A 72,089-nucleotide genomic window follows, 5' to 3' on the forward strand; every position below is an offset into this window, starting at 1 on the left:
ATCCACGCAGGAGTACAATATGGTCCTTTCCAGTTTCTTACACAAAGCAGAGTTTTTTTTTCACTAAACAAGATTTATACATTATTTGTTCTATCGTTACATTTTGTGATTCATATAATATTTTTCCTCTTTAGCATTGTATTGCCTCACATTGATATAGTAGATTAGTTTTTTCTTACTATTACACAAGATTCTTTATCTTGAAATTTCCGCAACAACGCGTGGATTAGCTTCTAGTTTACAATAGTTTGGATGTATTGGGTGCCCTATTTTAGGGCAGTTGTTGAAGCGGTGGTGCCCTATTTTAGGGCTGCTGTTGGAGAATTGTTTTTTCCGGCGACCTAAAATTCACGTTCTAGTAGCCTAAACCACGTTTTCAGTTCCCTATTTTAGCGACAACTGTTGGAGATGCTCTTCTATGTAAGTTCGTGTTTTTTTCATGGGTGCTTGTAATGTTGAACGTTGGTTAATGTATCTAGTGACTTGGCATCGGTGCTTGTATTTTCTAGAATTTATTTGAGACTTTCGGTGAAGTTCATTCAGTGAGAGGAGATGTTCTCATCGACAATGAGCGTCTGTGATGACTTCGTCAACCTTAAGATGTTGTGCCGGCTCAGCGGGAGGTGCTCATAGGGGTAGGGTGCGCGTGTGTGCATTCATAGGGTAAGTGTATGTGCTTGTATGTGAGTATCTATGATTGTGCTGTGTTAAAAAAAACCGGATGGCCATTTCGAGCAAAGAAAAATAACAGAATGCACCAGAGAGATGCAGTTTTGGCTGCTTGCATTTTTGCCAGTTTGACTCAACATGTGTACTCTTTGTAATACATTTGTCTAACAAATATATGTGGTTAAAAAAAAGGAAAAACCTGGTCTGACCACAGAGACATACGACCTTCTAAGTAGTTTTTTTTTTACCACACAACTCATGCACCATGGCATCCCATAGCACAAGCCGAGAAGCCGCCTAATTACTACCTACATGGCCGCTGCATGGTTCGAGCGCACGTACAAGACGTGAAATGGAAAGATATCACTGTTCACCACGCATGGAAAGATGTGATTCGGAATCAGTCACTTACCAAACCCGGAGCGCCCATCAGTGATTGCCTGTATCAATACCGGGCTTATTTCTTTCCCAGTTGATTCTATTTTTTGTCGAGCTTCTCACGGTCTCCTTCATTATTTATCACCATTAGCCATTTCTTTTTCATCTGTTTAGACTAATAGGTACAGGACGAAAAGACATGAAGAAGCTCGCACTACGGCGACTGCTGGCCGTAGCCATTAGTGTTGTAGCACTCTTCATAGTCTTTACATCCGAGACATCTCACCGCTGCGACGCTGCACAGGCGGTGGTTAAAAGCGTCTTCGTTGACCATACTGGCCGAGGCGACTTCAAGACTATCCAAGCAGCCATCGACTCCGTTCCTTTCGGCAACAACCAATGGATCCGAGTCCACGTCGCCGCCGGCACTTACACGTGAGATCTGTGCATCTTTCATTTGTTCCACATATATAAACGTTGTCTCAATAGTAAAATATTAACAATGAAACCGATTTTGACTATGTTTTTTCGTATTCTCGTAATGGATACACGATGAAGTGAGAAAGTGAATGTGCCATTTAACAAAAGCTTCATCCTACTGGAAGGCGAGGGGAGGTTGCAGACGTCCATCGAGTGGGCCGATCACGCCGGCGGGTCGTCCACCACCGCCGACACCCCGACTTTCGCCTCTCATGCCGACGATTTCATGGCCCGCGACATCACGTTCAAGGTTAATATGTCACCCAATATAATGGTTTTTCTCACCACCGATATGACTGCAAGAAGATTTCAGCCTTAGACGTGAGTTGTTATTGTAGAACACATACGACGGGGCCAACCTGGCGCAAGCGGTGGCTGCCCTAGTTGACGGGGACCGGTCGTCGTTCTATGGATGCGGCTTCTTCAGTGTTCAGGACACGTTGTGCGATATGGCTGGGAGGCACTACTATGAGAATTGTGTCATCGGCGGCGCCGTGGACTTCATCTTCGGCAACGCCAGGTCCATCTTCCAGGTGCAAATTAAATCAGGCATGTCTATCAGGTCTCGACATGTGCGTTGTCAATGACGGAATTGTGTGTGTGTGTACGCATGCATGTAGGGCTGTGATCTATGGACGGGAAAGTTAACAAAGACGCTGGGATCCATCACGGCGCATGGGCGAGACAGTGACAAAGACGATACCGCATTTGTGTTCAAGCAGTGCAAGGTCGGCGGCTTCATGCCGATATACCTGGGACGCCCATGGCGAGACTATGCTAGGGTCATCTTCTACCAGACCAACATGTCTATCGTTGTGGACCGCCAAGGTTGGGACATCTGGAACTCCAAGGGCAAAGAGTGAGTTTTAAACAAGCGGATCATCGAGAATGGATTTTGTGCTTCTGAGTGCTCGCACATTTTACTTTTAAAATATTAAAATGATTTTTATATTCTAAAAAAAGATAGTATATATGGTAGTATATTATACACTTCCGGAATTTCTTAAGAAAATTAAAATGGCATTTTTTATATACTTAAAAACCCTGAAAGGAGTCCATAGAATAGTACCCTTTTTTTGCGGAGATAGAATAGTTCCATTTGTACACTCAGGTTAGTTTCTTCCAAGCGACACAAAGAATAAGTTTTTTTCTTCTTCACCAAACGTAATGTCTACACGTGCTCCCTCTGTGAACTGTATTAGTTACTTAGTCGTGCGTATGCATTATTGTTATTTAGAAAAGAGAATAAAATATTTTCTTGACCCAGGATTGTGTGCTTCTGTGCTCACATAATAGTTTCCTGTCGATCATGTAGTTAAACTGTTGCACATATATATGATTTTCTTGGTGTTTGGTTTACTTGCAGGGGATTGCTAACGATGGTGGAATCAGAGTGCACAGGGGCGGGGTCCAACACGACGGAGCGAGTACCGTGGGCCAAGCAGCTGAGCGGCAAGCAAATCGCTAGATTCGTCAACTTGTCCTACATCTCTCCCGATGGCTGGCTCGACGCGCAGCCACGCTAGCAAATCCAGCAGGCTAGTTAGCATTGCATAGGAAGTTTACCACGACCATCAGATCATGTGCCGGGACTAGCTACGATGCATGTATCACCCATGACAACTGATGCACTCTGCGTGAATGGGAGCTGTTTAATAAAAATATTGAAGGGGTGTTTAATTATCTCATCATGGAATAGATCAATTACCTTTCTCCCGCTACTAGAAATCCTCATTTTCCATGCCAGGAAAAATACAAGGAACAACCTGAAAATGGTAATAGAACAATTTAAACACGAAGGAAATCCTTTCTTATTGTTTTGTGCCTACAAACGTAAGGAATGCTTTGATCCCAACAATTTAAAATAGTACTAGAACTTTGACCACATGGCTGCTCCCACATAAAATATCTTTCTCTACGTTTTCTCTTGCTGGGCTGAAAATATTTTCAGGGAAAGATTGAGTATGAATGAAGATCATAATAATATTAATTCCTTTCAATCACATTTCAACAACTATTTGTGATTTAAAGGACACATATTCACATGCACTAGGTAGGAAATGCGGCTTGCCGCATCCGGCAGCACTGCTGCCGGGTACAGCCATATCCATCACTGCTGGGTAAAATCACATCCAATCCTGTAATACAACCATTGGAGCATTGCAAATATAAAAAAACTTAATATTGGTTTAGTACAGTGTCATACACGAATCATCTGATAGAACTTTAGATCGGAGTAGGCTAGTAGATCCGGTGAACCTACCTTGTCCAGCAGCGGATGAACTCGAGCCGGAGGCCATCGTGGTGCTGGGGCACACGGCGTTGGCGGAGAGTGGGCGAGGTGGAGGTGGAGCTTCCCGTGAGCACCGCGCTAACCCTAGATCGGTAGGGATGTAGGTGGGGTTTGTGGCAGCGATTAACCTCGTGAGTCGTGCCCCGGCCCCCACCTCTGTTTATATAGCGCAGGTCACAGGGGCCCACCAACCATGGTTTGGTTGGGCGTCCCCGATCAGGGCGCGAGTCAAGGGCCCGTTCGACCCGTTGGGTTCGAACGGGAGAGAGATCAACCTAACATTCTCCCCCTTGATCTCAACTTTACTTTTAACTTTGTAATTTCTAGTTTATTTGTTTCATCACATATTGGTACATAGAGCATGTTTCATCGTCACGGCTTAATTGCCGTTAGAATCATACAGCTACAACATACGTTATGTTCAGAAACAAATTCTGTTCCTTTTGGGCCTATCCAGGAATCATAAGGCTTTCCCTTAAACCCATGCCGGCTAAGTGTTCCTTGAACACATTGGATGGTAAGCCTTTCGTTAGCGGATCCGCAAGCATATCCTTTGTCCTTATATGCTCGAGACTTATAGTTTGATCCTGGATTTTATCTTTCACAACATAATACCTTATCTCTATTGTTTTGGCAGCATTACTCGACTTGTTGTTGTGAGCATAGAATACTGCGGGCTGGTTATCACAGTACATCTTTAGTGGTTTGTGAATGCAATCTACCACTTTCAAGTCGGGTACAAATTTCTTTAGCCATATCGCCTGCCACGTGGCTTCGAAGCATGCTATGATTTCTGCATACATCGTGGATGATGCAACTATCGACTGTTTGGAGCTTTTCCACGAAATAGCTCCCCCAGCGAGGGTGAATATGTATCCTGACGTAGATTTTCTATCATCTCTGTCCCCCGCAAAATCTGCGTCTGAATACCCTTTTATCTCTAGGGAATCACTTCTCCTATATATTAGCATGTAGTCCTTCGTGCCTTGCGCATAACGCAATGCTTTCTTTACCATCTTCCAGTGCTCTAGGCCTGGATTCTCTTGATATCTACCGAGTACCCCGGTGATAAAAGCTAAGTCAGGGCGAGTGCACACTTGTGCATACTGTAAGCTGCCAACTGCCGAAGCATATGGTACTGCTTTCATTTGATCGATCTCATACTGGTTCTTGGGACATTGGAATTTCCCAAAACTATTGCCCTTGACTATTGGATCAGGTGTGGCTTTACTCGCATGCATATTATACTTTTTAAGAACCTTTTCTAAATATGCTTTCTGAGATAGTCCTAAGACTCCATTGTTCCTATCTCGGTGAATTTCTATGCCCAAAACATATGATGCTTCACCAAGATTTATTATGTCAAAATTTGAGGATAAGTATTTCTTTGTTTCTTGTAGTAGACTAACATCACTACTAGCAAGCAGGATATCATCCACATACAAGATTAGGAAAATATATTTCCCATTTTTAAACATTGCATAAATGCAATTATCCTTAATATTTTCTTTAAATCCAAAATTTTTAATCGTTTGATTAAACTTTAGATACCACTGCCGAGAGGCTTGTCTTAATCCATAAATGGATTTCTTCAGGCGGCATCCCATATTTTCCTTGCCTTCCATGATAAAACCCTTGGGTTGTTTCATGTAGACCTTTTCTTTTAAATCACCATTCAGAAATGCCGTCTTAACATCCATTTGATGTAACTCTAAATCAAAATGAGCAACTAATGCCATTATGATTCTGAAGGAATCCTTACATGAGACTGGAGAAAATGTCTCATTGTAATCTATCCCTTCTCTTTGTGTAAATCCTTTTGCCACGAGTCGTGCTTTATACTTTTCTATATTCCCTTTAGAGTCATACTTAATTTTGTAGACCCATTTACAGCCTACTGTTTTGGCTCCTTTAGGAATTTCCTCTAAGTCCCAAACATCTTTGGAACTCATCGATTTCATCTCGTCTTCCATTGCCTTCATCCACTTTGATGAATGAGGGCTTCTCATGGCTTCTTCATATGAGGTGGGATCTTTTTCCATATGAACCATTTCTGTGTTATAAACTTTAAAGTCAGTAGAAATAGCTGACTTTCTTGGTCTTGTAGACCTTCTAAGGGCCTCAATTTCTGGCACATTTTGTGCCTCAACTTCTGGCACTTCTTCTAAAATTTGCTGTTGCACCTCCCTTTCATGCTCAACATCGGGTTCAGTCGGCTCATGACGGACAGGTTCCGGGTCTTCCCCCATAGCTGTCATGGGTGGAGTTGCAACTGGTAGTGAGAAAAATGGCTCCTGAATCATCGAATTAGGTGCATGCACCCTCTTCTCCTCAAGATCAATTTTCCGAGCTACCAAGATCCCCCTCATCATTTCGTCCTCTAAGAAGACTGCATGTCTCGTTTCTACAAACTTTGTATATCTGTCAGGGCAGTAGAAACGAAAACCTTTTGATCTGTCTGGATAGCCAATAAAGTGGCAACTTACTGTTTTGGGATCTAACTTTGCAATGCTTGGATTAAGCATTTTGGCCTCAGCAGGGCACCCCCACACCTTGAAGTGTTGTAGGGAGGGCACCCGTACTGTCCATAGCTCGTACAGTGTTTTGGGCACCGACTTGCTTGGTACTCTATCGAGAATGTGAATGGTGGTTTTAAGCGCCTCCATCCATAATCCCAATGGCAAGTTGGAATAACTCATCATGCTGCGCACCATATCCATAAGTGTGCGGTTGCGCCTTTCAGCTACTCCATTCTTTTCTCTCAGAGTGGGATACATTAAAAGCACATGAGTTATCATATTTTTCTCTTGCCAGAATTTCTCCCGCCATACGGGATTTTTGACATAATATTATGTCAGCTTTACCCCGTTACGCAGGTATTTTCCCAGACTTTTTCCGCCATGCAGGTTTTATCATAATCATCTTTTCCCGCCATGCGGGTAATTCCCTGTAAGGGAACATAAATGCTAGAATTGGCTCTTTTGACTGCATATTCAATCATCAAATTTAGGAATAAATCTGAATGCTCTTTGACACACATGCTTGATCCGACGTTGGTCAAATTAAACACGCATGTTACTTTTTTCATCTCAAATCATGTTGACTGAAAAAAAAACTTCTTCATAGAGAGTACATGAAAGACATTCATCAACCAAGACTCTGAATGATCTATCTCTTTTCTTTTTATGCCATTCTTTAGAGAGAACATACTCCCTCACGTTATGACTCATCTTTTGGGTCACAAGTACCCAGCCATTCGCTTTCACGAATGAAAGCATGCAAAACTTTTAGTCTTAGAAAACTTAGCCAATAATCAACAATGATGGGCATAAAAAATAACCCTACGTTGGTCTGGTTAAAAGAAATGCACATTAAACTTTTGAAACTTTCTTTTATATTCTAAATCACCATTGTGGCAGAATTAGAATAAACATCATCCTTATACATTAATTCCATATCACCGTTGGGCGGAAATGGAAATAATGCATATAACTTATAAACAATGTGATGATAGTATTTCTATTAAACAACTTTGCTAAGAATTAATCTTCACCATCAACTTTATTGCATCGGGAACAAGAAATATACATTTCTCTAGTTCAAGAGCATTTCTTGATCTTTATCCGTTCTCTGAAAATTGACCACTTTGATACAAAACTTATCAGAGATTTAAACTTTGAACATAAGACTCATAGAATTATAGCATTGTTATCATCAACGTTGGTCAGAAAATAACAATACCACATTTTAACTTTAAAACAAATATCTTTCTTTTGTCATAGTGGAAACTATCTGCATCTTATTTCACCCACAGGGGAAAAACATTGCTAAGAACATTTCTTCCAATTAAATTTTCCCGTTGGTTCCAATTTAATTGGAGGATAAAACTTTTACTTTGCAGCGGAAACTTTATAATATTCTATTCAAAAATAATTCTGTACTCTTTTACTCTCTAAGCAATTTTAACCGGTTGGTTCAAAAATGCATTAGAGAAGCAACAATTTAATATCTTACTTTAGTTCGATTCACTTTTAAAAAAGCACCTTTAAATTTGAATAATAAAACATGATCATGTTATTAACAACGTTGGTCATAAAAATAACATAATCATATTCATTTTAATAATCTCTTCAACATGCTCTTAAAACCTTCATTCTATATAAACTTTTATTTTCTTTGTAAAAGAGCACTAATAATTATTTACGCAGCGGAAAAACATGAATAAAAATTCATGAACTTTTTATTCTTTACAGAAACTTTTCTTTTATCAAAGAAGAATTAATGAACTTTATTATTTTCTTTATAAAATTCCTGAACTTTTCTTTTTCTGAAAATTTTCTATTTTCATTTTCAGAAACTTTTTCAGTTTACATTTCTATTTTCTAAACAGATTTTCCGTTGGATAAATCGGAATAGGAAAAAGAATTAAAACTATATAAAATTTTTGTTAACAGCAGTAACTTCTTCAGAATTTTTTCCATTTTCTGAAAAAAATAGCAGCTGCACAGCCTAGCACGCGCCCGCAGCGGAAAAAGAACGGCCCACGGCCTGTGACGCGCGCGCGCACGCCGGCCTCGTCCTTTCGGCCCGATGGCCCGGTCATGCGCAGCGCAGCTGCGATGGCCTCGACCACTTTCGGCCCAAAGCCCCGTCTGAGCCGGCGCCGCTCGATCTTCATCCGACGGTCGTCCTTGGATCTCGCTCGAACAAAAGAGCCCGCACCGGCCTCGAAGGAAACCCTAGTCCATTCTTCCCCTTCGCACGCCGCTCAGCCTCTGTCCCGCACGGGGTGTCGGGGTTCGGCGGTCGCCGGCGACGGCGACGAACCGCCGCGGCGCGCGTGCCCCTTTCCCTTCCCCCTCCTTCTCCTTCCTTTCACCTCCTTTCCTCGCTCTTTCTCCGTTTCCAGTAGCCGACAGGTGAGGTCGAGCCCTCTGCGCTCTCCACAGATGGCGCAGCAGCGAGTCCAGCCACGCCAGTCGCCGGCGACGGCGTCGAGCTGCCAGCCGTCGTCTCTTACTCCTCCCCCTTTTCTGTGCTACCTTCTCCATCCCCACTATAACAGTGAGAGAGAGAACAACAGGAGGGCAATCTCTATTCCTCCCCGCGTCCGACGGTGCTCAAACGACGGCGAGTGGCGGCGCCCCTACAGTTCCCCTTGCCGGCGTGCGCGAACTCCCGCCGGAGAGCGCGCCGCTGTCAAGTGGTCCTGTGGAGGTGCCCTTTGCCCCGAAGGGTTGCTCTTCGTCCCCACACCTCGGCTTGCCGATGCGTGTGGGGATCGAGAGGAACGGCGCGGCCTTGCGGCGGCGCGATTTCTTTGCCCTTTGCCCCTATTGTTCTTTTAGGGTTAGGCTTCTTTGGGGGAGGGGATGTCTTTTTCTTTTTCTGTTGTTGTTTCTTTATACCGAAATCAACTAGCCCGATCTGGCTGATACCATTGATAGAACTTTAGATCGGAGTAGGCTAGTAGATCCGGTGAACCTACCTTGTCCAGCAGCGGATGAACTCGAGCCGGAGGCCATCGTGGTGCTAGGGCACACGGCGATGGCGGAGAGTGGGCGAGGTGGAGGTGGAGCTTCCCGTGAGCACCGCGCTAACCCTAGATCGGTAGGGATGTAGGTGGGGTTTGTGGCAGCGATTAACCTCGTGAGTCGTGCCCCGGCCCCTACCTCTGTTTATATAGCGCGGGTCACAGGGGCCCACCAACCATGGTTTGGTTGGGCGCCCCCGATCAGGGCGCGAGTCAAGGGCCCGTTCGACCCGTTGGGTTCGAACGGGAGAGAGATCAACCTAACATCATCATCTATAACCTGACGCAAGAAAAATTTAGACAACCACGATGCCTCTATTCTGAAGGAGTCAAGATAGGAAGTGTAGACAACTACGATCCCTTTAGTCTGATGGAGCCTCCAAAAGAAAAGCAACTAAAGCAGTGCATATAAATTATAAACATAGCGATGTAGTTTCAGTGCAGTGTAACACACCAAAGCATTACATATGACCCATGAAAATTTGGAATTGCATGTTGTCACACCCCTCTTGCCCCCAGCCATATCAAACCCAGTAAGACATGGTTCATATTCCATAGGTTCAAAAAACAAAAGTCCATGTGCCAATGGTGCCTTTTTGCATACTAAACACATCAGGGTTTAGTATGTTGTACCAAAAAAGGCCACAAAGATTGTTCACTGTAACTAATTTACACTGCTTTAACAAAGCATAGTAGTAAGCTATATAGTTAACTATTTTAGATAGATAGCCTTGTCCATTGAACACAGAACCGGCCACCAACCACTTGAACCCAGGTTTATGGGCAGAGCTTCATACCTGAATAATTTTTTAGTAGCACAAAAGTCAGGTCAGAATTCAGATCAGAAGAAATTGATAAGATATTGAATATAAGTAGAAGTCTAAATGTTGCTTTTAGTTTTTTTCACCATAGACACAATATTCGTACAATGGATAAAACCGACTGGCCAAAGGAAGATTTAAAATAAAAAAACAAATACCAGTTCTTTTCAAGCTTTAATGAGTTACATGCTTTCACCTCCACATCAACTCTCACATGGAGGCCAGTTGCAACAATTATATTAAGTGATGTTCTAACCTGATTTGTTTGCAAATATTCATAGCTATAAGTGTGCATTATCCAAGAAAAGCATTTTCTCTTGTATGCATTACAAAAAATGAGTCTTGATGAACATGTAAGGTCACATGGTGGCAGATGTATTTTCTTAATTATGTAGCTTTGAACAACTAAAGCAACACACAGTTTTAGTTTGATTTATCTTTCCTCACTATTTAATTTGACTACTTACCACAAAAATCTCATATCAGGCCATCCATCCAAATATACCATGTAGAGTATACTGACAGAAGGAATGAGAAAAACAGTAGCTTAAGGCCTTTGTTTTGGAAAAACTGGACAACAAATGAGCAGGACGAGACAACAGTACCATTATAAATGAACTGGATGAGCGAATAAACAGCAGCAACATAGGGCAGCCTGTTTGTGAAGAGCAAAATATGTAGCATAGCTACCATCAACCAGTTGAGCACCTGTAAGGCACACACAAATAGATCCACTTACAGTAGCTCAGCGGCGACAAACAACCAAGTGCCAGATCAAAACGATGCAGTAGCTCTGTGCCAAATCGGATACACAATTTCTTAGAAAATAAAGTGAACTCAGCCAAGCCTATAAAAGAAATCAGAACTGCAGATCATAAAATTCAAATGCTGCCTGTGTATTTCATTCAGAGACCAAAACGTCGGGTGAGTAATTTGCTGCTAGCAGAATGACATTAATAGCAACTATTTAAGGGAGAGATTCCAAATTCAGTAAGCATTTATTATCAATACACTAAAAAAGAGCAAGAACGTAAAACTAAGTGGAGAACGAGCTCATTGGGCTAGAGTTTGTGCTTGTGAAAGACCTCCACACGCCATGGTCATTTCAGTATTTCAGTTGTGCCTTATGCCTTCTTGCTTTATGCCTAAACAAGCAATAGAGGCACGCGACAGGCAGGCGACTTGATGCGCTAATGATTTTCTTATCAACTTGTTTTGCGGATAAATGCACAACTCTGCTGGATGGCGTGGGGCAGGGAAGGAGCGGCGGTTGATAGACGGCTTCAGGATTCAGCAGCAACCAATGCGAGAAGCTCTTTTTTCTATCTCCAGGTTTCATGATAAATATTGTCTACAAACCCTACTATCCTTTTGCACGTAAAGAATACATGCCACTCATACTCAAATTACACTACGAACTCCATCCGTGGTGCCCCTGATTAATTCAAGAAGCAATAGGTTACCTGGGGCCCGGGGTACAAACCATGGTGTTAGGCTCGAAGGGATGCTCCTCATCGAGGTGCCAACACAAGGATGCGAGTCCTGGGTCGACAGGCCTCTTCTTTCCGCGCCTGCATGCGGACGTGCATAAGAGTACGTACGCACACATGTAGCCACTAGTAGAAAACATGCCTTTGGTTCGGCCAGAAAAGAGCATTAATCCCGGTTGCATTACGAACCGAGACTAATGTGAGCATTAGTCCCGATTCGAGCGGCTAGGGCACCGTACAGGCATTAGTCCCGGTTCAAATGGGACCTTTAGTCCCGGTTGGTGCCACGAACCGGTACTAAAGGTTAGACCTTTAGTCCCGGTTCGAGCCACCAACCGGTACTACTGGGGTTTGAGGCATTAGTACCGGTTCGTGGCACGAACCGGTACTAAAGGTCCCATTTTCAAACTCTACCCCCCCCGATCGCCTTTTCAGTTTTGTAAAAAGCAAAAGAAAATGATAAAAACTTCAAAAATTAAAATCCTTCCAGATGTAGTTATGTTACTACATGTACTATTTAGGAAAATTTAAAAACTTAAATTTGGACATGTTTTGCAAAAAGTGAGGGAAAATGTAAAACGGCTATAACTTTTGCATACTATGTCGGAAAAAAACGTATAATATATCAAAATGTTCAGCATGAAAATCCGCATCCGATTTTGACAGCCTATAGCTTGTTTGCAAATTTTTAGAATCCTCAAATTCTAAAAGGAAAAAAGTTATGCTCAAATTTTTTTTTTTTTTTTTTGTTAAATCTGGTCAAACTATGGTCAAACTACTTATTCAAGAAATATTAGTGTTACTAAATAATTATTCAAGAATATTAGTGTTACTAAATAATTATTTCAGTTTTTTTGAATTTTGGTCAAATCTGGTCAAACTGTGATCAAACAATGGTCAAACTAATTATTCAAGAAATATTAGTGTTATTAAATAATTATTTCAGTTTTTTTGAATTTTGGACAAATCTGGTCAAACTGTGGTCAAACTATGGTCAAACTACTTATTCAAGAAATATTAGTGTTACTAAATAATTATTGTTTTTTAGAACAATAGTTTCAAACTCAAACAGTGAAATGAGTGACTTCATGCTCAAGCTAAATTCCTGAGGGTTAATAGGATTGACATCTTACTATTGTCAGGAAAACAACAAGTGCGGACTTGGAAACGAGGGAGAATATAACCCGGAAGTTAAGCGTGCTCAGGCTGGAGTAGTGAGAGGATGGGTGACCGTCCGGGAAGTTAGATGATTTGGAATGATGAGGGATGATTAGAGATTAGAGGTTAAATTGAGCAGTGATGAGGGGTGATTAGAGATTAGAGGTTAAAATAATTCAGAAATTTGAAAATAAAAAAAATTCAAAAGAAAAATTCAAAAAAAAAATCATAATATTTTCTTTAGTACCGGTTCATGTTACCAACCGGGACTCAAGGTGAACCTCCAGGCAGCGGCCACGTGGAGGGCCTTTAGTCCCGGTTCGTGTAAGAACCGGGACTAAAGGGTCGTTACTAAAGCCTCCCCTTTAGTCCCGGTTCCAGAATCGAGACTAAAAGCCCTTTTTCTACTAGTGAGCACAGTACACTGGCCGGCCGGCCGGTCGTGTTTTTCTCCCTGAGGCCACACAGTACACTGGCCATTGTTGCAAAGCAAATCAATATGGCCAGCCGGGAACGGAAGAGAAAGCAAAGCAAGCGTCCACTCTTGGCCACCCCTGCGCAAGAGGCTACAGTGCCTAGGCTGTGAGACTTCAAGGCTAGGGTGCTCGCCTGGCACGTTGAGCGACCACACACGCTGTATAGGATAAAGTGGGCTACTTTGCTTGCATGTACGTGTGGCGGCAACTGGGCACTGGCGACACATCCATGCATCGGCCGGCCACCCTGGTACACCCCAAATGGTCATCCTGAACTTTAAGCACTGCAGATTGCTTGCAATCACCTGATCCACTGTTCAGTTACATGTTGTGAGAACGCGATGGAATACATAGACTTGTTCCATTAGAACTAATTCATAGCCTATGGAGGCCTTCACGAGTTCTACACTTGCAGGAAATCCACATGAAACTTAACAGATCATCAAACCCATAACCCATTCTAGAACTAACGTCTCAAATATTCCGAAAATATACCAACAATACAAAATTAGATTGTGAGAGCACCTTATATTACAGGCAAGCTAGCTCCCTCTACTGGAGATTACGCCTCCGGATAGTGGACTCTTCTCCACCTCCCAGAAGAAGCTCCCTCTACAGAAAGCAAAATTAGATTGTGAGGGCACCTTATATTACAGGCAAGCTAGCATTGCTCAGTTAATAAAGTATCATTAATGGAGCATACTCTGAGGAAAAACCACACACCTCTTCTTGAGCAGCCTTTCCAATGTTCGCTTTTGCTTGTAAGTTAGCATTCCTCAGGCTCACACGCAGCCTGAAAAACTAAAATCACTTGTATACAAAAACTAAAGAAACAAAGCGAGCAAAAAGAACTCTAAGAACAGCCTACCTCTGATATTGGTCCTTCCATGAGCCTAGGGTTGCCTGTCCAGACTGAACTTCTTCAAAAGTGGGTAGCTGCTCTGCCAGAAGATCAAGTCTGCACTGCAGTCCATCCTGCGCAGAACCGTTCAACCAGGAAGAGACATTGCTTCTTCTGTCCCTTTTCCCATCTTCCCACAAGATTCAATTGCAGCACTGCACACCTCAAGCTGTGCAACTGCTTGGCTCCATTCCTTTTTCAAGTTTTCAACGGCTTGTGTGACCTCGTCCATCCGTATTATCTGATCAATTCAGCGGATTTACAATGCTGCAACTAAGAAAGCAATAACTGGTTAAAGACGAGACTTGTAATGAAAGTGGAATCAAGCAAGAAACATTCAATTGGACAAACTGACAGACAAGCAATGAGTCCAACTAAGAAATTATGCTGGGCTGGGCTCACTTCCTGCTAGTCATCAAATTTAGCATAGCAGGGGTGGACGAACTCGGGTCTGGCCGCCTTCTCTACATCCATGTCCGGCTCCTCCATCCCCTCTTGATATGTACCCGCTATCAATAACCCATGAACCAAACAATCACGAAAACCGCCGTGTACTGAGAGAGGAAAATCGATCCAACCGATCCATGGCAGGGGCAGGGTGGATGTGGCGTACGTACCGGCATGTCCGAGCTGCGCCGTGACGGGGAGAGGATGAGGAGGAGAAGTGAGGTGGCAGAGGAGTCACCCACGGCGCGGCCGGTGGCAACGGCGCACCCCGCCTGGCCTCCTCCCGTCGACGCGCCAGCCGGTGGCGACGGCGCGCTCCGCCTGGCCTTCTCCTATCGATGGCGCAACGGCGCGTTCCTCGGGAAGAGCAGCGCCAGCTTCCTCTCCTCCTGAGGACGTCAAGCTCGACAAGGAAGCGGCGGCACGAGCGGCGGAGGGAGGCGGCGCAGAGGAGAGGAGGAGGACGGGCGGCGGCCACGCAGAGGAGAGGAGGAAGACGGGCAGCGGCAGCGCAGAGGAGAGGTGGAGGACGGGCAGCGGCGGCGCAGAGGAGAGGAGGAGGACCGGCGGCGGCGGCTCAGAGGAGAGGAGGAGGTAGGGTTACGGGAGGGAAAGCCGCGAGGGGAGGACGGAGCGGGGCTGCGCGTGTGCGGGAGGTGGCTTGCTGCACTTATACGCCACCAGGTGAAATGACGAAAGTACCCTTGGCGGGCCACCAAATTTACAGGCGGTGGCATGGCGACCCCGATTAGTGCAGTGCCAGACGAGATCGGACGGCGAGGATCGAGTGCCGGCTCGATCGGACGGCCAGGGTCGGTCCATCCGGAGATCCGACGGCCAGGACGCGTCAGGGAGCTCGATCGGACGGTTGAAAATTCAAATGCACGAGGAGGCTTCATTTTGGTCCAGACTCTAACAATGGGATATTGGACAATGTCTATGCAAGAGTGACTCGGGAACGAGAAACAGAGGGAGTAGCGGACCCGGGAGAAAAGACGAGAGGAAGGAGACATGAGCTCGTCGGCCGAGACTGCCCGTAGGATAGCCTCCCGGGGCCGGACGTATATAAGGCACGCTCAGGTACCCCCCTAGAAACCCTAGAAGCACACCGACTCTCCAATGATCTCACCCTTGAGCCACAAGCAAGGCCAATTGTGATAGCCAGTACAAATCTCGCCGGCGATCTCTTTTGGATCCCCGGCGATCACCGTAATTGTGACAGTGAAGAAAGAGCTCCCACCGAGTCATTCAACATATTAGTTGAAGAAGCTCAAAAAACTTATTGGTTATATTTTGTAATAACTATCAACCTATGCAGTTGCACAGGTTGCTAACTCCTTTTCATGAATTCTCATTCTCATTCGACATTCACATATTTGCAATCCCTAAAATGACCTATATATTTTCTTATTCTCTCATCTAGTTTTATTTGGATCATATTCCAATGAACCGGATGAAGATATGCTTATTTTGTATGAAGAGGTGAGGAAGCGATTAATTAAAGCGCATCTGTGTGAACAAAAGTCCCTACGAGATATTTTCATTAGTTTCCCGTCCCCCATGTCGCCCACCCCGCGAAACCCTTGCCGCCAGGCGAGCTTCCTCCTCGCCAGATCTCCCTCCCCACGCCGCCGCCAGTAGGCGCCGTCAGGCAAAGCCCGCGCAGTGTCGGTGGCAGCGGGGCACTCTGGTTCTCCCTCTCACGGTGCTCGGGCATTGCAGGGCGTCCGCCGTGGGAGTGCGTGGTCACCGTGGCAAGCTTGCGCTGGGGCTACGCGGCGACTGTGTCCGGCGCGCGGGAGCGCGTGCAGTGCGTGGACGCAGATGTGGGGATCCGGCGCTCATGGTGCGGCGGCGGCTGGCAGATCGGATCTCGGGGCGGCGGCCTGGATCGGTGGCGCGCGGTGCGGCCTGCCTGGTGGGCGGCACCCGCGGGTGAAGATGGGGGCCTTCCACGACTTTGTGGGTGACATGGAGGCGGCGGCGCTACGGCGGCTCCTCGATGGCCGACCGGAGTTCCATGGGAGGCGTCGTCTCCGACTCGATCTACTCCTATTCGTGCTGGCTACGGTAGCGACTACGGTCGACGCCAATACTGCCTGGACGGATCTGGCGGGTGGGCATAGATCTTGGGGAAACTCCAGGCCGGCGTGGCGGCCAAACCAAAGTCGACGTCCTCGGCGCCGATTCCCTTCCTGGAGGCTTCGGCGTGGATCCTTCGCCCCCACCTCTGCCATGATCGCAGGCGAAAGCCTCTGCTCCTCTGTTTGGGCGACAATAGCACTTTGGTGTTGTGTTCCTTCCTAAAGGCATCGGCCGGGGACTGCTCAGGGTGGTGGAGTTGCTGGTACTTCGGAGAGGCATGTAGGAGGAGCGGTGTGGCATCAATTGTATCGTCGACGACGGTGGATCTCGGCGGCATGGCGCAGTGGAGACTCGGTGTCTGGTGCGCAGAGATGGACTCGCGCAGGAGGAGGAAGTTGTCTCGCGTCATGGTGACGTTGATGGTAGAGAGGCCTGGCAAGGTCGGTGCATTAGTTCTGCTCTAAGGATGGACCGATGGAAGGTGGAGGTGACGGCCCTTGCAGCGTGCAGTGCTCACTGGGAGTGTGTCGGACCGGTGTGGGACCCAATCCAGATAGTGGTTTGGATGGGACACCCGGCTTTAGATGTTAGGCTTTAGTGTAATGTCTGTTTGGTATTAGGCCCGGACATTTGGCACACCTTCATCAAGGGGATAGGAGTAGCATTAGCGTTGCCAAGATGGTGGCTTCAGGCTTGTATCAACTTGTATGGTCTTTGTGAATAATTAATAAAATGGCTGCATGCATTGTCAAGATGCAGAGGCTGAGGGTACATCCTCCTTTTCTAAAAAATATTACTGCAATGAGATTATCACAATTTTGAGTAAAAAATGTTAACGGGACTAATTAGTATATGGGCCCAAATACAAAAAAGGTTGCACATTTACAAAGACACTATGCTGCTTTTCATAAATTCTCTAATAAGTATTAATCTATTAATTCCCTGAAAAGAAAATACTTTCATGTTTGATTTTTTTCCTTCTATTTTCACACGTTATGAATGATTTACTTCAAATCTTGTAACATGTGAGTATCCGATTTCCGTTTATTTAATTTTCTTGGTGCTGGATTGATAACTTGCAAAAGAAGGCAAACGCAAGGCAGCAATTCACGGCATGTCATCAACACATGCATGGAAACTAAATTACTTGGCCAACACGTATGTACAAAATGAATGAGATGACTGAATTCGTAAAGCAGGATATAAAAGGCCTCCATCGATCTACCTATAGCCAGCTAGCTAGCGAGCTGCCGGGCCAGAGCGAGTGACAACGACGATGAGTCGGGCGTTTGTGTATCTGGTGGTCAAAAAATGGAGGCCAGACAACAAGTGGACGACGGGTCCATGGGTGTACATGGTGCACCGCATCAACCCGTGGCGCCTCTTCTTCTCCAACAAGGACCATCAACGACTGCAAGCTGGTGAGGCGGCAGCGGTAAGGGCTCGCCTGACTCGCCCTACCATGGCCTTGTACTCATCAATCGGGAATCCGACCATGGACTTCGCGCTCTTCAGCCGCACCAAGGATAAGATCGTCGCCATGGACAACCAAGGCAGAACGGTCCTCTACGACGACGCTCTGCAGGCCGTCTCCCCGCTGCCCAGGAAGAGCTTCACGTGTCAGCCTGTGTCGCTCGCCGTCGGCGACGATCTGTTTGTCATGACCAACCCACCCTCCGCCGACGACCACCCGCCATCCGCGGAGGCGCTCGCCGACCCACTGTGTACTGGTCGCCCGAGTCAGTGGGAGACATGGTTTGGCATCCCCTCCCGACGCCTTCCTATGCGAAGCCAGGGTACGACCCATATGGCTACGTATGGTCATACACGGTGGTCGGTGAGTCCAAGGTCTGGATCTCTGCGCAGTATCACGGCACCTATTCCTATGACATGAAGATGGATATGTGGCGCCCCGAGTGGAGCAAGGTAGGTGACTGGAAGCTGCCGTTCGCCGGACCCGCCATGTACGCCGAGGAGCTCGACCTCTGGTTCGGCCTGTCGTTAACAGAGGAACTGCAGTGGATTCTCTGCGCAGCCGACCTTGTGCCAGGCGCAGACCAACCGCCGGTAGTGGCCCATGAGTGGGAGACCTTCAGAGTGCCCAAAGGGGCACAGGTCGCTACGAGACCCGTTCCTCGTGCACCTAGGCACCGGCGGCCGATTTTGCATCGCCAAATTCACAAGTAACGCAAGACATCAGAATTCGGTCGTGCTCACCGGCGTGGAGGTCACGCGCTACGGCCACGGCAAAGATGATCTCCGACTCATCAAGCATAAGACGTACTATTACGTAGGATTAGGTAAAGATGACCCCATGTGTGTACTTTAGTTTTTTTAGTTTTAATAATAATAATAATAATGTTTTGCACTATCAAGTAAGTTCGGTACGGTGTTTGTTAGCCAAATCAGCATGTCTTGGCGTTTATTTGCAAAAAAAAGAGCATGTGTTGGCGTTTTGTAATGTCTAAGGTGGACATGCAGAAGTGTTGTTACAGTGTGTGCAATGTCGATTAATTAGCCATTTGCGGTCTTTCGCAACAACAGAAAAATCCATTGTCGGTCAAGTCAACATGTTCTCACTACACAACTTAAAAAAAAATTGTTCACACTACCAGAATGAACGAGTTTGCGGATCGTCGAGTAGTTCGCTGACTCTATTTTATCAGGCGCTGGACACATATATAATTTAAAGAGTCTTTATCCTTAAAAAAATGGCAGAGTCTTTGAGAGAAACACTTGGCAAAACACTAACACCGGTAATTTGTCTAGTGTTTTTTTTGGTATAGAACAATCGGCAAACAAATAAAAAACCAATGGGTTACATCCGTAGATTTGTATTTTTAAGAACAAATTTCTAAATTTGATTTTATTTTTGTAGAGGGAGCTATAAATATATGTATACCCAAATATGAAATTTGAGAAATGAATATTATCCAGAAATCCAATTAATGTTTTTAAAATAGAAAATGGTCATTCCAGACAAGTGCCAAGTTTTGGCTTAGCAACGTAATGTTTCATGTGCAAAAAGTTAGGGATGTCTTAGATAAAATAAATAAATGGAGGTATTACACAAGGTAATTTGCTTTTGTTCGCAAAACAATGGTAATTTACATTGATATATCAGAAAACAGAAAATGCAAAATATTCATTAGGATGCAAAATGGTAATTCCCGGGTAATTTGTTGTTCATAGAGGGTGCCTAGACACCCGGGAGCCGTTACACATTTCTGATGTTCAAAATGGAGGACACGCTAGCTCACATGCTCTGGGTGGACAGGAAATTCGAAAGAAAAAATCAATAATTTTCTATTCTGTTACAACAAACATGTTTTTTTAGGGTTGTGCCTTGTAACTGCATGCGAAATTTTGGGAGGCATATTTTGATCTAGGCCAAAAAATAGTACTTTTCCTTTTTTGCCAGATCACAAAGTACGTCTTTTCTTTATTACAACTTTTACGCAGAGACATGAACATGTTTATTTCCCACAACTTTTATATTGTTTTGATTTTTATTACCGTTTTCTCAAATTTATTATTCACCCGGAAATATTCAGAGGCGATGAGCTGAGCTTCTCTTGTAATCGGAGTGCGGCATTGTGACAATGTTATTGGGAGGACCGTCCGTAATCATGTCCCGAAGATCTAGCCATGTTGGTGAGCCTTGTTAGCAAATCTCGACGTCATATCCTGTGTGATTGCTTGGTTTTCGAATGATCAACAATGTGCCTCGAATTATTCTGACATACCGCCCTACAGAAGTGTGAAATGCGCTTTAAACTCCATTATTATTAAAAATCCGAGACCAACAACAGCAGCAACGCGCGGCCTATATATATTGTAAGCACTTGACGACCCCCGCAAAATTAAATGGCAATCCCAGCAGACAATACAGAGTAGCAGATCATGGACAACGATGCATACTACTATTTGTTAGTAGCTCTTTTTCCCCTTGTATACTTGATGATGATCCACAGAGGTTCCCTTACCTCTCGCAATGGCGCTCTTCGGCTCCCTCCTGGCCCATGGCAGCTCCCTGTCATCGGCAGCCTCCACCATCTCCTAGGCACCCTGCCACACTGTGCCTTATGGGACCTCTTGTTGGAAATATGCCCTAGAGGCAATAATAAAATGGTTATTATTGTATTTCCTTGTTCATGATAATTGTCTGTTGTTCATGCTATAATTGTATTAACTGGAAACCGTAATACATGTGTGAATACATAGACCACAACATGTCCCTAGTAAGCCTCTAGTTGACTAGCTCGTTGATCAATAGATGGTAATGGTTTCCTGACCATGGACATTGGATGTCATTGATAACGGGATCACATCATTAGGAGAATGATGTGATGGACAAGACCCAATCCTAAGCATAGCACAAGATCGTGTAGTTCGTTTGCTAGAGCTTTTTTAATGTCAAGTATCATTTCCTTAGACCATGAGATTGTGCAACTCCCGGATACCGTAGGAATGCTTTGGGTGTACCAAACGTCACAACGTAACTGGGTGGCTATAAAGGTGCACTACAGGTATCTTCGAAAGTGTCTGTTGGGTTGGCACGAATCAAGACTGGGATTTGTCACTCCGTATGACGGAGAGGTATCTCTGGGCCCACTCGGTAATGCATCATCATAATGAGCTCAATGTGACTAAGGAGTTAGCCACGGGATCATGCGTTACGGTACGAGTAAAGTGACTTGCCGGTAACGAGATTGAACAAGGTATTGGGATACCGACGATCGAATCTCGGGCAAGTAACGTACCGATTGACAAAGGGAATTGTATACGGGATTGATTGAATCCTCGACATCGTGGTTCCTCCGATGAGATCATCGTGGAACATGTGGGAGCCAACATGGGTATCCAGATCCTGCTGTTGGTTATTGACCGGAGAGTCGTCTCGGTCATGTCTGCATGTCTCCTGAACCCGTAGGGTCTACACACTTAAGGTTCGGTGACGCTAGAGTTGTAGAGATATTAGTATGGGGTTAACCGAAAGTTGTTCGGAGTCCCGGATCAGATCCCGGACGTCACGAGGAGTTCCGGAATGGTCTGGAGGTAAAGATTTATATATGGGAAGTCCTATTTTGGCCACCGGAAAATGTTCGGGATTTTTCGGTATTGTACCGGGAAGGTTCTAGAAGGTTCTGAAGTGCGGCCCACCTGCATGGGGGGACCCACATGAACGTGGGTAGTGGGGTCAAGACGCACCAAGATCCCACCTTAGAAGGAATAAGATCATATCCCGAAGGGATAAGATCAAGATCCCTAAAAAAGGGGGATAACAATCGGTGGGGAAGGGAAATGATGGGATTTCTTTCCCCCACCTTTGCCAACGCCCCAATGGACTTGGAGGGCAAGAAACCAGCCCCCTCCACCCCTATATATAGTGGGGAGGCGCATGGGAGCAGCACCCCAAGCCCTGGCGCCTCCCTCCCTCCCGTGACACCTCTTCCTCCCTGCTTGCGCTTGGCGAAGCCCTGCCGGGATCCCGCTACTTCCACCACCACGCCGTCGTGCTACTGGATCTCCATCAACTTCTCGTCCTCCCTTGCTGGATCAAGAAGGAGGAGACGTCCCCGCTCCGTACGTGTGTTGAACGCGGAGGTGCCGTCCGTTCGGCGCTAGGATCATCGGTGATTTGGATCACGACGAGTACGACTCCATCAACCCCGTTCTCTTGAATGCTTCCGCTCGCGATCTACAAGGGTATGTAGATGCACTCCTCCTCTCTCATTGCTAGCATCTCCTAGATTGATCTTGGTGACACGTAGGAAAATTTTGAATTTCTGGTACGTTCCCCAACAGTGGCATCATGAGCCAGGTTTATGCGTAGATTCTATGCACGAGTAGAACACAAAGTAGTTGTGGGCGACGATTTGTTCAATTTGCTTACCGTTACTAGTCTTATCTTGATTCGGCGGCATTGTGGGATGAAGCGGTCCGGACCGACCTTACACATACTCTTACGTGAGACAGGTTCCACCGACTGACATGCACTTGATGCATAAGGTGGCTAGCGGGTGTCTGTCTCTCCCACTTTAGTCGGATCGGATTCGATATCACCGTTGTGGCTTTTGCGTAGGTAAGAAATGTTCTTGCTAGAAACCCATAGCAGCCACGTAAAACATGCAACAACAATTAGAGGACGTCTAACTTGTTTTTGTAGGGTATGCTATGTGATGTGATATGGCCAAAAGGATGTGATGAATGATATATGTGATGTATAGGATTGATCATGTTCTTGTAATAGGAATCACGACTTGCATGTCGATGAGTATGACAACCGGCAGGAGCCATAGGAGTTGTCTTAATTTATTGTATGACCTGCGTGTCAATGAAAAACGCCATGTAATTACTTTACTTTATTGCTAACCGTTAGCCATAGTAGTAGAAGTAATAGTTGGCGAGACAACTTCATGAAGACACGATGATGGAGATCATGATGATGGAGATCATGGTGTCATGCGGGTGACGAAGGTGATCATGCCGCGCCTCGAAGATGGAGATCAAAAGGCGCAAGATGATATTGGCCATATCATGTCACTTTATAATTTGCATGTGATGTTTGTCATGTTTACATCTTATTTGCTTAGAACGACGGTAGCATAAATAAGATGATCCCTCACTAAAATTTCAAGAGATGTGTTCCCCCTAACTGTGCACCGTTGCGAAGGTTCGTTGTTTCGAAGCACCACGTGATGATCGGGTGTGATAGATTCTAACGTTCGCATACGACGGGTGTTGACGAGCCTAGCATGTACAGACATGGCCTCGGAACACAAGCAAAACACTTAGGTTGACTTGACGAGCCTAGCATGTACAGACATGGCCTCGGAACACAAGAGACCGAAAGGTCGAACATGAGTCGTATAGTAGATACGATCAACATGGAGATGTTCACCGATGATGACTAGTCCGTCTCACGTGATGATCGGACACGGCCTAGTCGATTCGGATCATGTATCACTTAGATGACTAGAGGGATGTCTATCTAAGTGGGAGTTCATTAAATAATCAGATGAACTTAATTATCATGAACATAGGCAAAAGGTCTTTGCAAATAATGTCGTAGCTTACGCTTTAGTTCTACTAAGATATGTTCCTAGAGAAAATTTAGTTGAAAGTTGATAGTAGCAATTATGCGGACTGGGTCCGTAAACTGAGGATTGTCCTCATTGCTGCACAGAAGGCTTATGTCCTTAATGCACCGCTCGGTGTGCTGAACCTCGAGCGTCGTTTGTAGATGTTACAAAACATCTGACATACACGTTTTGATGACTACGTGATAGTTCAGTGTGTGATGCTAACGGTTTAAAATTGTGGCACCAAAGACGGTTTTGAAACGTCGCAGAACATATGAGATGTTCCAAAGACTGAAATTGGGATTTCAGACTAATGCCCACGTCAAGAGGTATGAGACCTCTGACAAGTTTCTTAAGCCTGCAAACTAAGGGAGAAAACCTCAATCGTTGAGCATGTGCTCAGATTGTCTGAGTACTACAATCACTTGAATCGAGTGGGAGTTAATCTTTCAGATGAGATAGTGATGGTTCTCCATAGTCACTGCCACCAAGCTATTAGAGCTTCGTGATGAACTATAACATATCAGGGATAGACATGATGATCCTTGAGCAACTCGCGATGTTTGACACCGCAAAAGTAGAAATCAAGAAGGAGCATCAATTGTTGATGGTTAGTAAAACCACTAGTTTCTAGAAGGGCAAGGGCAAGAAGGGATACTTCATGAAACGGCAAATCAGTTGCTGCTCTAGTGAAGAAACCCAAGGTTGAACCCAAACCCGAGACTAAGTGCTTCTGAAATGAGGGGAATGGTCACTGAAGCAGAACTACCCTAGATACTTCGTAGATGAGAAGGCTGGCAAGGTCGACAGAAGTATATTGGATATACATTATATTAATGTGTACTTTACTAGTACTCCTAGTAGCACCAGGGTATTAGATACCAGTTCGGTTGCTAAGTGTTAGTAACTTGAAATAAAAGCTGCGGAATAAACGGAGACTAGCTAAAGGTGAGATGACGATATGTGTTGGAAGTGTTTCCAAGGTTGATGTGATCAAGCATCGCATGCTCCCTCTACCATCGAGATTGGGGTTAAACCTGAATAATTATTATTTGGTGTTTGCGTTGAGCATAGACATGATTGGATTATGTTTATCGCAATACGGTTATTCATTAAAGGAGAATAATGGTTACTCTGTCTATTTGAATAATACCTTCAATGGTCTTGCACCTAAAATGAATGGTTTATTGAATCTTGATCGTAGTGATACACATGTTCATGCCAAAAGATATAAGATAGTAATGATAGTACCACATACTTGTGGCACTGCCACTTGAGTCATATTGGTATAAAACACATGAAGAAGCTCCATGTTGATGGATCTTTGGACTCACTCGTTTTTGAAAAGATTGAGACATGCGAACCATGTCTATTAGTATATATGCATGAAGAAAGTCCATACAGATGGATCATTTGGACTCACTTGATTTTGAATCACTTGAGACATGCAAATCATACCACATGGGCAAGATGACTGAAAGGCCTCGTTTTTAGTAAGATGGAACAAGAGAGCAACTTGTTGGAAGTAATACATTTGATGTGTGCAGTCCAATTAGTGCTGAGGCACGCAGTGGATATCGTTATGTTCTTACTTCACAGATGATTTGAGTAGATGCTGAGAATATTTACTTGATGAAACACAAGTCTGAATTATTGAAAGGTTCAAGTAATTTCAGAGTGAAGTTGAAGATCGTCGTGACAAGAGGATAAAATGTCTGTGATATGATCATAGAGATGAATATCTGAGTTACGAGTTTGGCACACAATTAAGAAATTGTGGAAATTGTTTCACGACTAATACCGCCTGGAACACCATATTGTGATGGTGTGTCTGAACATCATAACTGCACCCTATTGGATACGGTGCATACCATGATGTCTCTTACAACTATCGTTTATGGGTTAGGCATTAGAGACAACCGCATTCACTTTAAATAGGGCACCACGCAATTCCGTTGAGACGACACCGTATGAACTATGGTTTAGAGAAACCTAAGCTGCCGTTTCTTAAAAGTTTGGGGCTGCGACGCTTATGTGAAAAAGTTTCAGGTTGATAAGCTCGAACCCAAAGCGGATAAATGCATCTTCATAGAATACCCAAAACAGTTGGGTATACCTCCTATTTCAGATCTGGAAGCAAAAGTGATTGTTTCTAGAAACGGGTCCTTTCTCGAGGAAAAGTTTCTCTCGAAAGAATTGAGTGGGAGGATGGTGGAGACTTGATGAGGTCATTGAACCGTCACTTTAACTAATGTGTAGCAGGGCACAAGAAGTTGTTCCTGTGGCACCTACACCAATTGAAGTGGAAGCTTATGATAGTGATCATGAAACTTCAGATCAAGTCACTACCAAACCTCATAGGACGACAAGGATGCGTACTACTTTAGAGTGGTACGTAATCCTGTCTTGGAAGTCATGTTGCTAGACAACAATGAACCTACGAGCTATGGAGAAGCGATGGTGGGCCCGGATTCCGACGAATGGCTCGAGGCCATAAAATCCGAGAGGATCCATGTATGAAAACAAAGTATAGACTTTGAAAGAACTACTTGATGGTCGTAAGGCTGTTTGGTACAGATGGATTTTAAAGGGAAGACAGACAATGATGGTAAGTGTCACCATGAAGAAAGCTCGACTTGTCTTTAAGATGTTTTCCGGCAAGTTCAAGGAGTTGACTGCGATGAGACTTTCTCACTCGTAGCGATGCTAAGAGTCTGTTAGAATTATATTAGCAGTTACTGCATTATTTATGAAATCTTGCAGATAGGATGTCAAAACATTGTTTCCTCGACGATTTTCTTGAGGAAAGGTTGTATGTGATACAACCAGAAGGTTTTGTCAATCTTGAAAGATGCTCACAAGTATGCAAAGCTCCAGCAATCCTTCTAAGGATTGGAGTAAGCATCTCGGAGTTGGAATGAACGCTTTGATGAGATGATCAAAGATTTTGGGTTTATACAAAGTTCATGAGAAACTTGTATTTCCAAAGAAGTGAGTGGGAGCACTATAGAATTTTTGATGAGTATATGTTGTTAACATATTGTTGATCAGAAATGATGTAGAATTTCTGGAAAGCATCCAGGGTTATTTGAAAAGTGCTTTTAATGGAAAACCTGGATTAAGCTACTTGAACATTGAGCATCAAGATCTATAACGATAGATCAAAAATGCTTAATAGTACTTTCAAATGAATACATACCGTGATAAGATTTTGAAGGAGTTCCAAATAGATCAGCAAAGAAGGAATTCTTGGCTGTGTTACAAGGTGTGAGTATTGAGTAAGACTCAAGACCTGACCACGGCAGAAGAAAGAGAAAGGATGAAGGTCGTCCCCTATGCTTTAGACGTAGCCTCTACAATATGCTATGCTGTGTACCGCACCTGAAGTGTGCCTTGCCATGAGTTAGTCAAGGGGTACAATAGTGATCCAGGAAGGGATCACATGACAGCGGTCGAACTTATCCTTAGTATCTAGTGGACTAAGGAATTTTATCGATTATGGAGGTGGAAAGGGGGTTCGTCGTAAAGGGTTACGTCGATGCAAACTTTGACACTAATCCGGATGACTCTGAGTAGTGAACCGGATTCACATAGTAGAGCAGTTATTTGGAATAGCTCCAAGTAGCGCGTGGTAGCTGCATCTACAAGATGACATAGAGATTTGTAAAGCACACACGGATCTGAATGTTGCAGACCCTTTGACTAAAACCTCTCTTGTAAGCATAACATGATCAAACCCTAGAACTCATTGAGTGTTAATCAGATGGTGATGTGAACTAGATTATTGACTCTAGTAAACTCTTGGGTATTAGTCACATGGCGATGTGAACTTTGAGTGTTAATCACATGGTGATGTGAACTAGATTATTGACTCTAGTGCAAGTGGGAGACTGTTGGAAATATGCCCTAGAGGCAATAATAAAATGGTTATTATTGTATTTCCTTTTTCATGATAATTGTCTGTTGTTCATGCTATAATTGTATTAACTGGAAACCGTAATACATGTGTGAATACATAGACCAGTTCATGTCCCTAGTAAGCCTCTAGTTGACTAGCTCGTTGATCAATAGATGGTAATGGTTTCCTGACCATGGACATTGGATGTCATTGATAACGGGATCACATCATTAGGAGAATGATGTGATGGACAAGACCCAATCCTAAGCATAGCACAAGATCGTGTAGTTCGTTTGCTAGAGCTTTTTTAATGTCAAGTATCATTTCCTTAGACCATGAGATTGTGCAACTCCCGGATACCGTAGGAATGCTTTGGGTGTACCAAACGTCACAACGTAACTGGGTGGCTATAAAGGTGCACTACAGGTATCTTCGAAAGTGTCTGTTGGGTTGGCACGAATCAAGACTGGGATTTGTCACTCCGTATGACGGAGAGGTATCTCTGGGCCCACTCGGTAATGCATCATCATAATGAGCTCAATGTGACTAAGGAGTTAGCCACGGGATCATGCGTTACGGTACGAGTAAAGTGACTTGCCGGTAACGAGATTGAACAAGGTATTGGGATACCGACGATCGAATCTCGGGCAAGTAACGTACCGATTGACAAAGGGAATTGTATACGGGATTGATTGAATCCTCGACATCGTGGTTCCTCCGATGAGATCATCGTGGAACATGTGGGAGCCAACATGGGTATCCAGATCCTGCTGTTGGTTATTGACCGGAGAGTCGTCTCGGTCATGTCTGCATGTCTCCCGAACCCGTAGGGTCTACACACTTAAGGTTCGGTGACGCTAGAGTTGTAGAGATATTAGTATGCGGTTAACCGAAAGTTGTTCGGAGTCCTGGATGAGATCCCGGACGTCACGAGGAGTTCCGAAATGGTCCGGAGGTAAAGATTTATATATGGGAAGTCCTATTTTGGCCACCGGAAAATGTTCGGGATTTTTCGGTATTGTACCGGGAAGGTTCTAGAAGGTTCCGAAGTGGGGCCCACCTGCATGGGGGGACCCACATGAACGTGGGTAGTGGGGTCAAGGCGCACCAAGATCCCACCTTAGAAGGAATAAGATCATATCCCGAAGGGATAAGATCAAGATCCCTAAAAAAGGGGGATAACAATCGGTGGGGAAGGGAAATGATGGGATTTCTTTCCCCCACCTTTGCCAACACCGCAATGGACTTGGAGGGCAAGAAACCAGCCCCCTCCACCCCTATATATAGTGGGGAGGCGCATGGGAGCAGCACCCCAAGCCCTGGTGCCTCCCTCCCTCCCGTGACACCTCTTCCTCCCCGCTTGCGCTTGGCGAAGCCCTGCCGGGATCCCGCTACTTCCACCACCACGCCGTGGTGCTGCTGGATCTCCATCAACTTCTCCTCCCACCTTGCTGGATCAAGAAGGAGGAGACGTCCCCACTCCGTACGTGTGTTGAACGCGGAGGTGCCGTCCGTTCGGCGCTAGGATCATCGGTGATTTGGATCACGATGAGTACGACTCCATCAACCCCGTTCTCTTGAACGCTTCCGCTCGCGATCTACAAGGGTATGTAGATGCACTCCTCCCCTCTTGTTGCTAGCATCTCCTAGATTGATCTTGGTGACACGTAGGTAAATTTTGAATTTCTGCTACGTTCCCCAACACCTCTCTCTGACGCCATGGGCCTCTCATGCTCCTCAGGTTCGGCGAGGTTTCGGTGATCGTCGCCTCCACGGCGGAAGCTTCCAAGGAGATCACCAAGACGTACGACCACATCTTCTGCACGAGGCCGCTGAGCGCGTCCGTGAAGGTCCTCAGCGAGCGCGGCAAGGGGATTGCGTTCGCCCCGTACGGTGGCGAATGGCGGCAGCTTCGCAAGATCTGCAAGTACCCTCTTAGAATTTTGCTCCATGTCAAATGCGGTGCTGCTCTGGCTCATATCAGTGGACCGATCACCTCCTTGCGAGGGGATCCTCTGGCCGAAACGTGATGGAAAACATGGTCGCCTGGCGTGGAGGCGGAGTGGGCGCGATGGGGCGGTGACCTGATTGGATTCCGGCGGCGGTTGTGCCTCCACGGCTGCGGGGGTAGCGTGGGGCCGGCCATGGCGGCTGGCGGCGGCAGATCTAGGGCCCCCACCCCAGATCGGTTCCCCTCCAGATGGTGTGGGCTCGGGCGCCGGCCTGGCGGCCCTGAGTGGCGGTGGGCGCTCGCCGAGGTTGCCCCCCTCACTGGCGTGGTTGGGGGTGGCCAGAGGTGTGTGCGTAAGGCCGACATCGTTCGGAGTTGGCTCTGACGTGCACGGCGGTGGGAATCTGGCAGGCGGCAGCCGGCTGTGAATCCCGGTAGCGTCATCTCCGACTCAATCTGCTCCAGTTCGTGCTAGTTCCAATACCTACCCAGTGCTGGCTAGACGGATCTGGCGGGTGGGCATGGATCTAGGGGAAACTCCAGACCGGCTTGGCGGCCGCACCAAAGTCGACGCCCTCAGCGCCGATTCTGTTCTTGGAGGCATCAGTGTGGATCCTACGCCCCCACCTCTGCCATGAGTGCAGGCGAAAGCCTCTGTTCCTCTGTTTGGGTGATGATGGCACTTTGATGTCGTGTTCCTTCCTGAAGGCGTCGGCCGGGGACTGCTCAGGGTGGTGGAGTTGCTGGTAGTTCGGAGTCGACGCGAGATGGCATGTAGGTGGAGCGGTGTGGCGTCAAAAGTATCATCGACGGTGGGTCTCGGCGGCATGGCACAGTGGAGACTCGGTGTCCGATGCGCGGAGGTGGACTCGCGCAGGAGGAGGAAGTTGTCTGTCGTCATGGTGGCATTGATGCCAGAGAGGCCTGGCATTGTCGGTGCATCAGTTCTGCTCCGAGGATGGACCGATGGAAGATGGAGGGACGGCCCTTGCAGCGTGCGGTGCTCACTAGGAGTGTGCCGGACCGGTGTGTGCCCCAATCTAGGTAGTGGCTTGGATGGGACACCCGGCTTTAGATGTTAGGTTTTGGTGCGATGTCTGTTTGGTATTAGGCCCGGACATTCGGCACACCTTCATCAACGGGATATGAGTAGCAACAGCGTTGCCAAGATGGTGGCTTCAGGCTTATTGATGTATCACCTTGTATGGTCTTTGTGAATAATTAATAATATGACTGCATGCATCGTTCAGATGCAGAGGCCGGGGGTACATCCTCCTTTTCTAAAAAAATAAAATAAATAAATAATGCAGATATGAACTACTTACATGCTTCTGACCCTTGGAGGGCTTGCATTGGCATAGAGTCAGAAGTCAGTGTATCCCATCCAGAAATAAGAGATGAAAGCTCCTACGAGGCTCCTCAGAGCTCAGCGACTCTCGGCCGTCGGATCGAATTTTTGATGCGTTCTGGACCATTGGATATCGCTCCCGATAGATCTCGTCCGTCGGATCAAAAAAAGTTACTGCTGGAATGAATAGTTACCGTCTCGTTCGTGCCATCGCGCGTAATTACGCTGCCTCGCCGATGGCATTTTCGTCATTTCGCTCACAGGGGGTATAAAAGGGCCGGCTCCCGTGGTGAACCCTAGCCTCCTCCTCTCCCCTCCCACGCGCCTCCTCTCCCTATCTCTCTTTCGTTCCCCTCCCCTCCCACGCGCCTCCTCTCCCTCTCTCTCGTTCCCCTCCCCTCCCCTCCCGCGCGCCGCTCTCCTCCCGCCCACATCGCCGCCGCCACCCACCACCTAGAACCACGCCGTCGGCATCCATCCGCTGCTTCGGCGGTGGCCAGATGCGCTGCAACAGAGCCCTCATCCCTCTCTCTCGTCTGCTCCATGTAAGTCGCCTGATTCCGGCGAGCCCCGACATCTCCGCCACCGCGCAGCACAGCGCTGAGCTCGCCTCGGTCCGCTGCGTCCTCTCCTCCTGCCGGATTTGCCGCTCATGGCCCCCACCCGTGACCCTGCCCCGTGGTTAGGGTTTCGGGTGTTGGCTCCAACGCCGGCGGCTATGTCTGGTGATTTCATCCCCTCCCCTCCTTCCTCCTCCTCACCTCTCTCTTCCTCTCTCTATCTCTTGTTCTGTAGCAGCAAAGGACGAGTTGGCTGAGGGGATGATCATGGTGGCGGCCAGATCCGCCAAGGCTATAGCAACTGCCACCTCTCAACTGATTTTGGGTGTGCAAGAGGTAGTCAGATTTTTGGCCATGGTCTTGGAGTAGATATTGCATTAGGTCATGAACTAATTGTTCTTCTAGCTTTACTACTGGTTATCGATCAGAAACCAAATTGCAGGTTTATTGATTAGAAACTAATTTAGTTTAAATATGATCTCCAATTGCAGGTTCAAGGAATTGGGAAAGATAATGCAGAGGGTTGGAAGTAAATTGCAGTGTCTCTGATAGCACCAATTGCCATTTACGGATCCAAGGTAAGATATTTAGTTTTCTAAAATGATATGCATCATTGTTAAATGTTGGAATTAGGCAGTCCAGCAAGAAACTTGATGGCAACATGCCTCCTAGGAATAATAAGGACATTCTTTATATAGAGGGAAAGCAAAGACATAATTGCTTCTTCTGGTTTATTGTTACTTATTATATGTTGAGGCATGACTAAATCATTTATGAAATGCCATGATAAACCTTTTATTTCTTACTATAGAAAGATAAAAAGGTTCACCGTTAAGCACAAAACAGTCTGTCTTGGGATTGACAATTAGGGTGCAGAAGCATACTCAGCCATGGCACCTTGCTGAATGAAAATATTATTTTAGACTCCTAGTAATATATGCTTCCTTGCATTTGTTGCAAATTTTCCCACTTATGCCTTGCATTTATTGATTCCCCCCTATGGTGTGGGTTGTAGTTGCTGCTGTATGATGCTTTTGTGGCTTAGGGATCGATGCTACTCCCTTTAAGATTGTTGCTTCCTGATTTTTCTTACCAGGGGTTGTCATCTAAAGTTGATTTTTATAGGAATCAGAATCTATTCTTTTTTCTTCACCAGGAACTGGTTCCTAATTTGGCTGATGATCCTTTTCTTCCTATGGTATGCAGGCTCGTCGACGGGGCAGTGCAAGGCGTAACTCCGACGTGGTTCCTCGCTGGTTTGATGGTGTTCAGGCGCAACCCGGTGCCCACCGAGTACTGCCTCGGCTACAACCTCCCTTGGTGAGCTCCATCTTCCTCCTGCTCATCTGCTTCGGCTACTGCATTGGACATGGCCGTGCCTATATTGATGTGGTGCTCGTCTGGTTGATGCTCTATTCCCTGCTCATGCATCGGTTCCTACTTGAGCTCTTTAGTCATAGATGCATGCTATTCTAGGGTTTGCCGGCTGAGTTCATGTTTGGTTTCTATCATAGGAGTTCCTGCGATGATCTGGTTTACATGTGGATGCTCTGGTTGTATAGCTATGCTCCTGGATTTGCTAAATTGATCAGTAGTGTTCGTGCTAGGGCAATGATGATTAACCTTGACTGAAATAAGTGTGCCTTTGAGCAATCGAGGCACCCGTGGGTATCAAGCTGGATCCTCCCTCTTGTCTCTAGAGTCCTTTTTCATCCTGTGATACTTGTTGTTCTATCCTTGGATGGTCATTCTTGTTGAGTGATAACCAGGGCAGCTCCACTGTATATGATAAGAGATGATGGGGGTAGCTTATATGATCGAGGAAAGGCGAATCTGAGCCCACTATATCCAGAATCAAGAGACGGGAGGAGCACCGGGCGTTCTCAGAGTTTAGCGACTCTCGGCCATCCGATCGACTCCTTGATGCGTTTTCGGCCGTAGGATCTCGCTCCCGATCGATCTCGTCCGTCAGATCGAAACTGAGACCGTTTATGTGCCCCGGTCGTGCGCGCCTTGCGCGAATAGCCTGCCCAGCCGAGGGCATTTTCGTCATTTCACGCTTATGCGTATAAAAGGCGGCCGCTCCCGTGGAGATGACCTAGCCGCCTCTATCCTCGGCTATAGCCTCCCTTGGGGAGCTCCATCTTCCTCCTGCTCCTCTGCTTCGCCTACTGTGTGGCACATGCCCGTGGCTGTGGTGCTCGTCTGGTTGATGCTCTATGCCCTACTCATGCATCGGTTCCTACTTGAGTTCTGTAGTTGTGGATCCATGCTATTTTAGGTTTTGCAGGCTGTTGTTCATGTTTAGTTGCTATCATAGGAGCTCATGTGATGCTCTGGTTTACATGTGGATGCCCTGGTCCAATAGCTATGCTCCTGGATTTGCTAAATTGATCAGTGGCGTTTGTGCTAGGGCGATGATCATTAACCGTGGCTGAAATAAGTGTGCCTTTGAGCAATCCATACACTTGTGGGTATCAAGTTGGATCCTCCCTCTTGTCTCTAGAATCCGTTTTGATCTTGTGATACTTATTGTTCTGTCCTAGGATGGTCATTCTTGTTGGGTGATAACCAGGGCAGCTCCATTGTATAAACAGATTGATCTGTGATAAGAGATGACGGGGGTAGGTTATATGATCGAGGAAAGCCGAATCTGAGCCCACTATGCAATGAACCCTGAACTATTTTTATTTGTATTTAAATGTGTTACTTATTTATGCTCCGATGGCTTTCGTGCTGGGGCGATGATGATTAGCCATGTATGAAATAAGTGTGCCTTCGAGCAATCGAGGCACCTGTGGGTATCAAGTTGAATCCTCCCTCTTGTCTCTAGAATCCTTTTTGATCCTATGATACTTGTTGCTCTGTCCTTGGATGGTCATTCTTGTTGAGTGATAACCAGGGGAGCTCCACTGTATAAACAGATTGATCTGGTGATAAGAGACGGGGTAGGTTATATGATCGAGGAAAGTCAGATCTGAGCCCACTATGCAATGAACCCTAGATCCTTTTTATTTGTATTTAAAGGTATTGCTTATTTATGCTCCGGTGTTTATAGTCGTCTTATGTAAAGATTTCTTCTCTCTCATACCTTTATTGCATATGAGTTGTTCTTGATCTTTTATTGTTTGTTGTTGGTCCTTGATTTAATCTGGTCAAGAGTAAGATGCACTTTGTTATACTAGAAAGACATGCTCCCAGCAAGTTATAGGGGCCTCTCTTGCTGCCTTAAGTTTGTATGGTAAAGTATGCATCATGTGTGCCTCTGTTTTGTTTCCGTCTTGTATTCCTATGTCTTGCTTCACATATCATGGCACTTGATATATGCATGGTTGTTGGCGATCGGACGCCACCACCGCCGCCGATGCCATCGTGGTTCTTGCCGCCATCAAACATTAAGTAAGTCGTGACCTTCTCTTTTTTTGCTTAGTGATATGCGCATGGTTGCAACTACTCTACTGATTACAAAAGAAACATGAGCATGGCAGACATTGATTACAAAAGTTGTCTTCGTTCTTTCATGTGGAAGTCAGTGGCAGTACCTTGCGAGTTAAATTACCTTCTTTCCTATTAGAAAGCAGTGTATGCTCTCTAGCTACTTAATGTTTTCTTTCTTGGCTGTAGTTTATTTCATATTTGTAGTTTCAAAATGATATGTCAAACATGCTCTAATTTTTCATGCCATTAGTGATTTCGGCTCATATTACTTCCTCTATGTTTATGGTTGGGTAGTGGTGCTTTACTGATTAGGTATTCTCAATCATGTATCATATCTACGTTCAAAAATATGTTGGAGTTAGTAGCTGTGACCGTAGTTCGGCCTGCAATTCTTGTTGGCTATGCTGATGGCCCTACCGCTGTGATTGACACCGATGTCCTTCTGTAGTGACAGATGTTGCACGCCAGATAGGTCTCCACGGCGTGCAATATTTAGTTTTAGCTTTATTGTGTGAGTTTTTTGTGTTTTTCTGGTTTTCCATTGGTCCTAAATTGTACATCGAAATCAGTGTAGATGTATTAAGAGAGATGAGCTACTATGTAGGCATTATTTGTTTTTGTTATGTACCTGGTTACTTAATAATCGTTCTTAATATTCAAAAGGGACAGAAATAAGCTGAGTATTTGATCTGACTTGGTAGTGTTTGCCGGTTAACACATCTATGTCATTAGACCAGTTCTTTTTTCTTCTCACAGTTTGTCATTTAGAATGATTTTTTAGAGGAACCAGGAACTGGTTCCTGATTCACTTTGTCCTGTTTGTTGATGATCCTTTTCTTCCTATGGTTATGCAGGCTTGAGTCTCAGTTTGATCTTACGGTTCTACGGCTCAAAGGTTGATGACTGCCATGAGGCACTACCCAGTTAAATCTTCGTAAGTTGTTGAGCATGAACTTTTCTTCTTAATTATTTTCATCTTCTTAGCCTTGCCACATCATCTCTTCAAAATAGTTTGAATCCATCAACTGTGTGCTCTACCTAGGAAATTCATTGAACCGTAAGATTAAAACCTTCATAAGGTGTAGCCCTGTCTCCAACTACCTTCTGAATATTAACATTTTTGTTGGAAAAAGAAGAAAGATTGAATCATAGTTTGCACTAAATGAAAATGAGTTTTTTTTACATTTTATTCACTCACTAGGAGGGTCACTATTTATATGCTTGCTTCAACTTTTTCCGGATCACCATGTAAATCATTTGTACAGGAGCTCTGGAACAAGAAAAATAATAATCACAAGGGTGGAGGCTTAACATGTATTTTGTTTGCCATCTGGTGTTTATCTAATTTTTTGATGGTGTGACCAAAACCAGATTACCTTTTCTAATGTTAGTATTGGAGTGTTATCTGCAATGGCATCTACTATATATACTGAAAGTAGTTTTGTTTATCTTTAGAACTTGATATATTTTCTAAAACCACTTATTATGCTTCTATTTGTATCTATGACTTCTGAAGCAAGTCAACACCCACACAGGCAAACAAACCAAACTGCCGGTAGAGTCACTATATATAAGGAAATTTACTTTGCTTCCAGTAGTGGGTTTAGGCTTGATAGAAGCTTGGTTGTTTATATTTTCAGAAAACTGGATCTATCATGATTAAGATATTGTCAACATGTATATATTTGGTTCTACGGTGCCCTCCAGTGTTGCTTACCAATGTGATTTCTTAATGATTACTACGACATATCTTGCTAGGTCCAAGCTGACAACAATCCTCTTGGTCTTAAAAATTTTGTCGAGGCGGCAGGGATCAAAGAATAACAGATCTGGGTCTTCGCCTTCCAAGATTAGAAGGGGGAAACCATCGCTCACTGTCCATATGCTTTAAAAGCAAATCTCAAGTGCATTGCTTATACAAAATAATTTTGTGGTCATCTATCTCACAAACTATTCACAGCAAGTTCATATGCAATGGCACTCACGGAGGCAATTGAACCAAGCTATCTATTGTATGCCTAACTATGGCTTTGTAGTTTTATCGCCTCCATTGCCATTGTTGTCTTTTTCTCTCTTATGTTTCTGCTCATATTACTGAACTTAATGTTAGCTAATTAGTTTTCTATTCGTATGACCGTAGTGGATGCTGCCTTGCTTCTGGCACGGGTTAACTTTGATAGTCTCATGCCCATGTTTAACTTGATGATGTTACTCTTCTGACACATATTGAATGTTTCTTCTTACTCTTGAACCGGCCAGATAATCGGTTCTTCTGTTACATGTGCTAAAACTTGCCTTCATACTGATACATCATGCCGTTTGATCTTCCATCGGTTGACCATATCGTTGGGACCGGCACCCTCGCGATAAGGCGCGTTGCCGATCTAGTACCTTATTATTAGGAACGCATGGGTCACCCATCCAGTTCTTCAGCACTTTATACTTTGTCTTGATCGCAGCCATGGTAGACACTGCAGTTAGTAGCACCAATTGTTTGGTTCACATTTGCTAATTCTCCGTTGCCTTAAAACATATGAAAACTTACATACTACTAAGCCTAATGATGAGGACATCACTAACAAAGTTACACCCACAGCCCCTACTGATACATATACAGGACCAATTACTAGAGCTCGCGCACGCAATTAAATTACCAGGTACTTTCGTTTCTTGGTAATGATTCTAATGTCCATGAGAATATGATGCTGCCTAAATTGGATACATTTGTCTTGCTTGCGAATGAAGGGCCTAGCTTGGACAAGAAGGATGATCATTGGAGCAAGACCAAGCATGCAGATGATGGCGTGCGCAAGGGGAACAAGAACAGAGTTACAAGTGATGATTTCAGGACTTTGAAGCCACCATAATGAGTGCGTGAAGCCTTGGACGGAATATACAAGATGCCACTTCATAAATTTCGTCCAGAGGCTATCATAGGTGCTGCGTCACCTTATTATTGGGCCAGGCTCATGTAATTTCGAAATACTTGAGTATAGGCTGTTTTTAGAGTCCGTATGTGTGGGGAAACAAGAGTTAGGGATGGTTTCAGACCCCTCCTCCAAGGGCCACGAAATTCCCCCCTCTTCCTCCATATATACACAGCCCTTAGGGCATCGTTTAGACTTTGGGTTTTGTTTAGATTAAAAGTTCGCCATAGCTGCAACTTCGCGTACTTCGTTTGTGTTCAACGACCAGACAAAGGCGTCACAAAACCACACCTTCATTAATAAAGCTTTCCTCTTTTATTCGCAATATCCAGATTGCAATCTCAGTTTCTTGCTTGTTCTGTGTTTGCTCGCAGCTCGTGGTCAGGTTGATCGTGCTCCGGCGTGGTCAATAACCCCCCAGAAGTTGGTTTAGCGATTGCTAAGGCGCGACGTCTTCGCACGTTCGTAGTCGGATCGTCAAAGTCGACTCCCACAGAAAACGATTGCTATCTCATCGAAACATCGGGACACCTTCGCCTCTATCAAGTGGTATCAGATTTCCAGGTTGTTCGGTGAGATTTTACAGTTTTTCATAGTTTAGATCGAGTATGTTCTTCATACCTACAGTCCACGAAAAAGCCAAAAAAAAATTTAGGGTTAGTTTATCATATCCGAACCAGTCTGAGCCTTTGCATAGTCTTTTCAATATTTTGCTTTGTTGAATTTGCGGTTTGCATCGTCGTGTCAAGTTGCTGGTCTTAGCGTCTAGTTTCCCTTAGAGTTTCGAGTTCTATTCACAAGTTGTCGCGCCGCCGCCGCCACACCATCTCCATCGCTCCTGCCATCTACCACCACCGCTTATCCGCCACCAATCCGTATCCATATATCATCACCAATCCGTATCCATATACCATCACCAATCCGTATCCATATACCACCACCAATCCGTATCCATATACCACCACCGCTACCATATACCACCACCGCTGTCATATCTTATCATCATATATCCACCACCAATCCGAGTTCTTCTCATATTAGGTTTGTTTTCGAGATCCATCTATTTTCCGATTCGTGTTTCCTTGCCTGAGTAGGTTTCAAAAAAAAAAGTCTAGAGACCCCCTGGCAGTTTTTAGGCCAAAATTTCGGCGACCGGAAATATTTTCCCTATCCTATTTTTAGGTCCCAGGGAGTGTTTTGAGACATTCGCCATCATAGTGATTTTTTGTCGCACTTTTTCTTCATCGCAGCCCTGATTTCCGAAAAAATAAATTCCAAAAAATTTCGTGCCTATACTATTAGTTTGACTTGGGAAGAGTTTTGAGACACTCGCCATTATAGTGATTTTTCGAAAAAAAAGAGGCGCAAAAAAAAGAGGAGCGCAAAAAAAAGAGCAAAAAATAAAATTTCAGAGTGTGCTTTTCCCTTGGTTACGTGCAGCGCCGTGATTTTGTTAGTGTCCTAGGTTCGCGTCTCTAGGACGGTCTAGCCTAGGACCAGCACAGTACCGTCGTTGAGCATTTATTCAACTTTGCATCTCTGAATTGATTATTTCTGACCTTTTTTGCTACCATATTATAAGCCTTCCCAGCTCCACATACATTTACGTTGTGCGTTTGACTCTCCGTGGTAATCGCTTTATCCAAGTTTTGAGAGTTTTGACTACAAAGGTTGCCTATCACCTCCTGCTGCTGGGGTAAGAACTGTTAAGAATTTGAGATTTGCTTGACGGATTTGTGACCCACTGCCACTCTCTAGTAGTCTGTAGGATCATATTCTTGTTTGTTTCTATTGCTGCTAACCATGGCAGGATCACAAGCCGACGAGACTGACTGGGAGAACATGACGAACAAGGAGCTTCATGATAAGTTTCAGCAAATGATGAGTGGACAGGTGGAAGATGTGCTAAACAGATTTGAAGAGGCCATGGAGAAGATAGATGGCATTGAGAAGGCATTCGAAACAAAGCTCGATAACAAGTTCAATGAATTGCTCGCGCGTCTTCCACCGCCTGCTACACCTGTCGCACCTCTACAACAACAACAACAACAACAACATCGCCTTGCAAATCAAGTGGGACGAGCACAACGCGTTCCCCTTGAGCCTGGTCAAACTTCTGGTGCCGGTGTACCTACTATTGATGCTTCTGTAGCTCCTGCTGCTACTGCAAAGGTGGAGGACCATTACGAGGATGAGGTTGATCAAAATCAGAACTACGTGCAACCACCAGCACCACCACCACCAGGTCGTCCTCATGCATATCATCGCAACGGTATGGCTGCACCACCACCTGAGGTACAAGCTCATGACCATCTTCCTAAACTAAAATTGAATATTCCACCATTTGAGGGTAGATATGTTCCTGATATATATCTTACTTGGGAGTTAGAAACTGAACAACGGTTTACATGTTTACAATATCCTGAGGAGAGACGTGTTCCCGCTGCTGTTTGTGCTTTCACTAGTTTTGCATGTGTTTGGTGGTCTGAATATTGTAGATTATATCCCATTCCAGCTACTTGGGCTGCTTTGAAAACTGCTATACGTACTTGTTGGGTTCCACCTTATTATTAACGTGAATTACTTCAAAAATTGCAGCGCTTAAGACAAGGAAAAAATTCTGTAGAAGAATATTATCAGGAATTACAAACTGGCATGATTAGATGTGGTATTGTTGAGGAGAATGAAGCTATGCTTGCACGTTTTATGGGTGGATTAAATAGAGAGATTCAGACCATTCTAGAGTATAAGAAGTATAATAATATCACTTGTTTGTTCCATCTTGCTTGTAAAGCTGAACGTGAAGTGCAGGATCGACAGGCATTGGCGCGGACTAACTTTTCTGCAGGTCGACCTTCATCATGGACACCGCGTGCATCCTCTACTTCCACACAGTCTACTGCACCGACATCTCCATCAGCTGCCACCTCCAGCCGTGATACAAGGAAGCAGGCACAACCACCACTATCTGCCAAGAGCACACCTATTGGGGCTGCACAGAGTTCTTCTTCTTCCATGGCATCAACAGGGCACACAAGTGATACTACTTGTCGTTGTTGTAAGGGACGAGGTCATTACACGAGAGAATGCAAATCTCAGCGTGTGATGATTGCTACTGAGGATGGTGGGTATGAGTCCGCTAATGACTATGATGAGGAGACTTTGGCTCTTATTACATGTGACGAACACGGTGGAGATGATTCTGATCATGAGACGCAATATATGGCTCCTGAAGACGCTGACATGTATGAATGTTTAGTTGCTCAACGTGTTTTGAGTGTGCAGGTCACACAAGCTGAGCAAAATCAGAGGCATAATTTGTTCCATACAAAGGAAGTAGTGAAGGAACGTTCTGTTGGCGTCATCATAGATGGAGGGAGCTGCAACAACTTGGCTAGCATGGAGATGGTGGAGAAGCTATCTCTCACCACACGACCACATCCACATCCTTACTACATCCAATGGTTCAACAACAGCGACAAGGTTAAGGTAACACGTATTGTTCGTGTGCATTTTAGTATCTCTACATATGCTGATTATGTTGATTGTGATATGGTACCTATGCAAGCATGTTCCTTATTACTTGGTAGACCATGACAATTTGATAAAAATTCTGTACACCATGGTAGAAACAATCAGTATACTCTTGTTCATAAGGATAAACATATCACTTTACTTCCTATGTCTCCCGATTCCATTTTGAAAGATGATATTAATAGAGCTAATAAAGCAAAACAGGAGAAAAATAAGAGTGAAAATCAGATTGTGGAAAAAGAATTTGAGCAACAAATGCAGCCTGATAATAAACCATCTAGTGTTGCTTCTGAAATTAAATTGAAAAGTGCATGTTACTTGCCACCAAATCTGATATTGATGATCTAGATTTCAGCAAATCTGTTTGTTATGCTTTTGTGTGCAAAGAGGCATTATTTTCATTCGAGGACGTACCTTCCTCTTTGCCTCCTGCTGTTACTAACATTTTGCAGGAGTTCGCTGACGTCTTTTCACAAGACGTGCCACCGGGGTTACCACCTATTCGAGGGATTGAGTATCAGATTGACTTAATTCCCGGTGCTTCGCTACCCAACCGTGCACCATACCGTACCAATCCAGATTCGTCGTTAACATGGAACAAGTATACCTGTGATATTGGTGTGCAGAATTGTAAAGAAGGGAGAACATGGAACAAGTTCGTCGTTAACGATGGATTTGTGTTTCGTGCTAACAAGCTATGCATTCCAGCTAGGTCCGTTCGTCTTTTGTTGTTGCAGGATGCGCATGGAGGAGGATTAATGGGACACTTTGGCGTGAAGAAGACAGAGGATATACTTGCTACACATTTTTTTGGCCAAAGATGATACGGGATTTTGAGCGCTTTGTTGCTCGCTACACTACATGTCAAAAAGCTAAGTCACGACTCAATCCTCATGGTTTATATATGCCTTTGCCTGTACCTAGTATTCCTTGGGAGGATATATCTATGGACTTTGTTTTAGGTTTACCTTGAACAAAGAAGGGGAGGGATAGCATATTTGTTGTCCTGGATAGGTTCTCGAAAATGGCACACTTTATACCATGTCATAAAAGCGATGATGCTGTTAATGTTGCTGATTTGTTCTTTCGTGAAATTATTCGCTTGCATGGTGTGCCAAATACTATTGTTTCAGATCGTGATACTAAAATTTTTAGCCACTTTTGGAGATGTTTATGGGCTAAGTTGGGGACTAAACTGCTTTTTAGTACTACTTGTCGCCCCCAAACTGATGGACAAACTGAATTAGTCAATAGAACATTGTCTACTATGCTTAGGGCTGTTTTGAAGAATAATAAGAAAATGTGGGAGGAATGCTTGCCTCATATTGAATTTGCTTATAATCGTTCATTGCATTCTACTACTAAGATGTGCCCTTTTGAAATTGTGTATGGTTTTCTACCTCATGCACCTATTGATTTGTTGCCTCTTCCATCTTCGGAGAAGGTTAATTTTGATGCTAAACAACGTGCTGATTTGATCTTAAAAATGCATGAGTTAACTAAGAAAAACATTGAGCGTATGAATGCTAAATATAAACTTGCTGGAGATAAGGGTAGAAAACATGTTGTCTTTGTACCTGCAGATCTTGTTTGGTTACATTTGCGTAAGGATAAGATTCCTAATTTGCGCAAATCAAAACTAATGCCACGTGCCGATGGTCCTTTCAAGATGTTAGAGAAAATAAATGATAATGCATATAAACTTGAGTTGCCTACAGATTTTGGGGTTAGCCCCACTTTTAACATTGCAGATTTGAAGCCTTACTTGGGTGAGGAAGATGAGTTTCCGTCGAGGACGACTTCAATTCAAGAAGGGGAGGATGATGAGGACATCACTAACAAAGTTACACCCACAGCCCCTACTGATACATATACATGACCAATTACTAGAGCTCGCGCACGCCAATTAAATTACCAGGTACTTTCGTTTCTTGGTAATGATTCTAATGTTCATGAGAATATGATGCTGCCTAAATTGCATACATTTGTCTTGCTTGCAAATGAAGGGCCTAGCTTGGACAAGAAGGATGATCATTGGAGCAAGATCAAGCATGGAGATGATGGCGTGCGCAAGGGGAACAAAAACGAAGTTACAAGTGATGATTTCAGGACTTTGAAGCCACAATAATGAGTGCGTGAAGCCTTGGACAAAATATACAAGATGCCACTTCATAAATTTCGTCCAGAGGCTATTATAGGTGCTGCGTCAGCTTATTATTGGGCCAGGCCCATGTAATTTTGAAATACTTGAGTATAGGCTGTTTTTAGAGTCCGTATGTGTGGGGAAACAAGAGTTAGGGATGATTTCGGACCCCTCCTTCAAGGGCCACGAAATCCCCCCCGGCTCTTCCTCCATATATACAACTCTTAGGGCGTCGTTTAGACTTTAGGTTTTGTTTATATTAAAAGTTCGCCATAGCTGCAACTTCGCGTACTTTGTTTGTGTTCAACGACCAGACAAAGGCGTCACAGAACCCACCTTCATTAATAAAGCTTTCCTCTTTTATTCGCAATATCCAGATTGCAATCTTAGTTTCTTACTTGTTCTTTGTTTGTTCGCAGGAAATAGACCCTCATGGTCAGGTTGATTGTGCTCCGGCGTGGTCAATAATCCCTCGGAAGTTGGTTTAGCGATTGCTAAGGCGCGACGTCTTCGCACGTTCGTAGTCAGATCGTCAAAGTCGACTCCCACAGAAAACGATTGCTATCTCATCAAAACATCGGGACACCTTTGCCCCTATCACCTAAAAATTGCACTCTCTAGCTTTATTGTAACTGCAATTTTAAGTCAGTAGTAGTATAATGTTATATATGGAGTGACTTGAGAGGAGGCTGGTTAGATGTCGATCAAAAAACTTTGAGACGATACTGATCCGGTTTGACAATAATTTTAGGAAAATTGTGATTTAATTTTCTTTTTTAGGCGTGCACTATTGTGGTCATGTACATATTTTATACGTGTCTATACAGAATGCACATACCATCCCTGGAGTCTGTGCCGATGATTGTAGTAGGGATGACGGAGAACACCTCGAGAGCATTGATTACAGGTGGCAGTGTTGAGTTGGGTGCGGCGATGATGGAGACGTACTCGCTCTTCCGAGAGGGCAAGCTATTGTAAGTGGCGCTGCCATAGAGGTACTTGGGTGTGAAGCCGTTTGGGTGCCATGGCTCGCCGATGATGCTGACGAAGAACTCACGCATGCAGTTGCTTGAGAGGAGCTGCAGCTCGGAGAAGTGCATGATGGCGATATACCCTGGCGATGGGTCGCTGGACTGCGCCACGGGATCCCGTTCCGCCGCGGCATGATTGCCGTTTGCATCACCGTAGTCGGCACTTCGAATAAGTCGCCTTCTTCGTGTTGCACCGTGTTCGTCGTTGTTATCTCGGTCCAGGTTGCCGAGTTGACCCGAGGGACCCATATTCTATCGTGTGGGTCGTCCGGATACCTGATCAATTGTGTCACGTAGGGTTAGTGCCATTGAAGAAATGAAAACTTAGAGGAAAACAATGGATGTTCAAAATGGAGGCCAAGCTAGTCCACATACCCTGGGTGGACAGGAAATTTGAAAGAAAAAAAATCAATAATTTTCTATTTTGTTACAACAAACATGTTGTGCCTTAACTGCATGCGATCTTTTTGGAAGAAATGGCATATTTTGATCTAGGCAAAAAAAAACAAGAAAGATTATTTTTTCCTTTTTCTCCAGATCACAAAATACGTCTTTTCTTCATTACAATTTGTACGCAGAGTTGCAGATAGAAGACATGAACATGTTTATTTCCCACAACCTTTATTATATTGTTTTGATTTTTGTTACTGGTTTCTCAAATTTGTTGTTCACCCGGGAACATATGCTTGGGAGGCAAAAACCGGAGAAAAACTTTGATTGGTATCTGATTCACCTGATGACATTGTTTTCGCTAGTTGGGCCGAAGTTGAGCCTGGACGAGAGGACGAGGCCCTGCGTCGTGGTTGCCTGCGGGTAGAGTGTCCTGTGCAGCAGCCTGAGCTCCAGGCTAGAGATGAAGGGCGTCCCGGCGCCGGTGTTCACCAGGCAGACGTGCAAGAAGTCGTCCGGCACCACAATAATAACCTCTGTGGACACCATCCCTTCCGGGCCCGTGATGTTTACCGTCGTCCACAGGTTGACGCCAACATAGAGGTCAAACACGGGTGGCCTGTCAAGGCCGTCGTAGTTTCCATACATGAACTTGGCTCGGACGAGGTACTTGAGACCGGACATGAGAGAGAGGAGCGTGTAGCAATTGCGCGGGCCAGTGGCGAAGCTTCGCAGATTGTGCCAGCTCCTGCCGGTTGACGGGGTTAAATACTCGGCCGAGATGTTGTGGTTGGTGCCGGTGTCGGTGAAGCCGGCATCTGGAGTATAGGGGAGTTTGGTGGTGTCTTCCACGTAGCTCGTCTTGCCTGGAAGACCGCAATCTATGCTTATGAACCCTTCAGTACAAACAACATGCGATGAATCCATCAATCACGCACAGACACAACGTGTACACAGTTCGACTGTGCATGCCTACGATCCATACGTTGCAAAAGAAAATGAAAATTTTCCGCAGCAAGAAATGTAAGAGAATGTAAAATTGTGTTGTGAACATGGGATCAATATTAGAAAATACCGTTGCTGTCAGGCTGGGCGCGAGCTTGGAGTACGCCACCCGCCGCACCGGCGAGGCAGATAAGCAGTAGCCACCGTGTTGGCGCCATTGTTCGGGGCGTTGATCGCTCCATTGCACAAACAAGCCGGCAATGCAGCACAATATATATGTTCGCTACCAGTTCGTGTAAAGGTAGGATAGAGATAGTATATATTTGATTCTAGGTGCTCCATCCATGTCTCGTTCACTGGGCCTACTTGTCGTAAACCGTCACTTGTACGGTTGTGTAAGGCCGGAAGTTGACTTGCCTGCCTATGAACTTGTCATCGTCCTTGCTCTTCTCACACTATTATAAGCACGAGTTGGGGGGCTGGTTCGGTAGCTCTTCTGACTTTATAGCTCTGGAACTGGCCGACGGAGATTGTGCATATGTACCTTATTTGGGAACTCCAATTCCATAGGTTTACCCTCGATCGCCTAATATAAACAAAGATGTGGTGATAGAAACATGGCAACTGACACCGCCAGAAGCTCCTTCACCCTTCGTCTAAAAGCTAACCAAGTTGAAATGAGCGAAATACAAGTTGAGTATCACGTGCGATTCATGGCGGTGAAAACTCCAGATTCTTCCACATGTCTGCCTCACAACGGATGCGTAAGAACAAGATCTTCTCCCTCACCTGAGACGGCTCGGTTTTTACCTCACACCAACAAAAAGCTGACATCTTGCGAGAGTTCTTTGTTACGTTAATCGGCTCTACTACCTCCACAACCTGCCCATTTGACCTAGAATCGATCTATCCTCACCCCGTGCTTGGGCTCCATGCTCTTGATGCACATTTCACTGAAGAAGAGATCAAACATGCCTTCTTTCAAATGAAAACACAAGCAAGCCCTGGCCCCGATGGTTTTGGCCCGTCCTTCTATAAAACTTTCTGGCCCTCTATCAAACAGGAAATTTTCTCCTTCTTCGCACAGTTCCACCAGGGTGTTGCAGATACGGAGCGTCTAAACCGTGCCCACATTGCCCTCCTCCCAAAATCTACCTCTGCAACCTCACCTGATGCCTTCAGGCCCATATCCATGCAAAACTGCCCGGTCAAAGCCATTGCCAAGGTTCTCACATCGCGACTTCAACCCTTCATCCCACTTCTAGTACACGGTAATCAAACTTTCATTCCTAGGAGGAACATTGCCGAAAACTATGTCTTTGCAACAGATCTCATCAGCTCTTGCCACTCTCGCAAACGCCCCACCATGACCTTCAAACTTGACTTCAGGAAAGCCTTCGACTCGGTTGCCTAGAACGCCCTAGACAAAATCCTGGATGTCCGTGGCTTCTCCCAAACTTTTCGTAACTGGATTCAGAATATGCTCAACACTGGCAAGACTACCATCCTCCTAAACGGCATCCCAGGTCGATGGATTCCATGTAAGAATGGACTGCGCCAGGGAGACCCGGCCTCCCCCTACCTTTTCCTAATTGTTGCTGATCTGCTCCAACAACTTATCCTTCAAAACCCTGATCCTAATCTTCACCATCCCATCTTCACCCACCTGCCCCCTACCATTCTTCAATACGCTGACGACATGTTGATCGTTGTTGCTGCCTCACCCAACACTTCTGCCACACTCAAGAATATACTCCAGCACTTTGCCCAGGCTACTGGCCTCACCATAAACTTCTCAAAAACCACCCTAGCAACCCTGCATACAAATGAAACCCTAGCTGCCAGCATTGCCCTTGCCATGGATTGCACGCGTGCCTCCCTTCTTCAAACCTACCTCGGCCTCCCCCTCGCCCGACCAAGCCACCATCCAATGCATTCGCCCTGCTGATTGAACGTACTCGCAAACTTCTCACCGGCTGGCGAGCAAAGCTACTAGACAGGGGCGATCGCCTCATAATCATCTCCGCAGTCCTCGACTCCATTCTTACGTACTTTATGTCTATCTTTCGAATCCCCAAGAAAACCCTAAAGCTCATTGATTCCCTGAGAAGATCTTTTTCTTTGGGCTGGTGAGGACGCCTGCTCGGGAGCTAAATGCCTGATTGCGTGGAAAAATGTGTGTACGCCAAAAAAATTCGGTGGTTTAGGGTTGAAGAACCTATAGGTTCAAAATAACTGTCTACTAATGAAGTTTGCTGTCAAAGCTCTATCATCCACAGAATCACCATGGCTAGACTGGCTAGAGCTACAACATCCCAATGCCCTAGTTTCTTCGGGAACCCAAACATCCTTTCTATGCCGCAACGATTTCGCAACAAATCCCAACCCTACAATCAATCTCCTTCATTTTGACAAACAGTGGAACACATACATATTTCTGGTTAGATACCTGGCTCACCCCAAAACCCCTAGCTACCACCTACCCACACCTCTTCTCACACTCAACACAAAAGCTGGTAAAAGTGGCTAACATCTTGCGTTTCGGCATTGAAACAAACCTCCGTAATCGTCTCTCTCTCACAGCAGAAACAAAGCTGGTTTCGCTTTTGGCTATTTTGCAGGACTTCGTGCCATCGCTAGAAGAAGATCAACGGTTCCTCCTTCCGGGTCATGCCTTCTCCACCAAGCAGGCCTACGACACCATCATGGCTAGGCCAGAAACGGACCTCAATGCACCACTCATCTGGAACACCAAGGCTCCTCGTAAGACAAAAATCTTCGCTTGGCTTCTTTTCAAAGATCGCCTAAGCACCGCCGTCAATCTTGCCCACAAGAATATAATCTCCTCCGACTTATGCACACGGTGTGCTATGCTACCCGAAGACTCCACTCACCTCTTCATCACATGCCCCCTTGCCAACAGAATTTGGCAACGAATGGGTGTTCTGCCACACGAAGCTGACCTTAATGAACTTTGGGATGCTCCACTACCTCAACACCTGCCCAAAAATGCATGGCCCCTAGTCCTCCTCGCGCTACTCTCAAATATTTGGGCAGCGCGAAATGACATGCTCTTTAGGAATGTTGATCAATGTTCTGTAATAACAATTAGGAATATTCTATCGGACATGGATCTCTGGTCACACCGTCTTGTTGATACGGGTGACAAGGAGGACGTTTCCTCGTGGCGTTCCTACCTCTCTGCACGATGCATCGTGCCTATGTAATCTGGACCTGCTGTCTCTACAGCCGTTTTGAGCAATATATTCAGGTGGGGAACTCCCCCTTGTGATTCTCAAAAAAAAAGTTGAGTATACCAAACTTTATAAATTGATCAATTGGACACTTCTTTAAAACAAACTTGGAATTAATAATCTATAAACTTGATCAATTCGCTATGGGCTTATTCAATGTTACAACAAATGGGTATCAATAAGTTCGAGTTATTATCAGGATATTTATGTCTCAACATGGGTGGTGTGAACAGGCGGTGTAGCAATGGACTTTGTAATACCTCTTTTATCTTTTGTTTCTTTTGTAAGACTTGACAAAATAAGACAACTCCCTTCAAAAAAGTTTTAAAGAGTGCTTTAATTTTCTTTAACCTGCAGAGCAAGTGTGCAAAGTCCGATTACCTAAAACTACATGTTTTATAATTTTTCTTCTCTTATTTCTCTGTTGTGTGTCCATATAAACCATACTTTATTTTAAATTTTACATCAATGTGTAATACATAGAAGCTAACTGAGCGTAGCACAGATGGTTAAGTTACTCGTGGGAAATAGTCCACCAGGGTTCAAGTCCTACATGACTCGCCATTGGTGTTTGCATTTTCTTTGATTTATTTCGGACTTTTCGGTGATGTTCGTTTGTGTATGTGAGTACCTACGATTGTGTTGGGGAAAGTAGCTTGTAATTTCAGAAAATTTCCTACGATCACGCAAGATCTATCTAGAAGATGCATAGCAACGAGAGGGGAAGAGTGTGTCCATGTACCCTCGTAGACCGAAAACGGAAGCGTTAGGTTAACACAATTGATGTAGTCGAACGTCTTCGCGATCCAACCGATCAAGTACCGAACATACGACACCTCCGAGTTCTGCACACGTTCAGCTCGATGACGTCCCTCGAACTCTTGATCCACCAAAGTGTCGAGGGAGAGTTCCGTCAGCACGACGACGTGGTGACGGTGATGGTGATGTGATCCGCACAGGGCTTCGCCTAAGCACTACGTGAATATGACCGGAGGAGTAAACCGTGGAGGGAGACGCCGCACATGGCTTGGAACAATTGGTGTGTCTCCAAGGGGTACCCTGCCCACGTATATAAAGGAGGGAGAGGGAGGAAGCCGGCCCTAGGGGGCGCGCCATAAGGGGGGAGTCCTGCTAGGACTCCTAGTCCTAGTAGGATTCGCCCCCCCCCCCTCTTTTCCTTCTCATGGAGGTGGAAAGGGGGAAGGAGAGGGAGTATGATGTAGGGTGGAACCCTAGGTGGCCGATCTTTCACGAAAGGAGTGGATCCCTACGAAGAACGTGATGAACACGAGGGGAAACACGAGGGAAACACGAGGGGAACACGAGAGAAATCACTCAACCAACAAGAATACATCACACATGTGCTAGATCGATGAACACAAAGGTAAGATACAAGATCCAAATCCAACAAAGGACGATACAAGAGGTAACCGGTTCTTCTCCGTAAGGAGGTCTTGATGGGGGTCTTCTCCGTGAGGAGGTCTTGAATCCAAGGTGGATCTTCTCCGAAGAGGGGCCGCGGTCTCTCTCGTGGAGTAGATCCGATATGGATGAGCAAAGCTCTATCTCTAAATGAGCTAATCCTTTGCTAACCCTAACTAGGAGGAGGTGGGGGAGTATATATAGTCTAAGGGATGAAGGGGTACATGGGCCTCGGCCCAGATGCACTGCACGCAGGCAGGGGGGCCGGATGTCCGGGCGACGGGCCGGATGTCCGGGCCTTCCCGAGACGCCGGATGTCCGGGCACTTGGGCCGGATGTCCGGGCTGGCAGGGTCCAGCTTCTGTGATGGGGCGCCGGATTTCCGGGCTGGTGCCGGATGTCCGGGCTTGCGGGAGGGGCCGGATGTCCGGGCCGGGGCCGGATGTCCGAGTCCTGTAGCCTTTCTCCGGTTCCTCTCGTCGTGCTCCTTCATCCTTGTACTTGGGGACTTGTCCATCGTTCCGAGCATCTCCGAGAGGGTCTCCTTGGTACCTAGGCATGTGTAGTTTCCTTGCATTAGGTAGCAACCATGTCTCACATGAATGGAAAGGAGAAGCATTTAGGAGCGGGTTCACCTTAGGTCCAATGGCGTAGGCTCGAGTGTACATGGGGATGATCGTAGGATGCTCCGCATCATCTCCCCTCCCTTGGGAAAGATCCGTCCTCGGATCGAAATCCTCATCACCATGGAAACGATTGTCGTGGACGGACTTGAAGTTGGACGGAGTTGAAGACATTGCGCAAGCCATGTACTCCAAGATGTCTCCGAAGTGGTATACATGCAAAAATAGCAAACACAAACGACACTCGGAAATACAATGGTTAGCGCACACAAGGTGTCCATCAAGTAAGTATGAGTTCGTCCGAAGGAATTGTTCATGAAAAGGCATGAGATGCTTATCCAAATGATGTAAAATGACATGTAAAGCATTCATGGGAGCAAAAGCATTCATTGTGCACACAAATGTATTGTGAATGTGATCAATGCAACCGTGGTGCAAAATGATGTCATAGTGAGACAGTTTATCAATAGCATGAATATGGCAATGGATGCTCAATATGATTATGTTATCATGCAATTGATGGTAGGCAATATGATCATGATGTATGAATATGCCATCAAGAAAGATCACAACAAATTTGCTAAGAAAATGCACAAGCTCATATATCATGGATGACATGGGAATAGGTGCAACAAGACAAGCATAATGTGTGTCAATCCATGCATAAGATGCAAATTTGTCATGTGTGGTGTTGTACCATAGCTCGATGTCGTGGTAGAAGTGTTGGTCCGGTGGTGCATCCACTAAGTCCGGGCACTCCTCAACTTGAAGGTCCAAAGGGTCCATATCCAATGTCGGTCCTCCATCCAATATATGTATCATGTAGACAAGAAGAAGGAAACAACAATGAAAGTATGGCCCATCCAATATGCATATTTGAGAATGGCTCAAAGGGAATGAGTTCACCTTTATGAGGATGTCGAAAATGTTGGTGTTGCACATCATGTACGCCTTCACATGACCAATATGTCTCGCGATGGTACCGCCTTGTGAATTCCTCAAAATGAAAGAACATGACAAACACTCGGAAAAACAAATGAGGTTAGTGCAAATGTAGCACCTATCATTCGAGTGATAAGATACCCAACAAGTGTTCTCATCATTCTTATCATAAGAAAGGACAAGGTGTGGTATGGTATGAAAGCATAAGATGCAACTACAACCAAAGACAATAGGCTTAAACAAGCAAGCATGCATCACAAGTAATATGTCCAAGTCTCCACGATTAATAAGCATAGCATGGGTGCACTCACTACAATGGCATATGAGAGGTGCAACTAATGGAGACAAGTGACAGAGATCAAGATATATCACGTGAGAGGCATGAACATATATGTCATCAACCCAAGAAAGCAAGTAATAATGGAACATGGGTGATGCAACCAAGCAAGTAATCATAGTGATCAAGTCAAGCAAGCTAGTAGTGCGAAGATGCAACGTACTAGAGGTAATCATGTCAATCATGTCATGTGTGCAAATAGTGGGCATGAATAATTCACATGACATATCACAAGCATGAAAACAAGATATGGGAAAAATAGCATCAATGTATTGGCGAGAGGCCATATGTAAATAGCAATGGGACATCATGACTCTCCCAACACAACAGTCATCAATAGCATGAGGTACAAGGAAAACATGGCAATAGCAACAAGGATCTCCACCAAGCATGCAAATACACATAGAAGTGGCATAATGGTGTATCATGGGTGAATGCAATCAAGGGTCACAATTGCATGGCAAAGTCATGTAAAGAGGCATAACATGCAAAGTGAACACGATAGAATGGGCATAAGGTGACAAGTGGTGAATAGCCCAAGCCGTGTGAGAGCCAAGTAAAATAGATGCGCGAAGTCGTTGCGCGAAGGGAATGGTGGGAAGGACAATCCACGGGATCCCAAATCGTCGTTGCTCTCAAGAGCTCGTTTCGTCAACTCTTGGGATTGAGAGGTTGACGAGTATACATGAGTACCTACACAAAACAAAGACAAAGGAAAAATTGTGTGTGCGTGGTAGATGTACACATCATCCATCATGATGCGCACGTGCATGTGTTGGTTAGCACAAAATAGCCAATGCTCAAATAAATGAGATGCGTGATATAGAAACATGTCATCCATCATGAGAGGTTTGTTGTTATGTATGGCATAATGGAGACTCAAATTGTGTAATGCATCATGAGAAATATCTAGAGCATTGTTATTCATGGTATGCATATGGTGCAAGCAATTATGGGAATCATGCAAAGTATGGAATGCATCAAAATCTCCTAATATGTATGAGGGAAATATGGGGGTCTCCTCATGTGCATTAGTAGAGACATCACATGGAGAATATTGACAACATCCACAACAAAGCATATTTGGAACAATGTGATCATGGCATGGTATATTAGATGAATTGCGCAAATCATGTAAAGGAAGCCTAGCAATATCATCACACGAAAAACAAAAGCCAATGACCATCATCTCGTCATCTATGCCATAAGTGCAAATGGGATTTATCTTAATGGGGCATGCATAGTTACTATGTTGAGATTGAAATGATGCAATATGGGAGATCTCACTCATAGCATATGACAAGTTCAAAGGATTGTCAAACATGACGTGACCAATAGAATTTTCACAAGATATCCTATGGAGCATAGCATCCCAACTAGGCAACTCAACATGCTCATCATCATATTCATCATAAATTGGTAAGTCATGACATGAAGAAGTCGCACTAGCATGAAGCATGGGAATAGGTGGATCAACATCATGCACGCAATCATTCGTGAGATAGTCCACTAGTGGGACAAGAGAAGCACCATCACCTATGTTACCTTTGGAGCATCGCTCATGTGTTGTAGGTGAGGTGTCGAAGACCAAGTCACGGTCATCTTCATCTTGATGGAACCATGTGGGGGGTGTATCACCGTCCACCATGGCCATCGTTGTTTCCATTGGAGGTATGGACTCATCGAGGATAGGCATGTCATCATGTAGGAGACCTGGCACCAAGGAAAACACACTCGGAGTAGAGGTTAAGTTGTTAGAAATCAAAGTGGCCTCACATGCCGTGTCAACTATCTCACTCACTAAGTGTTGTGGCTCACTCACTCCCGGTAAGATGCTCTCACTCATATGGTTGGTGGAGTCACTCAAATGGCTCTCAACCTCACATAGGATGTGTGGTATGCTCTCAAGTGTGGGGCTAGTGGTGGTCACACTCATCCTCTCATAGGAAATGCACTCAATGTCACGTATGGTGGAGTCACTCATCGCACTCATGGGTTGGTGGCTCTCCTCACATGGCAATTGGGTCATCTCATGATATGTGGGTGTCGGAGATATGTTGGTGCAAATGTCTCCATGCTCAACTCCTATCGCCGCCTTGGTTGAAGGGATAGTCCCATGCTCAACCTTCTTGTCGCCGTCTTGTTGTTGGAGGCCCATATGATGTGGCACCTCGTAGCTCGTCTCCATGACCGAAGGGAATTTCCCATGCTCGTCCATCTTCCTTGAGGGGCTTCCGAAGATGGAAGTGTCGCCCTCACTTGTAGGTGGTCGCCTTGGACTTGATGAAGTCGCTGTAGGCGTACTCGTGGGAAGTAGGCGAAGATGCCGTACGTCCAAAGGCGAAGATGCCTTGAGAACACTTGGCGAAGATGCTGAAGTGGTTGGTGTAGCCGTAGCTCCGTTTTGGTGGTGCTCATCTCGCGGTCTTCTCTTATGCTCATGAAGCTTGGACTTGTACGTTTGCGCTTGTGGAGCATCTTCATGTTGATGGTGTCGTTGTCGCACTTGAGCTCGTAGTAGATGTCGTTCGTCGTCGTTGTGCACATGATTCTTGGAGGTGTCTTTCCCTTCATGACGATGTTGATCACGAATGTGATGGTGGTCGCCATGTATATCTGGACGTGGACGACTTGCGCTTGCGTCGCGTGGGCGTTCCGAAGATGATCGACTTGCTCGCCGCCGCCTTGAGGATGATGAAGGGGAAGAAGACTTGTAGTTGGCCACCATGTCGCGTAGTTGATCCTTTAGCTTGCCCAACTTGGTGTCGATGTAGTCCCTTTTCCTTGCTTCGGAGTGTTGTATGTCGATGGCGAGTTTGTCGAGGAGCTCTCGCAAGGTAGATTGTGTGCCTTGCATTTGTCGTTGTAGATCGAAGATGGACGCTTTGGTGATGTAGTTGTTCACGCCGTCTTTGTTGTCGAAGACCGGAGATGAAATGCCTTGCCTATCCATCACAAGACTCGAGCAAATATGAGTGGGAGAAAGAGAAGAACTATACCAAATGTACCTTGACCGATGTTGAAAATGGATCAATGATCACTCAATGTGTAACAAGGAAATAGCACAATTGGTACCAATTCTTGTCGGTTTCTCACACCTACACAAATAAGGCTTATGGTGGAGCTTGGTGAGGATAGTGGCACAGAAATTTGATGCAAAATGTTAGCAAGAGTCAATAATGTTGAAAGAGATTCACAAATTCGCAAGTGAAACAAGTAGACCAATAGCAAAGAATGGCACACGGAAACACACACACGGATAGATAAATGGGGTCGTGCAACCAAGGAATGAGCACAAAATGTGGAGTCCACGGAAAACGCTCGTGTTGCACAACTCAAGAGAGACGCTAGCACGATTGCTCTATAGGCGGATACGACACTTGTGCACAACCGATGATATGCAAAATGGATAAACTTCTATCCCAAGTATGCTATATATGTATGGTTCCTGGTGTTTCTCTCAAGATGATTCAAGATGATCGGATATGACAATCTTATATGCAATGTGGTATGATGCTATGGCACTTGCTTACAAGCTTCTTTGCTCTTTCGCTTTTGCTTAAAAGCTTATTCTCTCTCTTTTTTATATATAGCCACGATGCACAAACGAAGATAGCAATTGTATATATGCGGGAACAAACTTGTGGCACAAGAGATGATATGATGATACCAATATGATGTGGTATGTATGCAAGGGAAGGTGTAGATCACTAATGTGCACAAGTAGCGTTGTCGGCAATACTCAAATGGCTAGTCTCGATAGGCAAGTGACGCAAAATGGGCTAGGGGTTAACAATGCAATGTGCAAGGGAATATACAATGGAGGGATACCACGATACCAAGATGATATGGAGGTTACCGTCCGAGGTGATGATGAGTGGCGGTGATCTTGATGGAGATACCAAGATGATGGATACTCGTCCCTAAGTAGCCGAAACACCTTAGGAAACGGAAAAACCGCGAACTCAAAATCTCAAATGTCAAATGTCAAATGATGGTAGCGGGAATGCGGTGGTGTTTTTGCGTAAGTGCAATGGGATTGCGGAAATGCAATGATGGGTTTTGAGACGCAATGCGGAAGTGGAGGGTTAGGTGGTGAACTATACACGGTGTCGGAATTGGAAGCACGGTCCCTAAGTAGCCGAAACACCTTAGGAGACACAACTCACAACACAAGCAAAATTGGGTTAAGTTGAGGTGGCGGAAGTGTATGGTGGGCAAGCCTATGCGGAAGTTATGGTGGTGGTTGATGAAGAAGCAACCGTCCCTAAGTAGCCTAAACACCTTAGGAGACTCGAATCACAACTCAAACAACCACAAATGCTATAAGGAACAAAATTGGTTAGGTTGCGGAAGGCTATGGTGGTGGCAATGCGGAAGTTATGGTGGAAGCCCTAGGCAAAGATTCCAAAGTTCCAAAAATTTGATGGAGTCAAATGGTGATGGAACCTATCTATATGGATAGAGGATGTCAATAGCTACTCAACGAGCTAAAGAACGCGAAAATCGGACTCCGGATGTGAAAGTTATGGACAAAACGGTGAAACGGGACAGGCTGAATTCCCAGGGGCCGGACATCCGGGGCTCAGGCCGGATTTCCGGGACCTGATGTCCAGAACCGCGCGCGAAAATGCGCTCCAGGAGACGGATGTGCGGGCCACGGGCCGGATGTCCGGGGGGCCAGATGTCCGGGGCTACGGGTCGGATGTCCAGGGGGCCAGATGTTCGGGGCTACGGGCCGGATGTCCGGCCTCCAAATCCGAGGATGAACTCGAGGAACTCAATTTTGTGGGCGAAAATTGATGATTTCGGAGGCAAAATTGCGGAGATTTCGTGGATGGAAAGTGGGGAAAATTGGGGGAAAGCTAGATCCACTAGTAACATAGCAAATCCATGGATCAAATCCCACAAAACATCATCAAACCAACAAATCACAAAAAAAAATTAGGGGCTATTTTTGGTGGGGATTTACAAATTTAGGACAAAATCAACAAAACTAGTCTAGAAAACACAACGGGGAGGCTCCGAAATCGTGATCAACGTGGCCCATGATACCAAGATGATGTAGGGTGGAACCCTAGGTGGCCGATCTTTCACGAAAGGAGCGGATCCCTACGAAGAACGTGATGAACACGAGGGGAAACACGAGGGAAACACGAGGGGAACACGAGAGAAATTACTCAACCAACAAGAATACATCACACATGCGCTAGATCGATGAACACAAAGGTAAGATACAAGATCCAAATCCAACAAAGGACGATACAAGAGGTAACCGGTTCTTCTCCGTAAGGAGGTCTTGATGGGGGTCTTCTCCGTGAGGAGGTCTTGAATCCAAGGTGGATCTTCTCCGAAGAGGGGCCGCGGTCTCTCTCGTGGAGTAGATCCGATATCGATGAGCAAAGCTCTATCTCTAAATGAGCTAATCCTTTGCTAACCCTCACTAGGAGGAGGTGGGGGAGTATATATAGTCTAAGGAACGAAGGGGTACATGGGCCTCGGCCCAGATGCACTGCACGCAGGCAGGGGGGCCGGATGTCCGGGCGACGGGCCGGATGTCCGGGCCTTCCCGAGATGCCGGATGTCCGGGCTGGCAGGGTCCAGCTTCTGTGATGGGGCGCCGGATTTCCGGGCTGGTGCCGGATGTCCGGGCTTGCGGGAGGGGCCGGATGTCCGGGCCGGGGCCGGATGTCCGGGTCCTGTAGCCTTTCTCCGGTTCCTCTCGTCGTGCTCCTTCATCCTTGTACTTGGGGACTTGTCCATCATTCCGAGCATCTCCGAGAGGGTCTCCTTGGTATCTAGGCATGTGTAGTGTCCTTGCATTAGGTAGCAACCATGTCTCACATGAATGGAAAGGAGAAGCATTTAGGAGCGGGTTCACCTTAGGTCCAATGACGTAGGCTCGAGTGTGCATGGGGATGACCGTAGGATGCTCCGCATCAGAGTAGGAGAAGGAAAGGGGGGTGGCGCCCCCTTCCCTAAACCAATTCGGCCTACTCCCTTGTGGGGGGCGCACTAGCCCCTTGTGGGCTGGTTAGCCTCCCTCCTATGGCCCATATGGCCCATGTCTTTCCCCGGGGGGGCGGGGGGGGGGGGGGGGGGGGTTCCGGTAACCCCTCCGGTACTCTGGTATGTACCCGATACACTCCGGAACCCTTCCGGTGTTCGAATACTGCCTTCCAATATATCAATCTTTACCTCTTGACCATTTCGAGACTCCTCGTCATATCCGTGATCTCATCCGGGACTCCGAACAAACTTCGGTCACCAAAACAAATAACTCATAATACAAATCGTCATCGAACGTTAAGCGTGCGGACCCTACAGGTTCGAGAACTATGTAGACATGCATAACCGAGACACATCTCCGGTCAATAACCAATAGCGGAACCTGGTGAAGGAAATATGCCCTAGTGGCAATAATAAAGTTATTATTTATTTCCTTATATCATGATAAATGTTTATTATTCATGCTAGAATTGTATTAACCGAAAACTTAGTACATGTGTGAATACATAGACAAACAGAGTGTCACTAGTATGCCTCTACTTGACTAGCTCGTTGAATCAAAGATGGTTAAGTTTCCTACCCATAGGCATGAGTTGTCATTTGATTAACGGGATCACATCATTAGAGAATGATGTGATTGACTTGAACCATTCCGTTAGCTTAGCACTTGATCGTTTAGTATGTTGCTATTGCTTTCTTCATGACTTATACATGTTCCTATGACTATGAGATTATGCAACTCCCGAATACCGGAGGAACACCTTGTGTGCTATCAAACGTCACAACGTAACTGGGTGATTATAAAGATGCTCTACAGGTGTCTCCGAAGGTGTTTGTTGGGTTGGCATAGATCGAGATTAGGATTTGTCACTCCGAGTATCGGAGAGGTATCTCTGGGCCCTCTCGGTAATGCACATCACTATAAGCCTTGCAAGCAATGTAACTAATGAATTAGTTGCGGGATGATGCATTACGGAACGAGTAAAGAGACTTGCCGGAAACGAGATTGAACTAGGTATTGAGATACCGACGATCGAATCTCGGGCAAGTAACATACCGATGACAAAGGGAACAACGTATGTTGTTATGCGGTTTGACCGATAAAGATCTTCGTAGAATATGTGGGAGCCAATACAAGCATCCAGGTTCCACTATTGGTTATTGACCGGAGAAGTGTCTCGGTCATGTCTACATAGTTCTCGAACCCGTAGGGTCCGCACGCTTAACGTTCGGTGACGATCGGTAATATGAGTTTATGTGTTTGGATGTACCGAAGGTAGTTCGCAGTCCCGGATATGATCACAGACAGGACGAGGAGGCTCGAAATGGTCGAGACATAAAGATCGATATATTGGATGACTATGTTTGGACTTCGGAAGGGTTCCGAGTGAGTTTGGACAAATACCGGAGTATCGGGGGGTTACCGGAACCACCCAGGGAGTGTAATGGGCCTCATGGGCCTTGGTGGAGAGAGGAAGGGGCGGCCAGGGCAGGCCGCGCGCCCCCTCCCCCTCTAGTCCGAATTGGACAAGGAAGGGGGGCGGCACCCCCCTTTTCCTTCCCCCTCTCTCCTCCTTCCTTCCCTCCTACTCCTACTCTTGGAAGGGGTGGAATCCTACTCCCGGTGGGAGTAGGACTCCCCTTGGGGCGCGCCTAGGAGGCTGGCCTCCTCCCCCTCCTCCACTCCTTTATATACGGGGGAAGGGGGCACCCCATAGACACACAAGTTGATAATTGATCTTTTAGACGTGTGCGGTGCCCCTCTCCACCATAATCCACCGCAGTCATATCGTAGCGGTGCTTAGGCGAAGCCCTGCATTGGTAGCTTCATCATCACCGTCATCACGCCGTTGTGCTGACAAAGCTCTCCCTCGAAGCTCTACTGGATCGTGAGTTCATGGGACGTTGCCGAGCTGAACGTGTGCAGATCGCGGAGGTGCCGTACGTTCGGTACTAGGATCGGTCGATCGTGAATACGTACGACTACATCAACCGCGTTGTCATAACGCTTCCGCTTTTGGTCTACGAGGGTAGGTGGACAACACTCTCCCCTCTCGTTGCTATGCATTGCTATGTCTCCAACATATCTATAATTTATGACGTATTCATGCTATTATATTATCCATCTTGGATGTTTAATGGGCTTTACTATGCACTTTTATATTATTTTTGGGACTAACCTATTAACCCAGAGCCCAGTGCCAGTTTCTTTTTTCCCTTCTTTCAGTGTTTCACAGAAAACGAATATCAAACGGAGTCCAAACGGAATGAAAACTTCGGGAGAGTTATTTTTGGAACGGAAGATCCAGAAGACTTGGAGTATACGTAAGGGAAGCAACGAGGAAGGCGCGAGGCAGGGGGCGCGCCCACCCCCCTGGGCGCGCCCTCGACCCTCGTGGGCCCCTCGTGGCTCCCCTGACCGACTTCTTTCGCCTATATATATATCCATATACCCCAAAACCATCGGGGAACAGAGTAGATCGGGAGTTCTGCCGCCACAATCCTCTGTAGCCACCAAAAACCAATCGGGACCCTGTTCCCGCACCCTGCCGGAGGGGGAATCCCTCACCAGTGGCCATCTTCATCACCCCGGCGCTCTCCATGACGAGGAGGGAGTAGTTCACCCTCGGGCTGAGGGTATGTACCAGTAGCTATGTGTTTGATCTCTCTCATGTTCTTGATTTGGCACGATCTTGATGTATCGCGAGCTTTGCTATTATAGTTGGACCTTATGATGATTCTCCCCCTATACTCTCTTGTAATGGATTGACGTTTGAAGTTATCTTATCGGATTGAGTCTTAAGGATTTGAGAACACTTGATGTGTGTCTTGCGTGGGATACCCGTGGTGACAATGGGGTATTCTATTGATTCACTTGATGTATGTTTTGGTGATCAACTTGCGGGTTCCGCCCATGAACCTATGCATAGGGGTTGGCACACGTTTTCGTCTTGACTCTTCGGTAGAAACTTTGGGGCACTCTTTGAAGTACTTTGTGTTGGTTTGAATAGATGAATCTGAGATTGTGTGATGCATATCGTATAATCATACCCACGGATACTTGAGGTGACATTGGAGTATCTAGGTGACATTAGGGTTTTGGTTGATATGTGTCTTGTGGTGTTATTCTAGTACGAACTCTTGAATAGATCGATGCGAAAGAATAACTTTGAGGTGGTTTCGTACCCTACCATAATCTCTTTGTTTGTTCTCCGCTATTATTGACTTTGGAGTGACACTTTTTTGCATGTTGAGGGATTGTTATATGATCCAATTATGTTATTATTGTTGAGAGAACTTGCACAAGTGAAAGTATGAACCCTAGGCCTTGTTTCCTAGCATTGCAATACCGTCTACGCTCACTTTTATCATTAGTTACCTTGCTGTTTTTATATTTTCAGATTACAAATACTCATATCTGTCATCCATATTGCACTTGTATCACCATCTCTTCGCCGAACTAGTGCACCTATACAATTTACCATTGTATTTGGTGTGTTGGGGGACACAAGAGACTCTTTGTTATTTGGTTGCAGGGTTGTTTGAGAGAGACCATCTTCGTCCTACGCCTCCCACGGATTGATAAACCTTAGGTCATCCACTTGAGGGAAATGTGCTACTCTCCTACAAACCTCTGCACTTGGAGGCCCAACAACGTCTACAAGGAGAAGGTTGCGTAGTAGACATCAAGCTCTTTTCTGGCGCCATTGCCGGGGAGGCGAGGAAAGCGGCACTAACACCCCGTCAACTATGCTCTTTTCTGGCGCCGTTGCCGGGGAGGTGAGTGCTTGAAGGTATATCTTTAGATCTTGCAATCGAATCTTTTAGTTTCTTGTTTTGTCACTAGTTTAGTCTATAAAAGAAAATTACAAAAAAAATTGGAATTGAGTTTGTCTCATACGCTTCATCTTTTTAATATATTTCGTGAGTATGATGGAAAGGAAAATTGTGCCAAAGTGTTAGAAGAAGAATGCATTAAAATGTTTGGCACTAAATCTTTGAATGATGAGCATGATTGTAATGTTGTTAGTATGAACTCTTTGAATATCCATAGTACTAATGATGATTGCACTAGTCATGATGAAAATGTCTCTTATAAGCATGTTGATTTTTGTGGAGTGCATAGAGTTTGCAAATACATACCAAAAAGGGAAGATAGATTTTGTAAGAGGCATAAGTACTTAGAAACTAAATGGTTGCAAGAAAGGCTAGATGTTTGTGCTGAAAATTTAAATTTTCTTAGCCATACTTGTGAACTTTGCAATGAACGTGATCATTTAACTATCCGATGCAAATTGTTTCATGATCTAATCGTGTCCAAAAATTGTGTTGACTTGATTTCCCTTGCACATCATAATGAACTTAGTTTGATTATGGGTTACGAAGAAATGAAACGTATAACTGAGTATCTTCCAGACTTTGCCCGTTATAAACTTCTTGATTTTGATCTAGAGGAAATTAATATGTATTGTGCGGTGAATTGCATTGAAAATCCTTATATTGCCAATTACATAAAGAAAAGAAAACAAATAGAAGATGAAGAGAATACTAACGAAAGGGAAGAGACTTCCCAATATTCTCCTATTATTTCTTATGATGAATCAGGTAACGAGGAGGAGCCTTCTATCCAACCAATTCCATCAATAAGGAGCTCAAAAAAGAGGGTTAAACCCACACATGATGTGAAGAAGAAAAAGAAAAGACGGAGAAGCAAAGGTAGAAAGGTATCTCTCCCAAATGATGTTGCTCCTATTACTCATTGTGATGATGATAATTGCTATACTACTGGTGCTATCTATACTATTAATGATGAGAATGATTATGCTTATGATATGAAAAGGCCCAAGCTTGGGGATGCCATGTTTGATGAAGATGATGTTTTTGAGAATATATTTGCTGCAATTAATGTTTATCCCAAGCTTGGGGATGCTACGTTTAATGAAGATGATATTTTTAGTCTCCCAATTTTTGATATGCAAATTTATAATGATGATAGCATGCCTCCTACTTATGATTATTATATTGATGAAAGTGGGTTTGGAGGAGTGTCAAATTTAGAAGTAATGATCCCACTATTTTGGAGGATGTTGAATCTTATTGTGATAATTACGAAAGTGGATTTGGAGAGGTCATGACTTTATTTAGTAATCATTCCACTATCTTGGAAGAGGTTTCAATCGATTATGATGAGAACAAAGTTGCTACCTATGATGATTATTGTGATGATACTTATGCTATAAAGAGTAGTGATGATTATATTTGTAAAACTTGTCATGATTATGATCACCCTTTTTCTGAACATTACTCTTTTAATGTGGAAACAATTTATAGTATTCAAGTCTCTTATGATACTCCCACTATTCCAATTGAGAAGAATTTTGCTTATGTGGAGAGTAATAAAATCCCTATGCTTGTAGATCATGAAAAGAATGCTTTAGGTGCTGGTTATATTGTTGAATTCATTCATGATGCTACTGAAAATTATTATGAGGGAGGAATATATGCTTGTAGGAATTGCAATAATACCAAGTTTCCTCTCTATGTGCTTAAAGTTTCGCAGTTATGCTTGTTTTACCTTCCTATGCAAGTTGATTCTTGTTCCCATAAATTGTTTGCTCACAAAATCCCTATGCATAGGAAGTGGGTTAGACTTAAATGTGCTAGTCATATTCTTCATGATGCTCTCTTTATGTTTCAATTCTTATCTTTTATGTGAGCATCATTGAAATCATCATGCCTAGCTAGGGGCGTTAAACGTTAGCGCTTGTTGGGAGGCAACCCAATTTTTATTTTTGTTCTTTCTTTTTGGTTCCGTTTAGTAATAAATGAATCATCTAGCCTCTGGTTCGGTGTGGTTTTATGTTTTAGTTAGTGTTTGTGCCAAGTAAGACCTATAGGATCTTCTTGGATGATAGTTATTTGATCTTGCTGAAAATTCCAGAAACTTTCTGTTCACGAAAAAAATTGTTTAAAATCACAAGAACGTGATAAAATACTGATTCCAATTGCAGAAGATCAATAAACAAATTATCTAGGTCGTCCTATTTTGGTAGAATTGTTTCAGTTCCAGAAGTTTGCGTTAGTTACAGATTACTACAGACTGTTCTGTTTTTGACATATTCTGTTTTTCGTGTGTTGTTTGCTTATTTTGATGAATCTATGGCTAGTAAAATAGTTTATAAACCATAGAGAAGTTGGGATACAGTAGGTTTAACACCAATACAAATAAAGAATGAGTTCATTACAGTAGCTTGAAGTGGTGTTTTCTTTTCTTTCGCTAACGGAGCTCACGAGTTTTCTGTTGAGTTTTGTGTTGTGAAGTTTTCAAGTTTCGGGTAAAGATTCGATGGACTATGGAATAAGGAGTGGCAAGAGCCTAAGCTTGGGGATGCCCAAGGCACCCCAAGGTAATATTCAAGGACAACCAAGAGCCTAAGCATGGGGATGCCCCGGATGGCATCCCCTCTTTTGTCTTCGTTCATCGGTAACTTTACTTGGAGCTATATTTTTATTCACCACATGATATGTGTTTTGCTTGGAGCGTCATTTTATTTTATTTAGCTTTGCTTGCTGTTTGAATAAAATACCAAGATCTGAAATTCTTAAATGAGAGAGAGTCTTCACAAAGCTACATAATTATTTAACTACTCATTGATCTTCACTTATATCTTTTTTGGAGTAGTTTGTCATTTACTCGTGTGCTTCACTTATATCCTATGAGTAAATGGTTGAATGATTTGAATGTCATAAATCTGAAATTATATATGTTTCATATGCCTTTCCCATGGGGAGTAATGCCTTCACATATAAGAAGTAGAGGTGGTAAATTTTTTGAAGGTTAGCAAACATTGTATTGGTCACTTGAACAATTCATGAAAGAATATTGAAGGAAGATAGATTTCAAATATAAATATATTATCTTGGACATCTTCTATGATTGTGAGCCCCATTAATTATTTTCAAACCTGAGCAAATTAGTTGAAGTTGGACAAGGAAGACAACATAATGAGTTATGCTTGGGTATATTTGTATAGAAGTTATATTGTTATGGATCCTCTAACATGTGGTGCTTGCTATTTAGAATCCTTTGCTAGCCAAAATATCTGTACTAAGCGGGAATACTGCTTGTGCATCGAAATTCCTTGAACCAAGTTTCTTCCATGAGTGTCCACCATATCTACCTATATGCGGTATTTACCTGCCATTCCAAGTAAATTTGCATGTGCCAAACTCTAAACCTTCAAATAATAATCTGTTTTGTATGCCCGAATCGCTCATGTAGCGACTAGGGGCTGTCAGGATCTTCCATGCTAGGTGGGTTATTCTCATGATGAGTGGACTCCGCTCATCATTCACGAGAAAATGGCTGGTAACTGGGATGCCCAGTCCTATGATCAAAAGATCAAAAAAATTCACAAATAATTTAAACAAAACTCCCGCAGGAATGTTGATAGTTGGATGGCACCCGTTGTTTTGGACAAGCCGTGGAGTGTGAATGTTGGTGGAGGGGGAGTAAAAACTTTACCTTTCTACGTGGGAACCGCCTATAATGTATGTAGTATGGAAGATATTGGGAACTCTTGGTCGTTATGTTGACAATGAAAGCATACCTCTCAAAATTATTTGGCCAACACGTATGTACAAAATGAATGAGATGACTGAATTCGTAAAGCAGGATATAAAAGGCCTCCATCGATCTACCTATAGCCAGCTAGCTAGCGAGCTGCCGGGCCAGAGCGAGTGACAACGACGATGAGTCGGGCGTTTGTGTATCTGGTGGTCAAAAAATGGAGGCCAGACAACAAGTGGACGACGGGTCCATGGGTGTACATGGTGCACCGCATCAACCCGTGGCGCCTCTTCTTCTCCAACAAGGACCATCAACGACTGCAAGCTGGTGAGGCGGCAGCGGTAAGGGCTCGCCTGACTCGCCCTACCATGGCCTTGTACTCATCAATCGGGAATCCGACCATGGACTTCGCGCTCTTCAGCCGCACCAAGGATAAGATCGTCGCCATGGACAACCAAGGCAGAACGGTCCTCTACGACGACGCTCTGCAGGCCGTCTCCCCGCTGCCCAGGAAGAGCTTCACGTGTCAGCCTGTGTCGCTCGCCGTCGGCGACGATCTGTTTGTCATGACCAACCCACCCTCCGCCGACGACCACCCGCCATCCGCGGAGGCGCTCGCCGACCCACTGTGTACTGGTCGCCCGAGTCAGTGGGAGACATGGTTTGGCATCCCCTCCCGACGCCTTCCTATGCGAAGCCAGGGTACGACCCATATGGCTACGTATGGTCATACACGGTGGTCGGTGAGTCCAAGGTCTGGATCTCTGCGCAGTATCACGGCACCTATTCCTATGACATGAAGATGGATATGTGGCGCCCCGAGTGGAGCAAGGTAGGTGACTGGAAGCTGCCGTTCGCCGGACCCGCCATGTACGCCGAGGAGCTCGACCTCTGGTTCGGCCTGTCGTTAACAGAGGAACTGCAGTGGATTCTCTGCGCAGCCGACCTTGTGCCAGGCGCAGACCAACCGCCGGTAGTGGCCCATGAGTGGGAGACCTTCAGAGTGCCCAAAGGGGCACAGGTCGCTACGAGACCCGTTCCTCGTGCACCTAGGCACCGGCGGCCGATTTTGCATCGCCAAATTCACAAGTAACGCAAGACATCAGAATTCGGTCGTGCTCACCGGCGTGGAGGTCACGCGCTACGGCCACGGCAAAGATGATCTCCGACTCATCAAGCATAAGACGTACTATTACGTAGGATTAGGTAAAGATGACCCCATGTGTGTACTTTAGTTTTTTTAGTTTTAATAATAATAATAATAATGTTTTGCACTATCAAGTAAGTTCGGTACGGTGTTTGTTAGCCAAATCAGCATGTCTTGGCGTTTATTTGCAAAAAAAAGAGCATGTGTTGGCGTTTTGTAATGTCTAAGGTGGACATGCAGAAGTGTTGTTACAGTGTGTGCAATGTCGATTAATTAGCCATTTGCGGTCTTTCGCAACAACAGAAAAATCCATTGTCGGTCAAGTCAACATGTTCTCACTACACAACTTAAAAAAAAATTGTTCACACTACCAGAATGAACGAGTTTGCGGATCGTCGAGTAGTTCGCTGACTCTATTTTATCAGGCGCTGGACACATATATAATTTAAAGAGTCTTTATCCTTAAAAAAATGGCAGAGTCTTTGAGAGAAACACTTGGCAAAACACTAACACCGGTAATTTGTCTAGTGTTTTTTTTGGTATAGAACAATCGGCAAACAAATAAAAAACCAATGGGTTACATCCGTAGATTTGTATTTTTAAGAACAAATTTCTAAATTTGATTTTATTTTTGTAGAGGGAGCTATAAATATATGTATACCCAAATATGAAATTTGAGAAATGAATATTATCCAGAAATCCAATTAATGTTTTTAAAATAGAAAATGGTCATTCCAGACAAGTGCCAAGTTTTGGCTTAGCAACGTAATGTTTCATGTGCAAAAAGTTAGGGATGTCTTAGATAAAATAAATAAATGGAGGTATTACACAAGGTAATTTGCTTTTGTTCGCAAAACAATGGTAATTTACATTGATATATCAGAAAACAGAAAATGCAAAATATTCATTAGGATGCAAAATGGTAATTCCCGGGTAATTTGTTGTTCATAGAGGGTGCCTAGACACCCGGGAGCCGTTACACATTTCTGATGTTCAAAATGGAGGACACGCTAGCTCACATGCTCTGGGTGGACAGGAAATTCGAAAGAAAAAATCAATAATTTTCTATTCTGTTACAACAAACATGTTTTTTTAGGGTTGTGCCTTGTAACTGCATGCGAAATTTTGGGAGGCATATTTTGATCTAGGCCAAAAAATAGTACTTTTCCTTTTTTGCCAGATCACAAAGTACGTCTTTTCTTTATTACAACTTTTACGCAGAGACATGAACATGTTTATTTCCCACAACTTTTATATTGTTTTGATTTTTATTACCGTTTTCTCAAATTTATTATTCACCCGGAAATATTCAGAGGCGATGAGCTGAGCTTCTCTTGTAATCGGAGTGCGGCATTGTGACAATGTTATTGGGAGGACCGTCCGTAATCATGTCCCGAAGATCTAGCCATGTTGGTGAGCCTTGTTAGCAAATCTCGACGTCATATCCTGTGTGATTGCTTGGTTTTCGAATGATCAACAATGTGCCTCGAATTATTCTGACATACCGCCCTACAGAAGTGTGAAATGCGCTTTAAACTCCATTATTATTAAAAATCCGAGACCAACAACAGCAGCAACGCGCGGCCTATATATATTGTAAGCACTTGACGACCCCCGCAAAATTAAATGGCAATCCCAGCAGACAATACAGAGTAGCAGATCATGGACAACGATGCATACTACTATTTGTTAGTAGCTCTTTTTCCCCTTGTATACTTGATGATGATCCACAGAGGTTCCCTTACCTCTCGCAATGGCGCTCTTCGGCTCCCTCCTGGCCCATGGCAGCTCCCTGTCATCGGCAGCCTCCACCATCTCCTAGGCACCCTGCCACACTGTGCCTTATGGGACCTCTTGTTGGAAATATGCCCTAGAGGCAATAATAAAATGGTTATTATTGTATTTCCTTGTTCATGATAATTGTCTGTTGTTCATGCTATAATTGTATTAACTGGAAACCGTAATACATGTGTGAATACATAGACCACAACATGTCCCTAGTAAGCCTCTAGTTGACTAGCTCGTTGATCAATAGATGGTAATGGTTTCCTGACCATGGACATTGGATGTCATTGATAACGGGATCACATCATTAGGAAAATGATGTGATGGACAAGACCCAATCCTAAGCATAGCACAAGATCGTGTAGTTCGTTTGCTAGAGCTTTTTTAATGTCAAGTATCATTTCCTTAGACCATGAGATTGTGCAACTCCCGGATACCGTAGGAATGCTTTGGGTGTACCAAACGTCACAACGTAACTGGGTGGCTATAAAGGTGCACTACAGGTATCTTCGAAAGTGTCTGTTGGGTTGGCACGAATCAAGACTGGGATTTGTCACTCCGTATGACGGAGAGGTATCTCTGGGCCCACTCGGTAATGCATCATCATAATGAGCTCAATGTGACTAAGGAGTTAGCCACGGGATCATGCGTTACGGTACGAGTAAAGTGACTTGCCGGTAACGAGATTGAACAAGGTATTGGGATACCGACGATCGAATCTCGGGCAAGTAACGTACCGATTGACAAAGGGAATTGTATACGGGATTGATTGAATCCTCGACATCGTGGTTCCTCCGATGAGATCATCGTGGAACATGTGGGAGCCAACATGGGTATCCAGATCCTGCTGTTGGTTATTGACCGGAGAGTCGTCTCGGTCATGTCTGCATGTCTCCTGAACCCGTAGGGTCTACACACTTAAGGTTCGGTGACGCTAGAGTTGTAGAGATATTAGTATGGGGTTAACCGAAAGTTGTTCGGAGTCCCGGATCAGATCCCGGACGTCACGAGGAGTTCCGGAATGGTCTGGAGGTAAAGATTTATATATGGGAAGTCCTATTTTGGCCACCGGAAAATGTTCGGGATTTTTCGGTATTGTACCGGGAAGGTTCTAGAAGGTTCTGAAGTGCGGCCCACCTGCATGGGGGGACCCACATGAACGTGGGTAGTGGGGTCAAGACGCACCAAGATCCCACCTTAGAAGGAATAAGATCATATCCCGAAGGGATAAGATCAAGATCCCTAAAAAAGGGGGATAACAATCGGTGGGGAAGGGAAATGATGGGATTTCTTTCCCCCACCTTTGCCAACGCCCCAATGGACTTGGAGGGCAAGAAACCAGCCCCCTCCACCCCTATATATAGTGGGGAGGCGCATGGGAGCAGCACCCCAAGCCCTGGCGCCTCCCTCCCTCCCGTGACACCTCTTCCTCCCTGCTTGCGCTTGGCGAAGCCCTGCCGGGATCCCGCTACTTCCACCACCACGCCGTCGTGCTACTGGATCTCCATCAACTTCTCGTCCTCCCTTGCTGGATCAAGAAGGAGGAGACGTCCCCGCTCCGTACGTGTGTTGAACGCGGAGGTGCCGTCCGTTCGGCGCTAGGATCATCGGTGATTTGGATCACGACGAGTACGACTCCATCAACCCCGTTCTCTTGAATGCTTCCGCTCGCGATCTACAAGGGTATGTAGATGCACTCCTCCTCTCTCATTGCTAGCATCTCCTAGATTGATCTTGGTGACACGTAGGAAAATTTTGAATTTCTGGTACGTTCCCCAACAGTGGCATCATGAGCCAGGTTTATGCGTAGATTCTATGCACGAGTAGAACACAAAGTAGTTGTGGGCGACGATTTGTTCAATTTGCTTACCGTTACTAGTCTTATCTTGATTCGGCGGCATTGTGGGATGAAGCGGTCCGGACCGACCTTACACATACTCTTACGTGAGACAGGTTCCACCGACTGACATGCACTTGATGCATAAGGTGGCTAGCGGGTGTCTGTCTCTCCCACTTTAGTCGGATCGGATTCGATATCACCGTTGTGGCTTTTGCGTAGGTAAGAAATGTTCTTGCTAGAAACCCATAGCAGCCACGTAAAACATGCAACAACAATTAGAGGACGTCTAACTTGTTTTTGTAGGGTATGCTATGTGATGTGATATGGCCAAAAGGATGTGATGAATGATATATGTGATGTATAGGATTGATCATGTTCTTGTAATAGGAATCACGACTTGCATGTCGATGAGTATGACAACCGGCAGGAGCCATAGGAGTTGTCTTAATTTATTGTATGACCTGCGTGTCAATGAAAAACGCCATGTAATTACTTTACTTTATTGCTAACCGTTAGCCATAGTAGTAGAAGTAATAGTTGGCGAGACAACTTCATGAAGACACGATGATGGAGATCATGATGATGGAGATCATGGTGTCATGCGGGTGACGAAGGTGATCATGCCGCGCCTCGAAGATGGAGATCAAAAGGCGCAAGATGATATTGGCCATATCATGTCACTTTATAATTTGCATGTGATGTTTGTCATGTTTACATCTTATTTGCTTAGAACGACGGTAGCATAAATAAGATGATCCCTCACTAAAATTTCAAGAGATGTGTTCCCCCTAACTGTGCACCGTTGCGAAGGTTCGTTGTTTCGAAGCACCACGTGATGATCGGGTGTGATAGATTCTAACGTTCGCATACGACGGGTGTTGACGAGCCTAGCATGTACAGACATGGCCTCGGAACACAAGCAAAACACTTAGGTTGACTTGACGAGCCTAGCATGTACAGACATGGCCTCGGAACACAAGAGACCGAAAGGTCGAACATGAGTCGTATAGTAGATACGATCAACATGGAGATGTTCACCGATGATGACTAGTCCGTCTCACGTGATGATCGGACACGGCCTAGTCGATTCGGATCATGTATCACTTAGATGACTAGAGGGATGTCTATCTAAGTGGGAGTTCATTAAATAATCAGATGAACTTAATTATCATGAACATA

General features: G+C 45.0%; 2 protein-coding genes and 2 long non-coding RNA genes across 18 annotated transcripts in view; 2 read left to right on the plus strand and 2 right to left on the minus strand.

Annotated features, from left to right (window-relative positions):
- LOC109754418 (probable pectinesterase 29) overlaps window positions 1–3,053 on the plus strand; it is a 3,249-nt gene extending 196 nt beyond the window's left edge. The window contains exons 1-5 of the mRNA XM_073503402.1: window positions 1–1,482; window positions 1,606–1,777; window positions 1,866–2,060; window positions 2,148–2,386; window positions 2,894–3,053. The exon at window positions 1–1,482 is cut by the window's left edge and continues 196 nt beyond it. Of these exons, the coding sequence (XP_073359503.1) occupies window positions 1,247–1,482; window positions 1,606–1,777; window positions 1,866–2,060; window positions 2,148–2,386; window positions 2,894–3,053 (1,002 nt within the window). The 5' untranslated portion in view covers window positions 1–1,246. The remainder of the gene's footprint in view (window positions 1,483–1,605; window positions 1,778–1,865; window positions 2,061–2,147; window positions 2,387–2,893) is intronic.
- A 6,685-nt stretch (window positions 3,054–9,738) lies between these two features.
- On the minus strand, window positions 9,739–15,293 carry LOC109754419 (uncharacterized). 14 transcript variants are annotated; one of them, XR_012188328.1, is made up of 9 exons: window positions 14,817–15,293; window positions 14,602–14,708; window positions 14,167–14,472; window positions 14,022–14,091; window positions 13,855–13,910; window positions 10,914–10,967; window positions 10,780–10,829; window positions 10,642–10,692; window positions 9,739–10,150 (listed from the first exon to the last, which is right to left on the minus strand). It is a non-coding gene; the product is annotated as an uncharacterized lncRNA (long non-coding RNA). The 14 variants fall into 14 exon arrangements; XR_012188335.1 differs by lacking the exon at window positions 10,642–10,692; XR_012188332.1 differs by lacking the exon at window positions 10,642–10,692 and having other exon boundaries at window positions 10,914–11,790; window positions 13,241–13,910.
- A 16,147-nt stretch (window positions 15,294–31,440) lies between these two features.
- Window positions 31,441–37,254, plus strand: LOC109754421 (uncharacterized). 2 transcript variants are annotated; one of them, XR_006666647.2, is made up of 4 exons: window positions 31,441–31,909; window positions 32,065–32,151; window positions 32,780–35,945; window positions 36,770–37,254. It is a non-coding gene; the product is annotated as an uncharacterized lncRNA (long non-coding RNA). The 2 variants fall into 2 exon arrangements; XR_012189773.1 differs by having other exon boundaries at window positions 32,780–37,254.
- Window positions 37,255–43,925: 6,671 nt separating this feature from the next.
- LOC123494687 (putative leucine-rich repeat receptor-like protein kinase At2g19210) lies at window positions 43,926–46,276 on the minus strand. Its single transcript, XM_045230725.2, has one exon. The coding sequence runs from the start codon at window positions 45,961–45,963 to the stop codon at window positions 45,376–45,378; it is 588 nt and encodes a 195-aa protein (XP_045086660.1). The 5' UTR covers window positions 45,964–46,276; the 3' UTR covers window positions 43,926–45,375.
- Window positions 46,277–72,089: the final 25,813 nt, after the last annotated feature.

This window comes from Aegilops tauschii, chromosome 7 (assembly GCF_002575655.3).
Source record: "Aegilops tauschii subsp. strangulata cultivar AL8/78 chromosome 7, Aet v6.0, whole genome shotgun sequence".
Classification (NCBI taxonomy): Eukaryota; Viridiplantae; Streptophyta; class Magnoliopsida; order Poales; family Poaceae; genus Aegilops; species Aegilops tauschii.

Excerpts from the sequence above, each read along its gene's own strand:
- LOC123494687 (XM_045230725.2), bottom strand. The coding sequence starts at position 45,963 with ATGGATTCATCGCATGTTGTTTGTACTGAAGGGTTCATAAGCATAGAT.